At 37.3% G+C, this 72,089-nt stretch overlaps 1 protein-coding gene across 1 annotated transcript; it reads left to right on the top strand.

The window, feature by feature from the left end:
* Positions 1-37,659: 37,659 nt before the first annotated feature.
* Positions 37,660-40,482, top strand: LOC145040546 (uncharacterized). Its single transcript, XM_078988459.1, has 6 exons — positions 37,660-37,739; positions 37,826-37,979; positions 38,068-38,236; positions 39,724-39,860; positions 39,960-40,037; positions 40,372-40,482. Exons 1-6 carry the CDS (start codon positions 37,660-37,662, stop codon positions 40,480-40,482), a joined length of 729 nt encoding a protein of 242 aa, XP_078844585.1.
* Positions 40,483-72,089: the final 31,607 nt, after the last annotated feature.

The raw sequence follows: 72,089 nt of genomic DNA, 5'->3' as shown, positions 1-72,089 counted from the left end.
AATTTGTCTATCTTTTTCATTTGTGAAAGTGATTCCATCATGTGACAATCCGAAATTTTTCCGTCACGGTAACCCGTTCCCATCAGTAAAACCCGTTTGTATTTCAATTTTTCCGTTAACATTTTGGATTAGGTCATTTGAATTAAGACTTTTATTTTGACCTCATGAGTGTCCAAACCCATTAGAAACACGTGAAAATGCCCACGTTATTTATTTGGAAATTTTTTAATTATAACTACATCGGGTTACGACAACTAATCGGGTTACGACAACTAATCGGGTACGACCATAAGCCTCGTTTAACGTCGGTATCGGGTAGATTTCCACCGGGCCACAAACTCAAACCTTATATAAAGTATGAGTGAACTTCAATTTAGCTTTTTACCACCACCTCATAACTTTCTCTCTCTACTCTCTCTCTAAAACTCGATTTTGATCCAAAAACGCCTCTTTAAGCTTCCACAATCGTAAGTAATCTACCCTACCTTGTTGTTTAACTTGTTAGGCATGCAAATCTATGCTTAAATCACAAAAAACACTCAAGAACAAGTGTTTACGGTTTGGGAACACCTCCCAAAGCTGTGAACTCCCTTAAAGGGGTATTGAAGCCCCAAAACCCTTCCAAGTCCCTTCTAGTGCTTAGATATGGCCTAAGGACTTGCATGTACAAGATTTGAACACCAAAATCATATAATTTGGGTAGTAAAAATGAGTTTACAGCACAAGAACATTCTTGGACCATAAACACACCTTCAAGGACCATAAACACCTTTTAAGGTGTTAAATTGCCCCTTAAACACCTTCGAAAGCTTCCATAAGTACCTAGAATCTTATATTCCTTCATGTGATGCATCAAACCATACACAAATTAGTCACACTTAATTTTACAGTTTGGGAAGGTCTCCTAAAATTGTAAACACCTTCAAATGGGTGTTTAAGTGCCCTTAACACCTTGTATGGCTTAGAATTGGGCCTTGAACTTTGTATGCTTAACGTACAACCACCAAAACACATGATTCATGGACAAACATGAGTTTACAGCCGTACTCTCACGTGTTTAAGGTAGTAAACTCCCAAAATGTCCTTCAAGAACCGTAAACCCCTTTTCCAAGGTCATTTCAAGTCCCAATCACTTCATAAGCCATGGAATCAACCCTAGAACTTTCCCTTGAGCAATGTAAGACCTTTAAACATCCAAGAACACACCACCCATGAGTTTACGGCCGTAAAATCATGGGGATATGTTCTTTGGACCGTAAACACCCCTAAGGACTTACTCTTGAAGAGTAAACTCCTTATCTAGGCCCTACACCTACTTAGATGCAACCCGGATCACTCCTAACACTTGAACTGAAGTATTTTCATGCCTCCGACTGTATTGTCTTACTTAATTGGTAGTTCAAAGTCTAATTAGATACAATCATGTATCTCTTCATATTACATAGGAACCTCGCGTGTATTCAAGCCCCGAACTGACACTTACCATCCTAACCGACACATTTCTCGTCTGGTGAGTTCATACCCCTACACCTTTTTTTCCGTGTTTTTCACTATTTTCAGGGGGAATACAAGCAACAGTACAAGAATATCTTGTACACAAACTTTTTATTTCATTTGAAATGTTTCATATTTCGTATACTTTTAATAATCGAAACTGTATTAACCAACCGTCTGACTTGGAGAGTTAGTTTTCAAACTGATTGCAAATCTTATTATATAGTGCTATATTGTACATTTCACAAATGATTTTCCACTTCATTATTGTTAAAAATCATTAATCTTAGAAATTTAGATGTCCTCTCTAACACTCCACAGAGATACGCGAGTGGAGGACAACCTTTGTAAGTAGAACTTAAAACAGGATTTTCCACATTATTACTTGTAAATTCGTTATTCTTAAGGTTGGAGAAACGTTCTCTGTAACACTCCATAGAGATACGCGAGTGGAGGACCGCCCCTGTAACCAGAATCTCTTAGTAAGAGAGCGTGACTTGAGTGTATACATCTATATAGGGCTGACTACCCCGCACCTTGTTGCTAGCTACAGTGGGACCGATAGGTCTACGGGTGCCGAAAGTCATAAATGATACTGGCCTTCCTTTACCATATCTGGTTTATCGTATGGTTATTGAACCCACAAACTTAGATAACGGAGATTTACTTTTAAGTAATAAAGAACTTAATAAACTAATAACCTTAGAAATTAGTTTACTATTTAATTGATAGTTTTATAAACGTGTTAAAACTAACGTACCTTTCAAGGATAATCAGGCTTTCAGGAAACTTCACACAAACACTACAAGTATAGTAGATTCATGTACACTTCATTCAGATTCGATAAGCAACCACAAACTTTAAGGAAAATAAGGGTTTTTCCTGGGATAACTTAACTTGTTCTTAACCAGACTGTGTAATCACCGGATAATAAATTGTTCTTAAACAAACTGTGTAACAAATGGATAACTAAACTTTAGTTATAAGAAAATATGGGATTTTATTGGATATCAACTTTTCAGAAAACCAAAGAAAACTTGTTCTTTTACAAAAACAAACCGCTTATGAACTCACCAGCTTTATGCTGATATTTTTAAAACTGATTGTATTCTCAGGTCAACATTAGACAGGTATCCCACGTTTTTTTGCAGAAGACGGAGCATATGAAAGTTACGTCTTTAATTTTGTTTAAACAAATGTATCTATAAAACATGTATTACTTTTATTTCAAACAAATGTAATGATTCCTATGTAATGTAATGTTTTGTGTTTACTATGCTTACTATGTACATTGGTTGTGATACTTTACATGACGTCCTCCACCCCGGAACGTTTCCACCATCGGTTTCGGGGTGTGACACATCATGATTCTTAGCGTGTGTATACAGGAACAATTCACTATGGGGTGGCTCATGTCCTAAATTCCTCTTCTACATAAATACCATATAAAAAGTCAAATATAGAGATAAACATATGAAAACATTGATAGAATGTACCATTTAAAAAATTAGCAAATTAGAAGCTATCTTTAACTGACATGCAGATCCAACGTTATGTGTAGGTTTTGCTACTCCATCAGCCACACCGTTACACCTATTTGTCATGTTCTGCTCAGATTTTAGCTTGTATTCTTCTGTATTTCATTTTAATTGCCAGGAGTTCCAGACTTCATGTGGAATATGAGCTAGTTTAAATCCATGTTTGTTTCTTTTTGGGCTCCTCATGTTGAAGAGATATTGACCATAACTTTGTGCCGCTTTCCATGCCTAAGCTTGCCTCTCCAGCGAGTCTATTGTCTCATCCCAACAACATTTTTTCTACACATTAACAATATAAACATAAGTTGAAGTCTAAATGTTTACAAAACAACAATTTATCACTTATAGTTACCTGAAACTCCTCCCAATATAATTCACGTATTTCTTTGCTTACTTGTGCCCAAGCTTACCCTTTTGGATCTACTCTTTGTTTAAAGGACTGACTAATAAAGTGTGCACAAGGGCCTGGTGGCATTAGCCTGCAAGTAATCAGGTGACATGTTAAGTTATGAAATGATATGTAGGTGTAAACCAAAATTTAATACATAAAAAAAGTTGTAATTAAGATTTGAATTGGTAACTCATATTTTTTTTCCAAACATGAACATTAAAACGTCCATCTGGTCCACAATCTTTAGAGGAATTGTTTTCACCTTCTACACTTTCCACTACAAATCCATTCATGGGTGGTTGTGTTAGTGATGGGGTAGATTTTGGGATAGGTGTTCTTGATGGGGTATATTCTAGGTAGGTGTTGGGATAGATGTATATGTTGAGGATGTGGTAGTTTCTTTACTTAAGGAGAGAGTGGTAGTCATTGTAGTTGTGGAGGATGGTAGTGTAGATGCAGGTTTTGAGGTTGTGGTAGTAGATATAGGTGTTGATGATGTGGTAGTGGGTGTTGGTGTTGAGGATGGTCTAGATGATGTAGGTTGTGAAGTTTTCGTTATTGATGTTCGTGTTGACGATTGTATTGTTCCAGTTTACGAAGTTTTAAATGTTTTTTCTATGAGGGTGTGGATAATTTAAGTGATGCCGACGAAGTGGTAGTCATGTGTGATTGTATTGATATAGGTTTAGGGGTTTTGTTGGTAGATGTTATAGGTGCTTTGGATGTCGTTGTTGGTATTGGCAAGTCGATTTCTTCATCTTGTAACTGTCTGTTTATAAATTTTGCAGCAGAAATCATGTTGAGTTTCATAACATGTGGTGCAATGAATTTAGTTGGCTTCACACCGGATGAACCTTTTGCTTTCGAGGTCGACATCTTTTTGACACAAACAATAAAAATAAATTATATATGAAGGGATTACTTGCATGCAAACTAATGAATACAATCAAAATCAATTTACATGAAGATGATTAGAGAACAAAAAACGATCGATCATCACGACAATAGTAAATCAAATTAAAATAAAATTTCGATTTGTGACAACCTATATCGCCAAAGTCAGTTCACTAACGTATAAAGAACAAAGATTTCTATCAATAACCCATCGGAGATGATGATGATCACATAAAATGTAAAGCCTATTTCTAATTGGTAATTAATCACCCAAATATGCAGCATAAACGTGTGTAGGTTGGAGGGAAATGAATTGTGAAATACTTTGAACTTCCACTAATAAAAAATTCGAACTGTGCTAATTACCGCTAAATATTTAGTAACTCAAATTTATTTAAAGTAGCTACAATTTGATAAATATGGTATATACATATAAATAACGTCAAGAAAGAACATAGAGTAACAATGGGTTCATAGTATAGTTTTAACTTAAAATTATTTACGAGGACTAAACATTAATAAATTATACATCTTTATTCTTTTTTGTTTAAACTAAAATTTATATACAAAAGACGTACGAGTCATGTCAATACATATGGTAGTGGCTTATTGTGTCCATGGATAACATATGGTTTATTGGTGCACATGGTAATGGCCATTGGACAACATGGTAGTTGCTTATGGTGTCCACGGTTGACATATGGGCCACTGGTCAAAATGGTGGTTGCTTAAGGTGTCCATGGTTGACATACGGATGACATATGTGCCATTGGTCAATATGGTTATTGATTTAGGTGTCCATGGATGACATATGAGCCATTGGTTAACATGGTTGTTTCATACGGTGTCCATGGATGACATAGGGGCCATTGGTCAACCTGGTTGTTGCTTATGGTGTCCATGGTTTACATACATGCCATTGGTCAACATAGTAGTTGATTATAGTGTCCACGGTTGACATATGGATGACATATAGGCCATTGGTCAACATGGTTGTTGCTTATGGTGTCCATGGATAACTTATGGGACACTAGTTAACATGGTTGTTGCTTATGGTGTCCATATAAGACATATGGGCCATTGGTCAACATGGTTGTTGCTTATGGTTTCCATGGTTGAAATATAGGCCATTGGTCAACATGGTAGTTGATTATGATGTCCGTGGTTTACATACATGCCATTGGTCAACATAGTAGTTGATTATGGTGTCCATGGTTTACATACATGCCATTGGTCAACATAGTAGTTGATTATGGTGTCCACGGTTGACATATGGATGACATATATGCCATTGGTCAACATGGTTGTTGCTTATGGTGTCCATGGATGACATATGGGACACTAGTTAACATGGTTGTTGCTTATGGTGTCCATGGAAGACATACGGGCCATTGGTCAACATGGTTGTTGCTTATGGTTTCCATGGTTGAAATATAGGCCATTGGTCAACATGGTAGTTGATTATGATATTTGTGGTTGACATATAGATGACATATGGGCCATTGGTCAACATAGTTGTTGCTTATTGTAACATCCGGGATTTCAGGTATATTAATTATTCTTTTTATTTTGAGTTTTGGGGAAGGACTCGGCGAGTTGGTGCGTATACTCGCCGAGTTGAGATGTGGTTTTCACCCGGATTAATGCCCGGACTCGGCGAGTCGCCTTGGTGGACTCGGCGAGTCTGTGTTGTTTAATGAAACCCTAATTTCTCGGGTTTGAGGCCTATTTAAAGGGCCTTATAGCCGTCATTTGCACTCATTAGTCCCCAGAGTGAATCCCTAGAGCATTTGAGTGATTCTAGTGAGGAAAAGAGCCATTGTTGATCTTGGAGTTATTGTCTAGCAAAGGAAGAGGAGATCTAGCCAAGAGGAAACAAGAGAAGGGTGGATTCTTGAAGAACTAAGGTCCAGGACATCAAAACTGAGGTACCATTTCGAATTCTTCTTTGTTATTGTGATGTTCGTATAGATTTAGGGTTTTTGAACCCGTTTGTGGCAAGATCTAGTATCCTCATGGTCCCTTGGCGAGTTATGGCTCTGAATATGGACCCATAGAGGTCCAGAGCACCTCCTTGCCCAAGCTTTATGTGCATCTATGGAGCTTTTGGGTTGGGAGCAATGTATTTGAGGCTAAAACACCATTAATGAGCTATTTGATGCTTTATGAGCACCAAGACTTAGACTTTACGTGGTCAATAAGCTTAAGGGGACTGGATCTATGAGTTACTAGAGGGGATCTGACCTTAGAAGGTCGTTTGAGGTTGTGCATGGAATGCACTCGTCGAGTCCACTCCCAGACTCGGCGAGTTGGTGCGTGTTGTTAAGTGATTACGAACCAGGGACTGAGGAACCGAGTCGGGTGAGTGACTCGGTGAGTCGAAAGAGATTCAGAGGGATCGGGTTCCCGTAGGGACTCGGTGAGTTGGGTCAACCGTTGACCGTTAACCAGGGTTGGCTAGTTTGAGTTTATAGTGTTAGTCAGCCAGGGTCAAGGTGGTATTAAGTAGAGTTATGCTTGTGTTGTAGGAGGACGATAGCTCGGGAGATCGAGCACTAGTAGTTATGAGATTTACGAGTTACCGAGATACACGAGGTGAGTCTTCTCACTATACATTACCTTGTAGGTATTTCGAGTTGACCAGAGGGTCTGATGTGCTTTGTATGAGTTTATGTGTTGTCTTAGAGATTTCATGCTATGTGTTATTTGTATGCTGTATGGTTATATAGACCGGGCCGGAGGGTCCAACGATTCTGACCGGGCCGGAGGGCACAACGAGCTATGACTGGACCGGAGGGTCCGACGAGCTGCGAGACTGGAGGGTCCCACTGAAACGTCTTGACCGGAGGGTCGGGTTTAGCCTAGTGTGGTGTATTTGTGATATGTGGTATTTTGGGGAACTCACTAAGCATTTATGCTTACAGTTGTTGTGTTTGATGTCTCAGGTACCAGCGAGGACCGTGGGAAGGCGAAGGTTTGACTTGTACACACCCACACCGATGGAGTTTATCTTAAAGAGATCTTGGGATTTGTTTGAAAACACTGTTGTTATGGTTTTGAGATTATGATATGATATACATTTTGTGATTTAAAAATGAAAAATTAAATTGGAAATTTTACGTTGTTACAAGTTGGTATCAAAGCCTTGGTTTGAGGGATTCGGATGCACCTTCAGGCGTATTTGAACTCAAATCGAGGATTTGAGAAATTTTCAAACAAAACTAAAATTTTCTAAAAAGAAAAAGAGGTTTTGGAACCCAACAGAGTGGAAGGTGTGTACATTCAGCCAGCTCCCGAACGGTGAATCCCCAAAATACCCTTACATTATATGTAATGAGTTATGAGATATTATGTTGTGCATGCTAGAGAGGCTAGGTATTACTATTAGGACTAGAGTGGCCTGATTTGTGATGCTTTAGCCTAGGAGATTATTGCTGCTATGAGATACTTTGAAAGTGAGTAGGTAGCAGTGAGGAGCTCGTGAGAGGTCTACTGAGGGTAGCCAATGCATAGCGAGAGTAGAGTATTTATGACTTGGGATCCTAGGAGGAGGACTTGGGTTGTATATTAATTCGGTGTGGACGATAGTATTGGGCCCGTACTATTGAAGACACCGGATTGGTGCGCAGTCCAAGTAAGAATCCTTGGGGTACCAGAAGTTGAGGGTGATTAATTTGTCGAGTGTGAGCATGCTCGAAAGTGTCCCTAATAGTTCTTATGTTTTATTTCAGAGATTGATCATGTTCAAGACATGCCATACCATCGAGGGCAGTGGGATGATTGATGAGGAGATCCGTCAGATCATCCATGAGGAGGTGGCTGCTGCCATCAGAGCCGAGATTCCGGAGATGTTTGGGACTATTAAGACCACAATGATCGAGACGTTTGACGAGCATTACGCTGCTTTGACTGATGTTGTTGTTGTTGTAGCCACAACAGTTGTTGCTGCTGCGAGACCCAAGGGTGGTGATTCGTTGTTGTACCGAGAGTTCAGCGACACGAAACCACTGGAGTTCGATGGTACACAGGACCCAATCACTACCATGAGGTGGCTCTCAGACATAGAAGGGTGTTTCTATACGTGCTCTTTTCTGGAGCACTTGAGGGTGCGGTTTGCACTCAACCAGCTTCGCTTGGGGGCGAAGGACTGGTGGAAGTTTGTCACTGCGAGCTATACTACAGCTGAGCTGACTGCAGTGACCTAGGAGAGGTTTATTGCGATGTTTCGTGCCGAGTATGTTCCCCATGTGGAGAGGGAACATTTAGCCCAGGAGTTTCTGACCCTCAAGTAGGGGACTGAGTCGGTGACAGTGATTACGAGGATGTTTCATGAGCGGGCATTGTTTTTCCCGGAACAGATGTCCACTGAGCAGGCTCGCATGAGCCGATATCTGAGTATACTGAGGAGCGACATTCGTGAGTTCGTGGCGAACTCCACTTACCAGACATTTGCCGAGCTCCAGTCAAATGCCTGGAAGAGGGAGATTGAGCTTGAGACGCAGGCGAGGGAGGAAGCCGAGTCTCAGAGGGGTGATCAGCGTCCGGCACAGTTGCAGCCAACCGCCAAGCGGGCAAAGCCCGCTGATTCGAGGATGAATAGTTCGAGGGGCCGTACTTGTGGGAAGTGCGGCAAGAGCCATCATGGGTCATGCAAGTCTGGGGTATGCTACAAGTGTGGGAAGGAAGGACATTTCGCGAGGGATTGTCCTAAGGGGTTCTCGGTTTGCTTCCATTCCAACCAAACCGGCCATCGGAAGGCCGAGTGCCCCAGCTTCAGAGGACAGTGCAGGGATCCGTACCTGTAGTTCAAGCTACTAAGACCCGGCCGGCAAAGGCCAAAGCACCGAAGGCTAGGGGGAGAGCCTTTCAGTTGACAGCGGAAGAGGTCCGCGCAGCACCTGACATCGTGGCAGGTACGTATTCTTTATTTATTTATGCTGAGTTTATATTGTGATGATTATATGTTATGCGTATGTACCTTTCTTGTGAATTATGTACCTGCATTAGTGTTGTTTGACTCGGGTGCGAGTCGGTCGTTCATATCTGTGACTTTTAGTCGGCACATTAGTATTCCGAGGGAGGTGTTGAGTCGACCTCTGCAGGTTTCCATAGCCGATGAGCGTGAGGTATGTGCTACCGAGGTGATACGTGGATGCGTACTGGGGATCTTCCGAGTGGAGTTTCCGATTGACTTGATACCGATTGCCATGAGGGATGTTTGTGTTATAGTGGGCATGGATTGGTTGAGTCGTTTCGGGGCTGTCATAGATTGCGAGCGTCAGTTCGTGATGATCCGAGATCCTAGTGGGGGATTGATGACGGTTTATGGCAAGGGGACTTGTGGTGGTTCGGTATTCTGTTCGGCTGCCAGAGCGAGGCGGAGCTTGCAGCAGGGCTGCAATGGATTCGTGGCCTATGTGACGGATGTCCGAGAGGCTGTTGAGAGGCCAAGTTCAGTGGCTGATGTGCCGATAGTGCGTGAATTCTGGGATGTGTTCCCCGAGGAGTTGCCGAGCGCACCTCCCGAGAGGTGAGTGGAGTTTCGTATCGATTTGATTCCCGAGGCCGCACCTATCGCTAAGGCGCCATATCGCCTAGCGCCGCTAGAGATGCAGGAGTTATCCTCACAGCTGCAGGAGCTATTGGGGAAAAGGTTCATTCGTCCCAGTAGCTCTCCCTGGGGAGCGTCGATCCTTTTTCAAGAAAAAGGATGGTTCACACCGAATGTGAATTGATTACCAGGAGCTGAATAAGTTGACGGTCAAGAACCGGTATCCACTACCAAGGATCGATGATCTATTTGATCAGTTGCAGGGGGCGTCTTGGTTCTCCAAGATAGACCTAAGGTCGGGATATCACCAGATGAGAGTTCGGGATGAGGATATCCAGAAAACGGCGTTTAGGACTCGTTACGGGCATTACGAGTTCGTGCTGATGCCATTCGGGCTCACCAATGCACCCGCGGCATTCATGGACCTCATGAACAGGGTATGTAGGCCGATGTTGGATCGATCGGTAACTGTATTCATTGATGACATTCTCGTGTATTCGAGGACCAGAGACCAGCATGAGGAGCATTTGAGAGAGCTCCTCGGAGTTCTGAGATCGGAGAGGCTATTCGTCAACTTCTCTAAGTGCGATTTTTGGTTACGCGAGGTCCATTTCTTAGGGCATCTCGTTAACCAGAATGGGATATTAGTTGACCTGACCAAGATCGAGGTTTCGATGAGTTGGGAGGTGTCGAGGTCACCTACGGAGATCCGAAGCTTCTTAGGGTTGGCAGGCTACTATCGGAGATTTATCAGGGACTTCTCCAAAATTGTTGTGCCACTTACCAAGTTAACCCGGAAGGGTGTTACTTTCTCATGGGGTCCGGAGCAGCAAACCTCATTTGAGACCCTTCGCCAGAGATTGTGCGAAGCTCCCATGCTTCCATTACCGGAAGGGATGGAGGATTTCGTGGTGTACTATGATGCATCGATATTGAGGTTGGGAGCGGTGTTGATGCAGACAGGGCAAGTGATCGCGTATGCATCGAGGCAGCTAAAGCCTCATGAGACGAGATATCCCACCCATGATTTGGAGTTGGGGGCTGTGGTTTTCGCCCTTAAGATCTGGCGTCACTATCTGTATGGGGTTCGGTGTACGATATACACGGACCACAAGAGCTTGAAGTACTTGATGGATCAGCCAAATCTGAATATGCGTCAGAGGAGATGGTTGGATGTGGTAAAGGATTATGATTGCGAGATCCTGTACCACCCAGGCAAGGCTAATGTGGTAGCTGACGCCCTGAGTCGTAGGGCAGAGGGTGCCCTGATGCGAGATATTTGTTTGAGGTTGACGGTGATGACCCCGATTTTGGAGACCATCCGAGGGGATCAGGCTGAGGCTGCAAGATCAGAAAATCAGAAAAGGGAGCGGGTGGTCAGTCATGTATCGGAATTCGATACGGATGGTCGAGGACTTATGACTTTTCAGGGGCGGATTTGGATACCGTTTGTGGGCAGTGCGTGTACTATCTTGATGGAGGAAGCGCATCGATCAAAATTTTCGATTCATCCCGGGGAAACTAAGATGTATTTGGACCTAAGGAAAGAGTATTGGTCACCATGTATGAACAGGGATGTTGCATGGTTCGTCGAGAGGTGCCTGACTTGTCGTCAGGTTAAGGCCGAGAACCAGCGTCTGCACGAAAAATTGCAACTGCTGGAAAATCCCGAATGGAAGTGGGAACAAATTACCATGGACTTTATCACCAAATTGCCATGGACTGCGAGGGGAGTTGATGCGATTTGGGTGATCGTGGATAGGTTGACGAAGAGCGCTCATTTTCTAGCCATCAGCGAGAACTCTTCTATGGAGAAATTGGCGGAATAATATGTGAGAGAGGTGGTATCACGGCATGGGGTTCCGTTGTCGATTGTTTCAGATCGGGGTGTGCGTTTTTCTTGCAGGTTTTGGAAGAAGTTTCATGAGGATTTGGGTAGGAGACTGCATTTCAGTACCGCATACCACCCGCAAACGGACGGACAATGCGAGTGGATGATTCAGACGCTTGAGGATATGCTCTGAGCATGTGTTTTGGATTTTGGAGGGAGCTGGGACACCTATCTACCTTTAGCAGAGTTTTCGTACAACAAAAGCCATCATTCGAGCATTCGTATGCCACCCTTTGAGCTGTTGTATGGGCGGAGGTGTCGCACCCCCATCTACTGGGGAGAGGTGGGGTAGCGGGTGATGGGTATCACGGAGATTGTACTCCAGACGATCGAGCAGATTCAGCAGGTCAGGCAGAGGTTGTTGACTGCGTAGAGTCGCCAGAAGAGTTATGCGGACAGGCATCGGTCCGAGCTCGAGTTTCAGGTTGGTGACCTTGTGCTCCTAAATGTCTCCCCTTGGAAAGGAGTGATACGATTCAGGAAGAGGGGCAAGTTGGGACCCCAGTATATTGGACCGTTCAGGGTAATTGCTAGGGTAGGCATGGTAGCCTACCGGTTGGATCCACCTGCTGAGTTGGGGCAGATCCATGATACCTTTCATGTCTCGCAATTGAGGAAATGTATTGCCGACGAGTCGGCAGTGGTGCCGTTAGAGGACATTCAGTTGGATGCGAGCCTGAACTACGCGGAGAGACCAATTGCGATTGTGGATCGGAAGATCAAGGTTCTGAGGAACAAGGAAGTGCCTCTGGTACAGGTTCAGTGGCAGCATCGCAAGGGATCCGAGTTGACCTGGGAACCGGAGCGGGAGATGCAGAAGCAGCATCCAGAGTTATTTCAGGAATGAGACTTCGAGGGCGAATTCGGATTCTAGTGGGGCAGAATTGTAACATCCGGGATTTCAGGTATATTAATTATTCTTTTTATTTTGAGTTTTGTGGAAGGACTCAGCGAGTTGGAGCGTAGACTCACCGAGTTGAGACGCGATTCTTCACCCGGATTGATGCCCGGACTCGGTGAGTCACCTTGGTGGACTCGGCGAGTTTGCGCTGTTTAATGAAACCCTAATTTCTCGGGTTTGAGGCCTATTTAAAGAGCCTTATGGCCGTCATTTGCACTCATTAGTCCCCAGAGTGAAACCCTAGAGCATTTGAGTGATTCTAGTGAGGAAAGGAGCCATTGTTGATCTTGGAGATATTGTCTAGCAAGGGAAGAGGAGATCTAGCCAAGAGGAAGCAAGAGAGGGTTGGATTCTTGAAGAACTAAGGTCCAGGACATCACAACGGAGGTACCATTTCGAATTCTTCTTTGTTATTGTGATTTTCATATAGATTTAGTGTTTTTTAACCCCCTTTATGGCTAGATCTAGTATCCTCATAGTCCCTGGGCGAGTTATGGCTCTGAATCTGGACCTATAGAGGTCCAGAGCACCTCCTTGCCCAAGCTTTATGTTCATATATGGAGGTTTTGGGTTGGGATCAATGTATTTGAGGCTAAAACACCATTAATGAGCTATTTGATGCTTTATGAGCACCAAGACTTGGACTTTACGTGGTAAATAAGCTTAAGGGAACTGGATCTATGAGTTACTATAGGCGATCTGACCTTAGAAGGTCGATCGAGGTTGTGCATGGAATGCACTCGCCGAGTCCACTCCCAGACTCGGCGAGTTGGCGCGGGTTGTTCAGTGATTACGAACCAGGGGCTGAGTAACCGAGTTGGGTGAGTGACTCGGTGAGTCGGAAGAGATTCAGAGGGATCGAGTTCCCGTAGGGACTCAGTGAGTCCACGCCAGACTCGGCGAGTCGGGTCAACCGTTAACCGTTGACTAGGGTTGGCTTGTTTGACTTTATAGTGTTAGTTAGCCAGGGTCAAGGTGGTATTAAGTAGAGTTATGCTTGTGTTGTAGGAGGACGATAGCTCGGGAGATCGAGCACTAGTAGGTACGAGATTTACGAGTTACCGAGATACGCGAGGTGAGTCTTCTCACTATACATTACCTTGAGGTGGTATTTCAAGTTGACCAGAGGGTCTCATGTGCTTTGTATGAGTTTATGTTTTGTCTTAAAGAGTTCATGCTATGTGTTATTTGTATGATGTATGGTTATATAGACCGGGCCGGAGGGTCCAACGATTCTGACCGGGCCGGAGGGCCCAACGAGCTATGACTGGACCGGAGGGTCCGACGAGCTGTGGGACTGGAGGGTCCCGCTGAGACATCTTAATCGGAGGTTCGGGTTTAGCCTAGAGTGGCGTATTTGTGATATGTGGTATTTTGGGGAACTCACTAAGCATTTATGCTTACAGTTGTTGTGTTTGATGCCTCAGGTTCCAGCGAGGACCGTGGGAAGGCGAAGGCTTGACTTGTACACACCCACACCGATGAAGTTTATGTTAGAGAGATCTTGGGATTTGTTTGAAAACACTATTGTTATGGTTTTGAGATTATGATATGATATGCATTTTGGATTTAAAAATGAATAATTAAATTGGAAATTTTACGTTGTTACAGTTATGGTGTCCATGGTTGACATATGGGCCATTGGTCAACATGGTTGTTGCTTATGGTGTCCATGGATGACATATGGGCCATTGTTCAACATGGTTGTTGCTTATGGTATCCATATTTGATATGTGGGCCATTGGTCAAATTGGTAGTTGATTATGGTGTCTATGGTTGAAATATGGATGACATATAGGCCATTAGTCAACATGGTTGGTGCTTATGATGTCCATAAAGGATATATGGTCCATAGGTCAACATGGTTGTTGATTATGGTGTCCATGGATGACATATGGGCCATTTGTCAAAATGGTTGTTGCTTATGGTGTCCATGGTTGACATATGGGCATTGGTTAAAATGATAGATGATTATGTTGTCCACGGTTGACATTTGGATGACATATGGGACAATGGTCAACATGGTTGTTGCTTATGGTGTCCACGGATGACATATATGTTGGATTAATGTCTAAGTCCATAACTATAATTGGTGAGACTTGACCCGACCCGGCATGGTCCATTCGGGTTGCATGGCATCATGCATTTGGATAGACTATAATGAGAGAAATAACACTTAAGGTTGGTTAGTATATTATAAGTTCTAATATATTAATAAGATTATTTAATTAGTAATGATCAAGATTTAATCTAGGATTAATTAAGTGATCAAAAGAATACTAATTAAATATATGAGTTGATTGTGTAAATCATCCATACTTGTATAGTGGGCTAATGCTTCATGGATTGTCAAGTTGGGATAAAACCCATAGGATGCTCCATGGATGCTCCATGGTGTATTTGAACCCACGGATCCAAGGAAATGGAAAGCCATGACAATGGGTTTACCCTAATTATGAGACTATATAAAGATCATGTTCTAGGGAGAATCGGCCACTATATGTGTGGGTAAAAGGGCTAGCCGATTTCATGAAGTGTGTATGTTCTCTAAAGTTAGTCCAAGTGTATTTGGTGTTGTGTGAACCATTTGAGGTGTCACACTTGGGGCACTAGGCACTCAAGCTTCATGAAGACTTTCTACATCAAAGAGGTATGTAATTCTAACGTGATATATTTATATGAATCATGTTATTATGATAGTTAGGATGAATACCTTGGAAAGTTCATATTTGCATGTATAGTAGAGAAAACATAGATCCAAGGTATTTAGGGTTGCATGCACACTTAGGAGTGTAAGAATGCTCAAAACCCAATACTGGTATCAGAGCCAAGGCTTATTTTCTTGTTATACTTGAAAAATTTGCTTGAAAACCGAAGTTTGGAGCTGTCTGCATAGCTAGGATTCTCCCCTTCAATAGGAATATGTACTATCATTTCATAGCACAAGAGTTCTGCATGGTTCTTTGATAACCAATCCATGCCGAGAATAATATCAAAGGTGGGCAAGGAGATAGTATGACAACTGTCAATTCAGGTCATTCTCGGACTCATGCATCTTTATAAAAACCGTTCATGCACAACATGCCATGACCTAGTAGTATAAATTAGGTCAAAAATCTTGCATAAACTAGGATCCAACTAAGGTCTAGGACTAATATACTTGATACTTACAATTCTGGTAAGTTGCTTAGCTACAATAGGAAATGCCAATACTATAATTAGAATAAAGCTTCAAGCTTTGTTATAATTGAAATAGGGTATAAAACTCTAAAAATAAATTAAAACATTCTAATTATACTTCAACATGTTGTTCAATATCAAACAATATTCCAAAAACCCTAAAGAGCCAAAAATCCAAATTTATAAATCATAAAGGTTAAAAACTTTATAAAATTCGGCTATAAACTTCCTAATATCAAATTTTTATTAATCAAATTATGGATTATACCAATAAAATACAAATATAAATTATCATGCATTAATCATAATTTATTAGTTAAAAACAAGATTTTTAAATAAATCAAAAATTGCTTAAAGAATCACTTTTATAAAAATTAGATTTTTATAAAAATTAAGGAGGGATTTTTTATAAAATTTGAATTTAGGAGAGAGGAGGATTTAATGCCTCAAAAATCTGGCCACCTCCCCTCTCCCCATGCACTCTCTTCCCAAAACTCATGATTAAACTCAAACCCACACTCCACCTCTTCTCTCTTCACTCTTCTCACTTCACTCTCTTCACACACTTCACTCTCTTCCTCTCTCTCTCTCTCTCTCTCTCTCTCTCTCTCTCTCTCTCTAAACTCACGAAATTTCTCTCATTTCTCTGCAAAATTTCAAGACTTTGAAGACCTTGAAGTGTTCCTACTTCTCTGAAGATCATAACCAAGGTAAACAACATCATCTTCTTCCATAGTTTCATGATTCTACTTCTTTTCCTTCTTAGTTTTCTCTTCTTTTCGGATTCTATGCCTTTCCATGGCTAGAAATCTTTATTATCCCCTTGTGGTTTGTAGATTCTCACCATAACACAATGCATGTGTTTGAAATGTTGAAAATCTGGGATCAAACCCATGCAAGGAGTGAAAAAGATGCACATATGATCATATGACATCAAAATCTAATATTTCATGTTCTTCTTCATTTCTTTTGTGTTCATGCATGACCAAAAGCATTTAAACCATTTCTAGTACATCTTGGATGCTCATTCATTCCATGCATGTGTTAGAAATCAGATCTTACCAAAGGCATGCATGATGTTCTTGTTGAAATTCCCTAATAATGCACACAAACAAACATGCAATCTGCCAGATTACTTTGTTCGCCTTTGAACGACCATAACTCAGTCATTTCTTAACCAAATCATGATATTCTTTTTGTATTGGTTATTTCCACGAGTTAGCTTTCAAACCCAACTGGTCTCACTGTAAAATATTAAATATCCGATTTTTGGCAGATTTTACAAAAATGTTGCGCATACAGCTCTTTTTCTGTGATCACTATTTTTATCTTGCTTAAACAATGGCCTTAAACCCAACCATAAATCTGAGGAAAAATACCTTAGAAACTTAACATATCCAGTGAGTGATGGTTGAAATTTCATGGCTTAAAACTTCACTGAATGAGCTACACAAATTCATGAACTTCAGCCACATCTACACCTTATGCATTATTGCATGCAACTTTTCTTAAAATGTTTGGAATCATTAGCCTCATTTCTTTTCTGAATACATTCTTAACATTTTTCCTTTTGGAAGCTCTTGCATGCATGAGATAATCTGGAAAATTTCAAGAGCTTTTGTTATTTCTTTGATTTATTAGAATTATTGCTAAAATTAAGGGCATAAATCATATAAAATACTTCCAGAGGTCAATAAATCCTACATAAATTCATGAATGATTCTTATAGGGAATAATGACCCTTCACCAAAGTTCAGCAATTTTTGTTACTGTTTCATATGATTTCGAATTTTCTTTTGTTTAGGGCATGATAAATTACAAAACCACTTTATAGGATGTGAAAATTGTATCGAACAATTTTCGCATACCTTACCTATGATGGGTGACTCCAGAAAATAATTCCAAGATTTTTCATCATGTCTTACTATTTTTCCCAATTTTTGGTAATAATAATGGTCTAAAAATGGGAAAAATAGTTCAGATTATCCACAATTTATGAAAATTTACCAGGATATCATATTATGCAGTAGGAGATTACATAAAAATTTTGAGGATTTTTCTCTACTGTAAACTATTTTTCTCTTATTTTCTAAAGTTAATTGCACTAAAATACACTTAAATACACATAAATACCAAAAGCCAGTTTATACATTATGGAAACCACTTTTGATATTTTTCCCAGGTTATTTACACTATAAATGATGTTACAAAAATTTATGGTGATTTATTTTAACTGTTTAATATTATTTCTTTAATTAATGACTATTTAAAGGAATAAAGCAAGGATAAATAGAAATACCCACTGAAAAATACCTTTCATATTTTTCCCAGCCTAGTTATGTATAATAACAATTAAATAAAAAGTTTGGGTAATTTCGGAAACTGTTTTCTATTTATTTCAATTTTTATTGGAATAAATGCCCACAAATCATAAAATATAATTAAACAGCTTGAAAATCCATTTTTATATTTTTTTCCAGCTTAGTATTGTGCAATAACAGTTAAATAAAAAGTTTGAGGATTTTATCCCTCGAATGCTTATTTTCGTGAATTTATGTTGTTAGAGAGACTTAAAATTTGGAAAATTAACCTTTCAAGGTTGTAATTAATCACACGACTTGTAAAATTTCATTATTTCAGAAAAAGTGTAACCAATTAATATAAAATCCAATACAAAAACATAAATTAGCATTTCCCTATATGTAGAGTTTAGTATATTAGCATTAGATATCGACATGGAAACTCACTAGTGTGTGTTTGATGTCGTAGGATCCCGGTAGTAAGACGTTGGTGCATCCCGAAGTACCGCTTGTGCCTACACGAAATACCGTGAAAACTATTGTTTGCATGATGCATTTAAATTGTTTATTATCAAACTTGATTGCTATTGTATTGCTATGTATCTTTATGTATGTTTATGCAACACGGAACATGAGAACTTATCGTACTAATGCCCTTCCCTTATCTCTAACCATTAACTCTTTGAGCCAATGGTCATTATGGATAGCGCTATTAGGAATTGACAACTCCTCACTCGCCCGAATCGCTGGAGTGCATGATACCATATTCATCTATGGAACGATAAGCATAGATCTCGATAGGGCTTCAGTCATAGGTTTGGTTGAGACTCATTGTTTGCTCATACACATACAAACTCGTTTCTCGTTATAGCAATAAACTTGTATTCCTTAATAGCAATCAACTTGTTTATCATTAAAGCAATGTACTTGTATTTACGAAAAGCCTTGTTGTACGCTCGATTTTATAAACTTGTTAACTCACCAACTATTTTCATAGTTGACACTCGTTTTACATGCTTTTTCAGGAAATAATTAGTAAGTGGATGTAAAGATTCATCATCATAGAGCATGCTACATCGTGTTGAAGCTATTTTGAAGTTATATTTTGAACAATGTTATTTTGAAAAACTTGTATTTTGTTTCTTTTGAAGCTATGGGTTGTAAACTTTAAATACTGCTATGGTGATGTATCTTTATCTTTTGCAATGAAACAGTTATCGCTGTCATACCTTGTGTTTCCGCTTTAGCGGGGTGTGACAGAAGTGGTATCAGAGCTAAAGTTATAGATAACATCGATTTTTCTTTAAGAAAACACAACCTATAACTAAAACTTACAAAGAAATTCTTTTTACATCAAACATATTACTAGTATAATTAGGTTGGGAGTTGTATTATTGGACCTCAATTAAACATTGCCTGATCACCTATGTTTAATTAAGGAAAGATTTATACAAAGCCTGAGCTAATTATAATGGGAATGTGTTCAACAAAAATATTTGAGAAAACTTTATTTCAAAAATTCAAAAGGATAATTTTGGTGTGTGTAAGCATTGCATATTATAGTCCACTATGTCAACATCGTCATCTTCCCGTGCTACCGCCTCAGCCGATGAATCCAGCTATGTCACTGTTATCCCTAGACGTAATCCCCCTGCCTCGGTAGAAGAAGACCCATCAGAGGATACAGAAGATACTGGGAACTCGGTGGAGATCAGCAATGACAACGCCCCGAGTCAACGATGCGAGGCATCACTATACATCGGTGTTGCCACAACCACCGCTTTATGGACTTCGCATTCGGAGGACGGTGAGGAAGAGTGTTCCCATTCCAGGAAGGATACCCGCCAGCACAGCAGGACATGGCACGACAGGACCTAGCGGAGCAGGACCCAACGTTGCAGGACCGAGAGCACCGCCACCACAGCGAGTCATAGGGATACCTGTCAGGCAGCCAGGTATGACCCCGGAGGATGTATTCGATGGCAGCAGATCTGCACCGCAGCCTCATTGTAATAGCCGGGCAACAGTAGGTATTGAACGAAGTGATGACAGGGATGGAAATCCTGTATCAGCATTCGATGGAGACTGCTAACACTGCAAGTGCTGCTAGACGAGAGGCAAGTCATGCGATGACAACATATTATGTGCTTGGTGGGCTATTACTGATTGTGATGTGATAAGGATGGGAGCATCGACAAAGGAAAACTCTAGTAGCAAGAGGAAGCCATCAGATCAGGGAGAGAAGAAGCAGGGACGCAAGTCAGGGAGGAAGCAGAAAGTCTCAAGAATATTTATGGTAAGATCCCAGGAGCAAGAACCAGTGAAAACTCAAGAACGGGAAGTGCAGGAGCGAAACCAGTACTCAGGGCCGCTTCCGAAGTGCAATAAGTGTAACTTCCATCACAAGGGAGCTTGCCCAATGTGCCAAAACTGTAAGCAAACATGCCATTACTCGAAGTATTGTAAGGTGAATAAGGAGGGAAAAAGGACATGTTACAAGAGCGGGAGTACTGATCATCTCCGTAGAGCATGCCCCAAACTGAACAATGGACCTGGTAACAATGGACAAGGCCAAGCCAGGTAAAACTTCCAAGGAAATCAAGTTGGACGGCCAAGAGGTGTAGCCTTTGTGATTGGTGCAGAAGAAGCTCGTCAGAACCCTGAAGTGATAGCAGGTACGTTTCTCCTGAACAACCATTTTGCATCAGTAATATTTGATGCGGGAGTAGATACGAGTTTTGTTTCTTTAGCATTTAGACCGTTAATTCGCTTGAAATCGGTAAAGATGAGGAATGCTTATGCTGTTGAACTTGCTGATGGATATGAAATTAGGGCTGGTAATATAATTCCTGGTTGTACTCTGAATTTAGCTGATAAACTCTTTAGCATTGACCTAATTCCCATAGAGCTAGGTAGTTTTGATGTGATAGTAGGGATGGATTGGTTATCCAAAAATAGAGCGGACATTGGTTGTTACGAGAAAGTCATTAGAGTACCTCTCCCTAATGGAGAAACCCTTATCATACACGGTGAGAAGCCAGGAAGAAGTTTAAACATAGTATCAAGCATGATGATTCACAAATACTTGAAGAAGAATTGTATTGCATTCATGGCTTACGTGCTAGAGAGAGAACCTGAAGTTAAGCAACTCAAGGAGATTCCAGTGGTTCAAAACTATCTCGAAGTGTTTCCAGAGGAATTGCCCGGTTTACCCCCTCGTAGGAAGGTCGAATTTCGGATAGACTTAATTCCCGGAGCGGCACCGGTAGCAAAAGCACCATATCGCCTTGCACCATCCGAGATGCAAGAACTATCCGGACAACTTGAAGAACTTCTAGACAAAGGGTTTATTCGACCAAGTTCATCACCGTGGGGAGCCCCAGTGTTATTCGTCAAAAAGAAAGATGGTTCGTTCCGAATGTGCATTGATTACAGAGAACTGAACAAGTTGACAAACAAGAATCGATATCCTCTCCCTAGAATAGATGACTTGTTCGATCAGTTGCAGGGCGCTTCCTACTTCTCAAAAATCGACCTTCGGTCAGGGTATCATCAGCTAAGAATTCACTAAGAGGACATTCACAAAACAACATTTAGAACCCGTTATGGACATTATGAGTTCTTAGTCATGCCTTTTGGACTAACGAACGCACCCGCTGTATTCATGGATTTGATGAATAAGGTCTGTAGACCATACCTAGACAAGTTTGTAATTGTATTTATCGATGACATACTTGTTTACTCACGGACCAAAGAAGATCACAATAGACATCTGAAGCTAGTGTTGGAGCTGTTGAAGGAGCAGAAATTGTATGCCAAGTTCACTAAGTGGGAATTTTGGATTCAGGAAGTACATTTTCTTGGTCATGTGATCGGCGAAAGAGGAATCCATGTAGATCCAGCTAAGATAGAGGCAATCAAGAAATGGGAGGCCCCTAAAACCCCGACAGAAATACGACAGTTCTTAGGATTAGCTGGGTACTACAGACGCTTCATTGAGAATTTCTCTAGGATTGCTCAACCATTAACATCTTTGACCCAAAAGGATAGAAAATTTCTCTAGGAAGAGAAACATGAAGAGGCGTTTCAAATTCTGGAAAACAAGATGTGCAATGCACCAATTCTGGCTTTACTAGAAGGATCCGAAAACTTTGTGGTGTATTGTGATGCATCTCATCAAGGGTTAGGATGTGTGTTAATGCAAAAAGATAAGGTCATTGCGTATGCTTCAAGACAACTCAAACCGCATGAGAAGAATTATACCACCCATTATCTAGAACTAGGAGCAATAATTTTCGCCCTTAAGATATGGAGGCATTATTTGTACGGAACCAAGTGCACCATTTATACCGATCACAAAATCCTTCAGCATATCTTAGATCAGAAAATGCTAAACATGCGGCAGAGGAGATGGGTAGAGTTGTTTAGTGATTATCATTGTGAGATACCATATCACCCGAGGAAAGCTAACACAGTAGCCGATGCTCTTAGTAGGAAAGAAAGAGTGAAACCTTCCCGTGTGAGAGCTTTAGGAATGGTAATTCAGACAAGCTTGAAATCTCAAATCATTGATGCCCATGAGAAAGCATTATTCAAGGAAAATCTTCCAGGAGAGACTTTACATGGTTTGGAAGAGAGATTTGAAACCAAACCTAATGGAGTTCGTTATTTTAAGGACAGGGTCTGGATTCCAAGGGTTAACAACCTGAGAGACATGGTACTAGAGGAGTCTCATCGATCTAAGTACTCAATCCACCCTGGAGCGGATAAGATGTACAAGGATCTTAAAAAGTACTATTGGTGGCCTGGAATGAAAAAGGATATTGCCTTGTATGTTGGGAAGTGTTTGAAATGCTCAATAGTCAAAGCTGAACATCAAAAACTATTCGGCTTGTTACAACAACCTGAAATTCCCCAATGGAAATGGGAGCAAATATCTATGGATTTCATTACCAAACTTCCTAGAACTGCTAAAGGTCATGACTCAATTTGCGTCATAGTGGATCGACTGACGAAATCTGCTCACTTTCTCCCCATTCGGGAAGATTTCAAGATGGAAAAATTGGCCCAAATCTACATCGACAAAATTGTTTCTCTGCATGGTGAACCCTTATCTATCATTTCTGATAGAGATAGTCGTTCTACATCACGATTTTGGTGGATGTTACAGAAGGCACTAGGAACTAAGATAGATTTGAGCACATCTTACCACCCTCAGACAGATGGGCAGACGGAGAGAACAAAACAAACATTGGAAGACATGCTACGAGCGTGTGTCATCGAGTTCAAAGTAAATTGGGATACTCATTTGCCTTTAGTTGAGTTCTCCTACAATAACCGTTACCACACGAGTATCCAATGTGCTCCATATGAAGCATTATATGGACGCAAGTGTCATTCGCCCTTATGTTGGACAGAAATTGGAGACAGACAGTTGACTAGACTCGAACTTATCCAGGAAACATCTGACAAGATTGCTATCATCAAGGATAGGCTTAAAACTGCTAGAGATCGTCAGAAAAGTTATGCGGATAATCGTCGAAAACCATTATAATTCCAAGTAGGAGACAAGGTACTTTTAAAAGTGTCGCCTTGGAAAGGGCTTGTACGTTTTGGTAAGAAAGGAAAACTAAGCCCGAGATATGGTGGACCCTTCGAAATCATTGAAAGGATTGGTCCGGTGGTGTATAAACTTCTATTTCCCCAAGAGTTAAGCGTCATTCACTACATATTCCACGTCTCCAACCTTAATAAATGTCTAGCTGACGAAGCATTGATAGTACCCCTGGAGGAAATTAAGATCAATGATAAGCTGAACTTCGTTGAGGAACCGATAGAAATCCTTAATAGGGAGGTAAAACAACTTAAGCGGAGTAAGATCCCGATTGTGAAAGTTCGATGGAACTCAAAACGCGGTCGGAGTACACCTGGGAGCGCGAGGACTTCATAAAGGAAAAGTATCCACAACTTTTCCCTTGCGATGACAAACGATGACATAGAATGAATTTCGGGATGAAATTCTTTTTAAGTGGGGGATACTATGACAACTGTCAAATCAGGTCCTTCTCGGACTCATGCATCTTTATAAAAACCATTCATGCACAACATGCCTTGACCTAGTAGTATAAATTAGGTCAAAAATCTTGCATAAACTAGGATCCAACTAAGGTCTAGGACTAATATACTTGATACTTACAATTCTAGTAAGTTGCTTAGCTACAATAGGAAATGTCAATACTATAATTAGAATAAAGCTTCAAGCTTTGTTATAATTGAAATAGGGTATAAAACTCTAAAAATAAATTAAAACATTCTAATTATACTTCAACATGTTGTTCAATATCAAACAATATTCCAAAAACCCTAAAGAGCCAAAAATCCAAATTTATAAATCATAAAGGTTAAAAACTTTATAAAATTCGGCTATAAACTTCCTAATATCAAATTTTTATTAATCAAATTATGGATTATACCAATGAAATACAAATATAAATTATCATGCATTAATCATAATTTATTAGTTAAAAACAAGATTTTTAAATAAATCAAAAATTGCTTAAAGAATCACTTTTATAAAAATTAGATTTTTATAAAAATTAAGGAGGGATTTTTTATAAAATTTGAATTAAGGAGAGAGGAGGCTTTAATGCCTCAAAAATCTGGCCACCTCCCCTCTCCCCATGCACTCTCTTCCCAAAACTCATGATTAAACTCAAACCCATACTCCACCTCTTCTCTCTTCACTCTTCTCACTTCACTCTCTTCACACACTTCACTCTCTTCCTCTCTCTCTCTCTCTAAACTCACGAAATTTCTCTCATTTCTCTGCCAAATTTCAAGACTTTGAATACCTTGAAGTGTTCTTACTTCTCTCAAGATCATAACCAAGGTAAACAACATCATCTTCTTCCATAGTTTCATGATTCTACTTCTTTTCCTTCTTAGTTTTCTCTTCTTTTCGGATTCTATGCCTTTCCATGGCTAGAAATCTTTATTCTCCCCTTGTGGTTTGTAGATTCTCACCATAACACAATGCATGTGTTTGAAATGGTGAAAATCCGGGATCAAACCCATGCAAGGAGTGAAAAAGATGCACATATGATCATATGACATCAAAATCTAATATTTCATGTTCTTCTTCATTTCTTTTGTGTTCATGCATGACCAAAAGCATTTAAACCATTTCTAGTACATCTTGGATGCTCATTCATTCCATGCATGTGTTAGAAATCGGATCTTACCAAAGGCATGCATGATGTTCTTGTTGAAATACCCTAATAATGCACACAAACAAACATGCAATCTGCCAGATTACTTTGTTCGAATTTGAACGGCCATAACTCAGTCATTTATTAACCAAATCATGATATTCTTTTTGTATTGGTTATTTCCACGAGTTAACTTTCAAACCCAACTGGTCTCACTGTCAAATATTAAATATCCGATTTTTGGCAGATTTTACAAAAATGTTGCGCATACAGCTCTTTTTCTGTGATCACTATTTTTATCTTGCTTAAACAATGGCCTTAAACCCAACCATAAATCTGAGGAAAAATACCTTAGAAACTTAACATATCCAGTGAGTGATGGTTGAAATTTCATGGCTTAAAACTTCACTGAATGAGCTACACAAATTCATGAACTTTAGCCACATCTACACCTTATGCATTATTGCATGCAACTTTTCTTAAATTGTTTGGAATCATTACCCTCATTTCTTTTCTGAATACATTCTTAACATTTTTCCTTTTGAAAGCTCTTGCATGCATGAGATAATCTGGAAAATTTCAAGAGCTTTTGTTATTTCTTTGATTTATTAGAATTATTGCTAAAACCAAGGACATAAATCATATAAAATACTTCCAGAGGTCAATAAATCCTACATATATTCATGAATGATTCTTATGGGGAATAATGACCCCTCACCAAAGTTCAGCAATTTTTGTTACTGTTTCATATGATTTCTAATTTTCTTTTTTTTAGGGCATGATAAATTACAAAACCATTTTAGAGGATGTGAAAATTGTATCTAACAATTTTCGTATACCTTACTTGTGATGGGTGACTCCAGAAAATAATTCCAAGATTTTTCATCATGTCTTACTATTTTTCCTAATTTTTGGTAATAATAATGGTCTAAAAATGGGAAAAATAGTTCAGATTATCCAAAATTCATGAAAATATACCAGGATATCATATTATACAAAAGGAGGTTACATAAAAATTTTCAGGATTTTTCTCTACTGTAAACTACTTTTCTCTTATTTTCTAAAGCTAATTGCACTAAAATACACTTAAATACACATAAATACCCAAAACCAGTTTATACATTATGGAAACCACTTTTGATATTTTTCCCAAGTTATTTACACTGTAAATGATGTTAAAAAAATTTATGGTGATTTATTTGAACTGTTTAATATTATTTCTTTAATTAATGACTATTTAAAGGAATAAAGCAAGGAAAAATAGGAATACTCACTGACAAATACCTTTTGTATTTTTCCCAGCCTAGTTATGTATAATAACAATTAAATAAAAAGTTTGGGTAATTTTGGAAACTTTTTTCTATTTATTTCAATTTTTGTTGGAATAAATGCCCATAAATCATAAAATATAATTAAACAGCTTCAAAATCCATTTTTATATTTTTTCCAGCTTAGTATTGTGCAATAACAGTTAAATAAAAAGTTTGAGAATTTTTATCCCTCGAATGCTATTTTTTGTGAATTTATGTTGTTGTAGAGACTTAAAATTTGGAAAATTAACCTTCCAAGGTTGTAATTAATCGCACGACTTGTAAAATTTCATTATTTCAGAAAAACTGTAACCAATTAATATAAAATCCAATTCAAAAATATAAATTGGCATTTCCCTATATGTAGAGTTTAGTATATTAGCATTAGATATTGACATGGAAACTCACTAGTGTGTGTTTGATGTCGTAGGATCCCGATAGTAAGACGTTGGTGCATCCCGAAGTACCGCTTGTGCCTACACGAAATACCGTGAGTATTCACGCACTCCCCTATTTTCAGTTTTATGTTTTGGGGTGGAAAAGCATGTCCATGAAAACTATTGTTTGCATGATGTATTTAAATTGTTTATTATCAAACTTGATTGCTATTGTATTGCTATGTATCTTTATGTATGTTTATGCAACACGGAATATGAGAACTTATCGTACTAAGGCCCTTCCCTTATTTCTAACCATTAACTCTTTGAGCCAATGGTCATTATGGATAGCGCTATTAGGAATTGACAACTCCTCACTCGCCCGAATCGCTAGAGTGCATGATACAATATTCATCTATGGAACAATAAGCATAGATCTCGATAAGGCTTCAGTCATAGGTTTGGTTGAGACTCATTGTTTGCTCATACACATACAAACTCGTTTCTCGTTATAGCAATAAACTTGTATTCCTTAATAGCAATCAACTTGTTTATCATTAAAGCAATGTACTTGTATTTACGAAAAGCCTTGTTGTACGCTCGATTTTATAAACTTGTGAACTCACCAACTATTTTCATAGTTGACGCTCGTTTTACATGCTTTTTCTGGAAATAATTAGTAAGTGGATGTAAAGATTCATCATCATAGAGCATGCTGCATCCTGTTGAAGCTATTTTGAAGTTATATTTTGAACAATGTTATTTTGAAAAACTTGTATTTATTTTCTTTTGAAGCTATGGGTTGTAAACTTTAAATACTGCTATGGTGATGTATCTTTATCTTTTTCAATGAAACCGTTATCGCTGTCATTCCTTGCGTTTCCGCTTTAGCGGGGTGTGACAAATAGGGATCACATTAGCGAGAAAAGTATAGCCTTCAATTTCTATAACACAATCCCTATAGACTTTACCAGCAAGTAATGATATACTTCTCGCAGTATCTACGTGAAATGGTTGCGCGAGTACAAAGCAAGCAATTCGAAAGGCATGCGCAAATTCGTAAGACACAAAAGAATCTGAGGCACCAGAATCAAATAAGATGTGAGCAGGTCTAGAGTTGACAAGAAATGTACCCGTCACAACATTCGGGTCCTCGCGTGCCTCCTCTGAGGTAATCTGGAATGCACGACCCCTAGCTTTTGGCACCTCCTCCTTTTTAGTTGGAGTACCCTTTGATTGTTGAACAGGGACTTAGCTTCTCGCCGGTTGTTGAACAGAAGCTTGACTTCCCGTCATCTGACTAGTAAGAGTAGGGCAAAAACGCTTCTTGTAGCCAGTAATACCACATGCATAGAAAGTAACATCCTTTCTTGGGCAAGCTGGCTTTATATGACCCTTTTCTCCGCATCCATAACAGACAATGGATTCCTTGTCTATTTTGCATTGGTCCGGATGATTCCTTCCACAAATACGACATGAAGGCGATTGCATAGAAAAAGATTGTGATCTACCGCGTCCACGAGAGACACTTTGAGTTTGAACTTGATTACCAGGTTCAGTCCGAACGGATTGAGCTGGTAGAAAAGAAGGAATAGGAACAGTTCTTTCAGTATGTGGATGCTTCGGAGCAGTAACAGTGGCACCACGTATTTCTAAGTCATGCTCACGTCTTCGAGCATATTCAACGGCTTTATTAAATGACAGAACTTCTCGATTGGCAACGAAATCGTGGATTTCGTGTCGTAGTCCCTCCATGAATAACTGAATTTTCTCGTCTTCAGTTGGAATATACTTTGTAGCAAACCTTGCTCTTTGATTAAACTGAGTTTCATACTCATTCACAGTCATTCCTCCTTGTTTAAGCTCGAGGAATTCCTTCTCCAATCTCCTCCTCATGTCTAGAGGACAATACTTCTCTAGCAAACGAGTTTTAAACATTTCCCAGGCTAACATTTCCTGTTCAAACCCGTTGAGAGCTTCATATGTTTCTTCCCACCAGACCAATGCTTCTCCGATGAGCATTGCGGAAGCATAGTTATCCTTGTCTTCATTATCCACATGAGAAATATGAAACACTCTCTCTGTGTTATGGGTCCAAGTAAGAACAATAATGGGATTGGGAACACCGGGAAACTCTGTAGCACCACTACTCTTGAAATCTTTGAACGAGGGACGCTTCACCTCTCCTTTTGAAGATTCTCCAGTGGCTTTCTCTTTTCCCTTATCAACATTCTTTTTGTGTTCTTCGAGAGTCTGTCGAATAACACCAGTAAGTTTGCCCAAGAGTCGCTCCTCACAAGGAGATACTGGAGTATTCACTTCCTCGGGTAGAGGACCTCCACCAACCTCAGGGGTATGGCCACTAACCTGTTCAGCCATTGCTCTGCAATACGGAGTGACATTGTATTTTAGAATATTAGGGTTTATTATTACGTAATACTTTTACTTATATATTTCCTATGGTTTGTATCCCTATACTTACAATGATTAAGTTCATATATTGAACTTCCAATAGTTTAAGTCTAAATACCAATCCGTGGAATTTAGTTCACTCAAACTACTGCTCTGATACCATGATTGAAAGACCCTAACTTTCGTTTTTATGAAAGACCCAAACTTTCATACTCGACAATATAGTTACTCCAAAACATGCTACTTGCATATTCATAAAACCAATATTTTACATTGATAAAGAGATTACAAACTACTGGATACAAACCGACTATTTTAAAGTGTTATATATTACATAACTTCCCAGGATTCTATAGTTTTATACATATGGGAGTGCAAAATACAATAGTTTCAAACTATTCATCAGCTTCTATCGATACAATAGTTTCAAACTATTCAAAAAGCTTCTACCAGTATATCACTATACTGGATGTTTATCTCCTGCAATTTGTTAAACATCGAGAGGGTAAACGGTGACGCTTAGTGAGTTCAATAATAGATACAATATAACGTTATGCCATATAAATACTTTAATTGGGTAGAAGCAAAGAGGAACAAGGAACAACAAGGGTATATGTGAATCATGTGACAAACATTCCATATCAATCATTGATTTGATTTAAAGATATACAATCAATGAGACATAACAATTTCCATGCTTTATATACATCAATAAAGATTTGGCCCAAACGGCATAGAAGATATACAACTTCGGAATATCATTTCGGTATATTTCAGGCTTATAGCCCTGTCTAACCTTCTGCCACTACCATAGAATAGAATTCATTCTCTTACGGAGATATTTTCCACATGGCCAGAGGCTACATACCAATACCAACGTGAATCTAAGTCCTTTCACTGATCACATGGTCAAAGGTATTTCTTTGCTATTAAAAATAGCAAATAAAAATAACCCGGGAAAATAACCCGGAATAATAATACTTAAAAGCACGTAGCACATATAACACATAACATACAATTATTTCTATATATTAAACTCGCCGTGAAATAACCGGGGGCTAAATATTAATTTGGGCAGTACTTCGGCTCTAAATATGAGTTTTCTTGAAAATCGGGCTCTGTGAAAGTAGAGCTTCGAAACCGAAAAGATAAATTTTCCGGGCTTCTCCGGCACTTCGTGGAGTATTCCGGGCTTTACAATCGATACCGGGGCTTTGCGGGATGTTAAGATGAAAGAAATATGGGTTTAGGGGGTTAAAATTGACAATTTTTCAAAGTTACCCGGGAGGTCTCGCACCCTTCTATATATAGGGGCATGGCTTCTGATCGGACTGGTGAGAAGCCTCCAGGTGGCGAAGATCCGAGGTTCGCACGGGAGGGCTCAAACGTGGGCTGCGCGTGCGAAGGCTTGCTGGCAGCTTCTTATTGGACCGAGGCGTGTGTCCGACGTCGGCTCCAGTGTGCAGGTGGTCAGCACATGCGAGAGTCTCGGTGGCACTCGTTGATTGGACCGCGGATTAATAACCATGTGCGAGGCTCGGAGCTAGGGTGCGAGGTTCGCTCCACATGCGAGCCTCGGACTGGACCTCCCTTCGGTCAAATCAGAATCCGATAGGTGGCTCGCACGACTAACCAATTTCGGACACGTGGCATGTTTTAAACGAAGGTGACGTGGCCGAAGCCACCTATGCGAAATTTCTCGGTTTTCGCGCCAAAACTTCTAAACTCCATAACTTTCGCATACGAGCTCCGTTTTTGATGTTCTTTATATGCTTGCATAGCTAAAATTACGCTCTACAACTTTCGTTTAGACTTCGTCGGCTAATTTTGATTTTAATTTTAATATTATTATTTTTAACAGACCAGGACAGGAAAATCCGTTAAATTTTCATAACTTCTTCATCCGACGTCCATTTTCATCAGACTTTTTACCTTTGTGCTCCTAATGATGAGACCTTCAATTCTTCTTTAGGTTGTATCGACTAAAAATTTCTTGATCTAAAATTCGAGTTTTTAGCTGTCTACTGTTAAGCTGAAATTTCGAAAAATCATAACTTCCTTATACGAAGTCAGATTCATACGGTCTTTATATGAAAGTTGATTATTTTTACCAGTTCTACAACTTTCATTTAAATTCTAAGGCTAAAAAATTAATTTATCGAAAGCTAAATTTTTACGCGACAAAGTTTTTTCCGGATTTATCACGGATCTTCGTTTGGTCATAGATTCTTCGTTATAACTCGGATTTCGATGAGGTTTTCGCCTAAATGTTTCTAACGATATTATCTACAACTTTCAATAATAAAATTTTACTTATTCCAAATTTTATATTTTCGCTATATTTCACTATTTGACATTTGATTGAAATCTCACAAGACTTCCAATACTTTCTGAATGATTCTAAGCATAGTTTTACTTCATTTCTAGTAAAAACTATTTGTTAGAACTCGACATTAAAATTCACTTAATATTTCATAATATTATTTACTTAAAACACGATTTCAAAACGTGTATGTTACAATCCTTATCACCCAAGTTTCAATTGGACCGGAACTTGGAATCATGCAAGTTGTACAGCATGATGAATGTGAACTTTCAAGCATTTGAAAACTTAAGACTAACTACTTGTTCACATGGATGTGTGAGTCAAGTAACAGACTAAGGGATCGAGTACACATTCTTGTGCACTGATTAAGTCCACCATAAAAGATCCATAGGAGTATTTGTCATGATTTACTTAAGTTCAGTAAATATGGTTATACTTACACGCTTAAGTATAATTCTGAAGCATTGGGAATTTTTTTCAGTGTATGTCAGAACGAATGAAAAGAATCAAATTAGGAAGAAGGATAAAAGTTTCTCAAATCTAAAAAGATGGGAGACTACTTTAGTATCATGTTATATGATCATCTTAATGATTAAGAGACCTTATCATAATTCATCCTCTAAGTGCATTCTTATAACTAAGAAGAGGAGCTATGAATTGTTGAAGTGGTCAAATCAAGGATATGAGCCATAATTCGGTCCAAAACAAGTCTTAGAGTCATACTCCAAGACTATAAGTTGAGTGAAACATCTTAAAGAAGGTTTTAAACACTTGTCAAATGTAAGAGTAAAAGTTCCCTTGTGCATTTGAAATTGGTAAGTTGTGATGTTTTGGATAAAACAAAGACCAACTAAGGCCAATTGTGTGAATTGTTTGTCTTGATTAGAATCCATAGTATCCCTTAAATATTTGGCAAGATAGTCTTATATGTCAAGAGGACAGTGGGAGTGTTAAAGGTCTTGAAAGTCTCAAGAACGAATCAAGAATAAAACCTGAAGTTCTTCACTAGCACACGACTTGAGGTTTATAACCTATCGTGTTAACATATTTTATGCCCATTCCAATTAAAGTTGGCTTTGAATATGAGTTCTTAGAGTTCTTAATTGGTTTCACAACAACTTGGAAGCAATGGTAGGCCCTTGAGCTGCTAGATGGCAAGAAATTAAGATTAAGTTCAGTCCATATGAGTTTGGATTTGTCATCATCCTAGTCTTGTGATTATTGTTTGACAAATTCACGTGGATAAGAACACATACACCATTAAAGCTAAGTGTCATAAGGTTTCTCTCCGATTCATGAAAATGATGGTGAGGAAACACTTTCACTAAGTAGATTTTAGCTAGATAGCAATTGTGATATTTGCATCCTCAAAGTCGTCAGTGGAGCGTGTGCGGTTTACCGGCACACCAACATGGACTTGTGAGAAGTGACAAAGGTCTAAACAATCAAGACTTTGATTACGACATTCCTTTTCATAGTTCTTAAATTTGTTTAGACACACCTGTGAGCTATCTAAGATAAGGTGTATGATTATGATAAAGTTTTATCAAAGCAATCTAGTATCAGAAATCTGAACTTTGGTAAGAAAGTCAATAAAGTATTGATTTCTAGAAGTCCAGCTGATTTCTGAGTACATGTTAAAGCTATTGGGAGCATTAGTGTTATGCTAATAATCATCATGTTAGTCGGAGCATGATAATTATGATAAGTATTGCAAGTTAGCATTGTTAATTATGGGAAAAAAGTTTTAATTAGGAAAGAGTTGTTTTGATATAATTAAGGGAGAGGAAATTATACTTCATCTCAAATCTAAAAGCTTAGATTGAGGTTTTAATCGTATTTAGTCAAGAATATATATATATATATATATATATATATATATATATATATATATATATATATATATACGAATGTTATGTTGGAATGGCTCAACATAAGAAACTTCTATATATGGGTCCATTATTTGCGTTCTAAAATCGATTATGATTACGACATCCCTTTTCATAATCTGAATTATGAGAACATGGCAAATAGAAATGGAAATGTTATAGAAAAAGATTGGTTTAGTCTTTATGTGAGACATCATGAATCGTGTCCCATATGTTTCGGATATAGGATCGATTACATTTTTTATATTCATCCTTTCTAAAATTTTCCAAATGACTGGGCCATTAAGAAGGGAAAAGGTCTAGAATTGGATATGACTAAAAGGATTAAACAATTGTGAAGGACAATCTAAGGTTTACCAAAGATTGGTTTCTCATGGAAAGTTGGAAGTATAGTGATAATTCTAAAAGGACCATATTGACATAATCGGTAAGGAGGCAACTCTTATTCAAAAGTGATAGTGAAAATGGAATCTGGAAATGTTTCAAAGTTAGAAATTATTCAATCTGTGTAAGATTAGAAAACTTAATGCAAGAAGGATGTTTCCAAGGAGCTGATCTCCTTTGGAATGCTCTGTAATGGTTGTTGTCAAGTCTTTCTGACTTTCTGCATAATCGTTACAAGAGATTCAACGCATATAAGTTTAGAATATAACAAATTTTAGTAAATTGCATGAATTTGGAATTCTTGCATTTGCAGTAAGGATTTGGGACTGTGAAAAGGGGATGATTGCAGTTATGTTCAATTGACCTAATTCACAAAGTAAATATCATAGACAAACATAGTATTCATACTTGGTGTATGGCATGACTAGTGTTTAGAAAACATAGTGTACATGTTTGGAGCATGGGACAACTATTGTTTTAAATTCAAGAATAAAGTTGATAGCTGAAACAGTATACAATGAATAGTGTGTAATCAAATCGTGATAAATAAAACTTGTTTTACTTATGTTCATAGGTTTTGATATCATATTGGATTCAATTATTATTGTGTTTCACTAAGTTATTCAAAGCATCCACAGTCGGTCATATGTTGGAAGTAGATATGAATTAAGACTGTCATGGGTTGGCTTGTAGAGGTCTAAGATGTTGGACAAAGGGCTACAACACTCATGAGTACTCATAAGTTCTGAGTTTTAGATTCAACTCATGCTCATTGGAATCACTTCATGGAATTTATCACGAGTGATCATGAGATGATAATATCTTATATTTTTCAAACCTAGAGATATGAGTTGTTACTATGAGTTGGTTGTACATTGATTGCACGAAAACACATTCGATAACTCGATGTTATAAAACGTGCCTTTGTGTATGATTCATCAAGTAGTAGAACAAGCAATATGAGTCGAAGTTTATCTACTCCTTTTAACTTCAGGATAACAGCGATATATGTGGGTCCCTCGATGATTTGATGATGAAAAATGGAAGTGCTCGGCTGGGCCGGGACTGATTTGATTTGTTCAATTAGTCAGTCGTCATAAATCGGAAATCGGGAAACAACAAATCGACAGATAGAATGATTAGAATCCATGTCTCAGTCCATATGATATCTAGAATGGAGGAATATATGACCCCTTATCTAATGGACAAAGTCATTGACAAAGGTTAGAGTTCATCGACAAGGTCAAAGTTCGATAGAAGCTTTTGAGAGCTACGATTGCAGTTGGTTCTTGATATCATACGCAATAATAGTTTTAGACTTATCCAAGTGGGAGACTGTTGGATTAATGTCTAAGTCCATAACTATAATTGGTGAGACTTGACCCGAACCGGCATGGTCCATTTGGGTTGCATGGCATCATGCATTTGGATAGACTATAATGAGAGAAATAACACTTAAGGTTGGTTAATATATTATAAGTTCTAATATATTAATAAGATTGTTTAATTAGTATTGATCAAGAATTAATCTAGGATTAAATAAGTCATCAAAAGAAGACTAATTAAATATATGGGTTGATTGTGTAAATCATCCCTACTTGTATAGTGGACTAATGCTTCATGGATTGTCAAGTTGGGCTAAAACCCATAGGATGCTCCATGGTGTATTTAAACCCATGGATCAAAGGAAATGGAAAGCCATGACAATTAGGGTTTACCCTAATTGTGACACTATATAAAGATTATGTTCTAGGGAAAATCGATCACTATGTGTGTGGGTGAAAGGGCTAGCCGATTTCATGAAGTGTGTATGTTCTCTCAAGGTTTTCCAAGTGTATCTGGTGTTGTGTGAACCATTTGAGGTGTCACACTTGGGGTACTAGGCACTCAAGCTTCATGAAGACTTTCTACATCAAAGAGGTATGTAATTCTAACTTGATATATTCATATGAATCATGTTATTATGCTAGTTAGGATGAATACCTTGGAAAGTTCATATTTGCATGTATAATAGAGAAAACATATATCCAAGTTATTTCGGGTTGCATGTACACTTAGGAGTCTTAGAATTCTCAAAACCCAACGATATAGGCCATTGGTCAACATGGTTGTTGCTTATGGTGTCCGTGGATGGCATATGGGCCATTGGTCAACATGGTTGTTACTTATGGTATCTATGGTTGACATTAAGGCCATTGGTCAACATGATAGTTGATTATGGTGTCCATGGTTGACATATGGATGACATATGGGCCATTAGTTAACATGGTTGTTGCTTATGGTGTCCATAGATGACATATGTGCCATTGGTCAACATGGTAGTTGATTATGGTATCCATGGTTGCCATATGTATGACATATGGGCCATTGGTCAACATGGTTGTTGCTTACGGTGTCCATGTTTTACATATGGGCCATTGGTCAACATGGTAGTTGATTATGGTGTCCATGGTTGACATATGGATGACATATGAGCCATTGATCAACATGGTTGTTGCTTATGGTGTCCATGGTTGACATATGGGCCATTATTTAACATGGTAGTTGCTTATGGTGGCCATGGTTGACATATGGGCCATTGGTCAACATGGTTGTTGCTTATGGTGTCCATGGTTGACATATGATCCATTGGTCAACATGGTAGGTGATTACGGTGTCCATGGTTCACATATGGATGACATATGGGTCATTGGTCATCATGGTAGTTTCTTATGGTGTCCATGTTTACATATGGATGACATATGGGCCATTAGTCAACATGGTTGTTGCTTATGGTGTCCATGGTTGACATATGGGCCATTGGTCAACATGGTTGTTGATTATGCTGTCTATGGTTGACATATGGATGACATATGGGCCATTGGTTAACATGGTTGTTGCTTATGGTGTCCATGGTTGACAGATGGGCCATTAATCAACACGGTAGTTTCTTATGGTGTCCATGGTTGATATATGGATGACATATGTGCCATTGGTCAACCTGGTTGTTGCTTATGGTGTCCATGGTTGAAATATGGGCCATTGGTCAACATGATAGTTGCTTATGGTGTCCATGGTTGACATATGGAGGACATATGGGCCATTGGTCAACATATATCATTTGTGTCAGTTGTGTGTTAAATTTAAAATTTTCAAATACTAAATTTTGTAGGAAATATTTATTTTTTAAATAATTTTATTAATAATTTAGGGTCCCCGATTAATCCCTACTGAGTTTGATTAATCGCTTATCGCCAGTCGACCGCGAGCTACCGACGGATGATTTTTACAACCTAGATTAATTAAAATAGAAATTGAATTTTCTTTTAAATATGAGTTTTTACAAAACTACCCTTACTAATTAAATACGAGTCATTGTATGTATTAGGATAATTTGGTCATTTAGTAATGGAACATCTTCTAGGCACTATAATGTTTTCCGACGAAACATGTTGTTTCAGTTCTTCACTCTGAAATTCAGTCACTTTGAAACATCCCCAACTTAAAAATTCCGACAGAAAAAAACCCTAAGATCAATTTCGCAGAATCGTTATCTTAGTGAATGTTTATTATTATGGAAGCCAGTACTTCATCTAAGATTCAATCAAGAAATCAAACGAAATCACTATCACACATGCCATTTGAAGTGATGGAGAAAATAATAGTCAACTTGGCAAAAATTTCAGCAACCGACGCTTTCAAGATGAAGAGTGTGTATGTTTTTCCTTTGATCATTCTATTTCACAAGTGTATTTGAGTTGTCTTTACATTATCAAGCGAATATTTTGTTTCGTTTGTAGTTGCAGATTCTTCAATGAGGCAAGAAAAATGGATGAAGTATATAAACATATGGAGTTAGATGGATTACGATTTCGTGTTTTCTCTGAACACAAACATACAGTTGTCAGTAAATGCATAGAGATGAGAAACCCAAATATTCTATTCAACGTTGTTGTATATATGCATAGTACTAATTAATCTATTACTTGTTTTGCATAACTTTAACTAGAAATTATGTGTTTAATAATTTATTCAAATGAAGTTATTTTTGTTAGAAGCTGAACATGAAGGGAAAACAATGCTTGAAGAAGTATCTGCATTGGGACATTTGGATTCAACATTTGTCCTGGGAATGATACTGATGGCTGAAGGGAGACATAGGAAGCACAAAGCTTTAGACATGTTGAACAATGTTTACCGCAGAGCAAAAAGTAAGTGGAATCTTAGAGCAACGTGTTCTAAGGTTCATCTCCACTTAAATAGGGAGGGCAGGAAACATGTACACTTCCATGGCTTCCAAAGATCTTGTGCATTGCATAAGTATGTAGGTAGTGTATCAGACGCTTTTGTGAATGGATACAAATGGGTGTTTACGTATGACATTTGCTTATGGGATGCTTCTTTCGTTAGGGTTTCTAGGGAGTTTGGTATAACTTATGAGTAGTTTGTTGATAAGTATTTTCATATTATGATAATTAATGCTATGTGGATTCTTTTGGTTTAATATAAGGGACTAAAAGAGTTATAGTTTGGAACGGTGTTAAAATAATGTTTGAAATTTGAATAATATATTTTGAACTTTTAATATTAGTGTTTATATTGTATTGTGATTATAGTTGTATGTAGCAAATGTTTTTTCTTTCTTAGTATTAAATACATATAAAATATATTTGTAAATGCATAAAAAAACATGTATTTTATTTTAGACTTGGTAATTTGGTTTAATATCAACTAGTGGAGTACCCATGCTTTTCATGGGGTAAAATTGTAAAGAAATAAATATATGGACTAAAAGTGGCAACAAAGAAAAAGTATTGTTGCTGAAATCAAACTAAAAAAAGTTACTATAAAGATAGGGACTAAAAGTGGCAACAAAAGAAAAGTATTGTGTCTAATAAGTTTACTATTAAAATCTTTTTCCACTTTTAATATGTATATTAGTACATGAATAGATACTAGTAATTTGGTGAAATGTTAATATAAATGTATTACATTATGGATTATGATATATATGTTATTTTTGTCTTTTTCAATTTAACAATCAAACGTCCAATATTACCTAGCTATAAATGGCTATAATATTTGAATATGTTTTTTTCACACAAATACCCTTAGTATTCAAATATTTGGAATGATTTCAGGGGCAATTTGGTCTTTTTGCACTCTAAATTGTATAGGTGCCATCATACATCTGACGTCACACCGGCGTTCCAGTTTTTCAACCATTCATAACATCTCAACTTTTCCGGAAAATAAATCTGTATACAAACAATAAAACCCCCAAATTGTCTTAGAATAATCGTTCTCAAAAACGATTTTCTCCGATAATAGAGACTCTTGTACTCCTCTCAACCAAATCAGCATAAACTAAGTTTTTTTCCATACCCTGTTACACTGTCTTTCATATTTACGCTTAGTTTAAAAAAGAATTGAAATCAACTACTCCAATGTGTATTTTGTAAGTAGAATGTCGAATACTAGAAGTCTCCTTTCGTTAGATGATCTCCCACTGGAGCATTTGAGTCACATATATGTAGTATTAGGGTCAGAAACTACAAAAGACACCGTCTCTGCAAGACTTTGGTAACTATCAATAAACATCAAATAATGAATGTATATTTGAAGAAATAAAACTTTATTTGTTTGTTATTTACTGTATATTTAGAATTTTGAAGTCTAAAGAAGATGTATGAAGCAGGGAGTGATCCTCAAGTGTACAAAACAACATGCATTGACATGTTTGAAGGAATGGGTCCCAAAACTCTGAAAGTTGATTCATTTATACGCACATGTGCATTGCATAATAACATTGAAGCCATGTATAGACAAGGAATTGTATGTTTAATTTCAGTAATTATATGTAATCTAAATATACCATTTATTAAAATTTTGTGTCATAGATGTTATATATGGATATTGTTATTCTGTCAACAGGATGAGTGCTTTTATTATCGCAATTTTGATTTAGGATTGACTTTGCTGATAAAAGCAGCATGCGAACATCATCTTGAGGCAATTTATTTGCTTGGAATGATCTACATTTCAAGAGGGTCTCATCAATGAGATGAAGGTATGTATAGATGGTATATATGTAAATTAAATTATATATATAGTTAATTAAGGCATGTTTGTAGTTTGGGGTTAGTATTTAGTTGTGTTGTATAATATTTACTGTTTTATTGAAAAGGGTACATTGGATTAATTAATGGATATTTTAATGTCTAGGTTTACAATTACTTGATGCCTATTTTGGTTGGGCGGTTTGGATGACGGGGAGTACACGGGTGTTGTTGATAGTGCCAAATAGTTTTTGCGGGCTATTGATGTTATTCATATAATTACAAAGAATAACATCACATTCCAATGTGAGGAACCACGTCATCCTGTTGAAGGTGCATTGGAAATAGGCCATGAAGAGGATGATGATCGACAAAGATATTGCACGGTTTTTCATTAGTATGTAGAGTATGGTAGGTTTGTATATTTCTTAAAAATATTAATGGTTGATAATAGAATGAACACTGAATATTAGTGTTCTTGATGAATTGTATATGAAGTTGTATAGTACTACTATAATTTTATTTTGTTTTGTTAAAAAGGCATTTTAGTCAGTTTTTCTTGCTATGTTGTTTGAGTAGGATGGAGTATTTGTAAAATTCATGTTATTTTTGTGATGAAGTATAGTTAATTTAATTAAAAATAAATTTGTAATGAATTCATTATTAAGGAAAATAATCTACATAGATTATATATACTTTAACATGCCCAGTTAATGTAATTAAAAACAAATTTGTAATGAATTCATTGTTAATTGCTCATTATAATACTATGTTTTCAATAAATTTGTGACAACCCGACACCTTTACGTCGTGAAATTGATCCATATATCCATAATCCATGTGAAATTAACATATTTTATTAATAAATTGGGTCCGCGCTAGTGTTTTAGGCTTAATATATCATAGATATCGACTTTATGAAGGATTAGGAAGGGTGTAGCATTACAAAATCCAGCCAAAAACACCAAGAGAGGTGTGTGCGGCTGCACACTAGTGTGTGCGGCCAAGCCAGCCACACACCCAGCCGCAAACCCCTCCAGCCTCACACTCCACCCTATATAAAGTGGAGGACCCTCTTCCATTCACTTTTGGCTGCATCCTTTCTCTCTCTATACTTTCTTTCTCTAGAAAACCACCCAAGAACACCTAGAAGGCCTCCAAAACGTGAAGAACACCATCAATTAACCTATCATAGAGGTAAAACACTTGAATCCAAGCCTCAAACTCATAATGTTCTTCATGTTCTTCTTCCTATGAAGCAGTGTGGCTGCACATCTTCATCAGGTGGCTACACACACTCATAATACCCTCGAAAGTGAGAGTAAGGCAACACACTCAACATCTGGGACTCAAGCAAGGAGTGTATGGCTGCACACCCTTGTGTACAGCCGCATACACACTGTACGGCCGCACACTCTAGTGTGCAGCCGCACTCACAAGTCTAGCTGCGTACCCTGCCGCACACTCACCCTTATGGCCATACACACACCCTAATACCCATATTTGGCCTTAAAATTGCATAGATCATTAAGTATATAATACGGGACACATAGCCCTAGTGATTCCAAGCCTTTAGGAGAGATTTCCCATTACGGTTAGTCACAAAAAACCTTAACTATAACTTATATATCTGTTACCATATAATTAATAGGGACTACTCACGTTCAGAGCATCCGTTGACACTCGACGCTCATACGGATCGCATACTCAAACCCTACCTTCAACAGTGAGTTCATACCCCCTTAACTAACCTTTCGTATGTTTTTAACTACTTTTATGGGGGGAATACAAGTTGAATTCGATACATTGCAGTATCAATCATATGTGATTAAAACTTGCTATCAAAAGGATTTTCTACAGTATGTTGTCAGTGAAGTCATTTCAAATGTTTATTAACCTCATTTTCAAAAATCAATTGTCTCGAAACTTACTTTCATTGTTTTCAAACCTTAAATTATTTCCAAATCATGTCTAATCCAATATATTTATATAAGTAAGTATTGAAGGACATTGGACTGATAACTGGCCTTATTTCTTGTTCTTGTTTGATTGTGGACTTAGGGTGTTAGGTTATCTGTCCGACTGTCGTTTAATACTTAGTTATATATCTTGTATATTTGTGTTAGACATAAAAGTTTTCACTTTAGTTCGATGCTTCTACATAACAAAGACACTTAGTCAAGTACTCAATTTAACTATAATAGGTATAGTTAAGAACTACCACTCATTTCTGATATTACTATGATACACACTATGATCAGTACAATTACAAGACTATATGTACAATATGCAATATGAAGAGAACACCATACACTATTATGAGGAAACACTAATCATTACAAGAAGAAATACTATAAACTACAACAAGAGAACAGTACAAAGTATACTAATAGAATACTATATACTATACGAAAGAAAATACTACAACAAAATGTGATGCAGTATTTCTCTATACGACCTATCGCCATGCGATCGTCGGATAACTATCGCCTCCTGGAGGAGAGCGACCACTACGTATATAGATCTATACGGGACGGATATTTTCCCCCATCCTGACTGCTAGCTACAGTCCGAGCCTCTTAGGCCCAAGGATTACAAACACTATTAAACTATTGGTGACCTGGAGGGTCAGCCACTACACTACTATCACTCAGTATAGTTACATACAAGCTCACATTCAATTAAACACACATCCCGAGGTGTGTACACAATTAACACTATACGGAGTTTACATTCACGAATACACTTATCCAGCATGGATGCTGCTGGGGTGAAACTATGTTAGTATAAAACTGTATTTTTCATTTCTGATACGTTCATAAGAAAACTAATTATATTTTCAACAAAATGAATTTACAAATAACTATGTCTTGGTAGAAGACTACTTTTGCTGGAAAATATGGGATTTTCCACGGATCAAATCATCTTCAAATCTTGTTAATAAATGACATACTATTTGATTTGCATACATTTTTATACAAACAATGACACTAAATACTTATGAACTCACCAGCTTTATGCTGATATTCGTTTTCAAAATAACTTGCAATCTTAGGTCAGAAATAAACAGGTACGAGTGCGGTTTTGTTCATACTATAAGACTCATCTTTATTTTGTTCATACTTTTGGTGTCTACGAAAATGTACAGAACACACATGTATTGAAATTTACATATTAATGTGATGAATGTTGTTGCTTGTTTTTACTATTATGCATTGTTATGATACTGAACATGAAGTCCTCCACCTCAAAACGTATTCCGCCGTTCTCGGTTTTGGGGTGTGACAAAATTATACACAACTTGATGAGCACAACTAGCTTAACTGCGCCCTTTTCTAGCATAAGCTTAAGTTCGAGTCTGCTTGCCAGCAATATCTATTCATTTTTACATTTTTTAGCCATTAGTTTATGCCACATATTACCAATATAAAAACATTTCATTCAAACCATTTCTTAAAAACTCCAATGATCATAATAATAATTCATCCATAGTATAACAAAACTAATTAAGAAAACAACATCCCAATAAATGTCGTCACACATTAGCTACGCGTTTTGTTCCATAGCAAAACAAGCAAACGAAATCATATTCCATATCAGAATTTCCTAGCAAATACCTACGAATGGTACTTCCATAGCAATTAAATTATGGAATTGGTTTCCATCACAAACTCCGTAGCATAGTAACCACGATAATTAATTCCATAGCATCAGTATAACGGAAAGTAATTTCGTAACATAGCATAATACCTACAAATATGGAGTCGGTAGCATTTTCCCTAGCAACTCCCTCTGTCTCTACCAGAAATAAACTCAGTAGACAATGTGGTAGAAACATTACTATGGAACGACATCCCATAGCACGATCCATTGCAGATTAACAATGAAAATACGTTCCATAGCAACCTTCCCTAGCAAAATCACGTTTTTCTTGTAATGTTTATTTTTCATTTAACCTAAAATAGGTCTGACACAAAAAGAACTTTAGAAGAGAACTAAAATGTTGTATGCCACAAAACGAATGTTTGAATTTAATATGAAAGAATTTTTATTTAATGAGGATTATTAAATAGCACACAAGGTTCTGGGGAATTTATGACGTTGTTGGTGAGAATCCATTTAATGTGACTGCGGATTGATTCTTCATTGCGGTGGATGGAAATGTGACTGCGGTAGTAGAACTAAAGGAAAACATGACAAAATATCAGAAGTAACAAACAATAAGGATCCAAGAAATATAAGTATGATATATGGTTGCGGTATACGAAGTATACTGAAACCATGTATGATAGATATATATTTGACTAGGACCGCAACGGAGACCAGAGGTGGTCTGCGGTACTTATCAATTCAAAAAGAATTGTGGATCCAGATTGATCATCCCTAACATTTGTAGAAAATTGTTGAGGTTTGCTGCATCAAGTGCCTTTGTAAACATATTCGCAATCTCGTTGTGAGTTCGGACAAAAGTTCAGTTCAATGTTACCTTTGAGTATGTGGTCCTTGATGAAATGTTACCGTAGTTCAATGTGTTTCGTCTTCGGTTGGTGAATAGGATTGTGAGAAATTGCTATAGCACTCTTTGAATCACAATAAATCGGTATCCGCAACATTCTGTATCCGTAGTCCATCAGTTGGGTTTTCATCCATAGGACTTGAGAACAGCAGCTTGTTGCGGCCACATACTCGGCTTATGTGGTTCATAAAGAAACACAATTTTGTTTCCGTGAAGACCAGCTAACCAGTCTTCCTCCAAGAAATTGGCAACCACTTGATGTGATTTTCCTATACAATCAACATACGGCATGATCCGCATCTGTAAAGGCTTGGAGAATGAAGTTGTTCCTTACGGGATACCATAGGACAAGAGCTTTGCTTCCTTTCAAGTATCTGAAGATTTTCTTAAGTGCAGTTAGGTGTGATACTTTGGGATCGGCTTGGTACTTGGCACATAAGCCTATTGCAAAGACAATATCTAATATTCTTGCAGTGAGGTACATCAAAGAACCAATCATTCCTATATAATTTTTGTGTTCCACTGATTCTCTAGAAGGATTAGCAGAAATCTTATATCCGAAGGCCGTAGGAACCTTGGCTAGGGAACAATTATCCATTGTGTATTTCTTCAGCAATTCAGAGGCATATTTTTCTTGATGAATGAATATACCTTGAGGGACTTGTTTTGCTTGGAGTCCTAGAGAGAAGTTAATCTCTCTATTCATTCTCATTTAGAATTTGTTGGTCATGAACATTGAAAATTCATCCACCATACCTTGATATGTTGACCCGAATATGATATTATCCATATAGATTTGAACGAGCATAAGGTGATTATTATTTGCCTTTAGAAATAATGTGGGGTCAATCACACTACTTTTATATCCTGACATGACAAGAAACTCAGAGAGAGTCTCATACCATGCCCTTGATGCTTGCTTAATACCGTAGAGTGCTTTCTCAAGCTTGAAACAATAATCTGAGAACTCTAGACTTTCAAATCCTAGTGGTTGTTGCAAGTAAACTTCTTCTTTCAATTCTCCATTCATGAAGGCACTTTTTATATCCATTTGATGTACTTTGATATTTTTATGTGTTGCATACACTAAGAAGATGAGTATTGCTTCCATCCTGGCTACATCGGCATATGTTTCATCATAATCAACACCTTCTAGTTGATTATACCCCTTGGCAACTAAACTTGCCTTGTTTTGCACGACGACACCAGATTCATTGAGTTTGTTTTTGTACACCCATCTTGTTCCAAGAATAGTGTGACCTTTTGGCTTCGAAACAAGTTTCCACACTTTGTATTTTTCAAATTTTGCTATTTCTTCTTGCATAGCAGAGATCCAGTTAAGCTCCCGAAGGACTTCCTTGATGGATCGAGGCTCGATTGCGAACATAAAGGATGCATAGTGGCAGTGATCCATAAGATCATGAGAGGATCGAGTCTATATGCCTTCGGATGGGTTTCCAATAATTTGACCCGGAGGGTGTTTTTTTGTCCATACATGAAACGAGGTAATGGATGATCAGCAGCTGCAATGGAAGGAATGTAAACAACATTAGAGGATTCTATGATAGGAGAAGGCAGCTCCCCCTATACTTATGAGCAGCCTGCAGAAGTATCTTGGACTTGGACTATAGGATTAGGATCAGAATGAGGTTCCCCTGGATTGCGGATGCAAGTACCTCTTGAACTGAAGATGGTTCCCCCTAGAATAAAGAGTGTGTGATAACCCTTGGATCAGTTCTTGTGTCAATATTTTCTTCTTCATCGGAATTTGAGAAAGCATTTGACGGAGTTTAGACTTTACGGGTGGAATCCGGAGATGCATCTTCAAGTACTGGAAGCTCGATGGTTGTCGTAAGAATCGGAGTAGTGATTTCCCCCTCAACCGACGAAGTGGAAGTTCTATGCGACAAGTCTTTAGATATGGAGGGTCCAAAAACTTCAGTGTGTTATTGTTGAGCTTCCGGTGACACAAGAATTTCGGATAGTTGAACAGTCTCTACAGGGTCAAAAATGTTGTTATAGTTAACTTCAACGATGTTGATAGGACCTGAAGAGGCTGGGATATCACATTCCAGGATTGCCTTTGTTTCAGTTGAAGGAGACGTGTTGTAGATGTAATAGTCATCCGATTTTACATCGAAGCTTTCAACTATTATTCGCATGCATCTTATAAGAACTCTATATGCCACCTTATTTGATGACTAGCCAAGAAATATGCCTTCATCCGACCTCAATGCAAATTTGTTAAGGTGATCCTTGTTGTTGATCACAAAACATCTACACCAGAATATGTGAAAGAATCGAACATTCAGTTTTCGATTGTTGAGGCCCTCATAAGGTGTTTTTTTAGAGGCTTGCAGACAATGTTTTAGTTTTGAACAAAGCATGTCATTGCCACTGCTTCATCCCAGAAGTATAGATGGATTTTCAAAGTTTAACATGGATCTGGCTGCTTCTACCAGATTACGGTTCCTTTACTCTACAACCCCATTTTGCTGCGGTGTGTAGGGCGCCGAGAAGTTGTGACTAATACCTTTGGAAACCAAGAAACTCTCCAGGAGATGATTAGTAAACTCAGTTATGTTGTCACTTTGGATTCTGCGAACTAGTAGATTTAGACTTCAATTTCTTTGATGAAATTTATCAGGATCTGCGGTGTTTCAGATTTGAGTCTCAGGAAGAAGACCCGTGTGAAACGAGTAAAGTCATCAACTATAACCAGTATATACTTCTTGTGATGGAGATTGGCTATGGTAGATGGACCGCGGAGATCAATATGCAGTATCTCTAGAGGTTCAGAAATTGATGAATCAATGACCAGTGGGTGAATTCCCTGTAATTGTTTTCCACACTCACATGTAGGGAAGAGTGTTTCATTATTGTACTTCAGAATTGGGAGGCCTCAAACAAATTCTTGTGATACAAGGTTGTTGATGTATCGAAAGTTTAGATAAGGTAGCTTGCGATGTCACAACCAACAAACTTTCGATATGGTTTTGGACAAAAACAAGATGTGGTTTCCTGATGATCAATGAGACATCCAAAGCATACATGGTCCCTTCGGATTTGGATTTGATTGAACAGGTTCTTTTATTGCTTGTCATTATGTAGCAGTATTCATTATTAAACTCAACCTAATAACCTAGTTAGCATAATTGGCCTACCCTGATGAGATTGTGCTTGAGGCCTTCTACATAATCAACTTTTTGTATCGAGAAGCTCCCTGTTGTTAATACACCGTAACCCCGAATGATACCGTTTGTGTTGTTACCAAAGGTGACATGTCCTCCATTATAGATTGGCCGAAATCCCGAAGGTATTCTAACCTTCAGGTCATGTGCAAGGAGCATGCACTATCGATCAACCACTTTTCTTCTTGTTCATCCTTGCACAAAGCCTGAAAATTACACGGTTATTTTGGGCACCCAAACAAGTTTGGAATCTGCGGTTACAAGTGAATTCTTCCTAGATGCATGAACAGGGATTGTGGGGACAGGTTTTGTATCAACTTTAAGACCTAAAACTAGATGTTTTGAGGTCTTTTGAGAATTACCAGGTTTCTGAAAGTTACGATGTTTAGGATGATTATGAGGTTTTGTAGGATTACGAGGTTGGACTTGATTTGGTCTTTTCTGATGATAAAATGAAAAGGTAAGATTTTTCACATTTGGCCAGACACTATACCTGGTCAGCAGTCTAGAGGGTGTGGTATGAGGCTGGTGACCAGTCTGAGGATGAGATGTGGCTGATTTTCCCTTCGGATTTGAAAAGGTTTGGGCATTGGACTTCCTTATAGGTTTGTAAAACCTTTTATCAAACTAACGTGACTTTAATAGTGTATGAGTTGACTAAATTCCTTTCCATTTACGGCCATCTGATGAATAGTTTTGAAAATGATATTTGTGAAAACACTTGACACTCTATTGGGACTTGTCAGGAGCTTTTGAAAAAACTTTTGGAACTGTACATTCCTTTTTGTCTGTTTTCTCGATTTGAGTGTTTTTTTGAAGACTGATTTGAAACAACATGTTTTTCAAGACCCTTTTGTTTTGAGATTTTGGTTTTGTTTTTTGAAAGGATATCCCGCTTTTTCCAACGAGATTTGAGTTCCTCTTTGAAAGCTTGTTTTGCCTGATTTTTTGGAGAACTACAGTCCGAAGTGTTTAACCGCGATTTCCTAGAAAATTTTGATTGTTTTTGAAAATGTTGACTGAAGTCATCTGAACAAGAGGATTCATGACTCTGAGAGCATTGACCGAATTCAAAATTTTCTATGGGAAATTCGTGAATAATTGGTTGAATGGTCACAATGCTCTTGACTGTGGTCTACAGTAAAGAAGATTGAACTACCGCAGAGTAAGTTAGGAATTGTTCTTTGGAAGGTAATTGAGTTGACTATTGTCCGAGACTGCCGTGAGAGGGACTGTGGTCTGTAGACAAATGCAAATAGTTCTCAAGATATTTGGGACCTTCCATATGAATTTCTTCATCACAGACTGAAGAGGCCTGAGAAGTGGAATCAATTGTGCCAGTAATGGGATTTTGATCACATGGATGATCCGAGGTTTCAGGAAGAATTTCCTTGATGACACAACTATTACTCAGGTTATGAAGTCTACCGAAGTGGACTCTACTATCATTGGGAAATGTTTTGTCATTCACTGGGAAGTGAAACTCTCAGTTAGGAAGGACATAGGGACGATCTTCGTTAAACTGGGGTGATGAGTCCTTTGCGGTGGAGTACCCATTGGACCAACCCCAATTGTACGTATTGTCTATGGTTCCATTATTAACAAGATTTTCATTGGCTTTGCTTTCAGTAAACAATTTTTCAATTAACAAATTCAAATGTACATTTTCTTTTTGTGCTAAATCCCTCTGATCTATAGCTATTCCTAATTTGGTTTGAAAGGACGGTATCATAAGTATCATTAAGGTTGTCTAAGAAGGTTTGAAAATCATGCATGTTATAATGAAGAGTTTGAATCATAAGTTTTACCTGTTCGACTATGCTTAGAGTCCCATCTTTGGCCATGAAGCAGTAGTTCTTTTCCAGCTTTGTCGAACCATCTTCATCATCAATTGTCAGCATGCAAAATTTACCCTTGCCCTTGATGTTGAAGTCTTCATCCGTATCTCCTAACGACCATACTTGATGATCTCTTTTCACTTGAGCCACATATGCCCTTCCCTTTTCCTTTTCATCCATCTCCTCTGCCATTTGGAGATAAAAGGTTGTGTCTTTCACTACATTTTCTTTATAGTCTTTAGCAAAACGATTCTCTTTGTTGCACTTGTGACAAATGACAAAATCTTCTTTAGATTCGGTTGATGGTCCGAAGTCAGCTGGTTTGGTAGGTTGCGGAATCTGCTTGGCTTGATGAGATTTCAGAGGTTGCGGAGATTAATGAGGGTGTTTTGGGTATCGAGACTGATTGTTTTGAGGGTTGAAGTTTCGATTGAAGGGAGGCTTAGTGAACTGTTGATTTTTTAGAAAGGAGGTTGGAGGTAATCGATTGAACTGTTGACTAACAAGAGCAATAGCATTTTAGAATTCCTTTTCATCATCATACTTCGTGTCAGCTTCGTAAGACTGTGGTGGGCTTTCATAGGTGAGACAGTAAGGTTGAGGAGTTATGTTTTTGTGGAGTTTGGGCCATGAGAGCAAGTGGCCCTCTGAAATCAGCATAATCCTTAAGCATGGTTGATTCTTGTGCTTGGAGTTCTCCGTATAGTTTCAAAAGAGAGAGTGAGTGAATTTTACTATCACCTTGGACTATTGTTTTTGCGGTAGTCTAGTGTTTCCCCAAACCATTGAGAAATTGAAGATTTTTTTCATGGTTGTCGCGGATAGTGCTAGCGTTTGAGAACTTGGTTACAATGAGATTGAATCTTTTGAAGGAGTCCTTGACACTTTCACCCACATGAGATTTGAAGTTATTGAACTCATTGAGTGTGATGGTGAGCTTCTTATCTTGTGCCTATCTGAGCCTTCATACAAATTTTTAAGAAGTTGACAGATCTCTTTGGCTGATTTGAATTTGATTATAATGTCGAAGATGTCAAGAGCAACCACGTAGGAAATTTCATAAAAGGCAATTGCATCATTTTCCACTTTATTGAGATCATCCTTAGTGGGACGATTCATGGCAAGTTGACCTCCTCCAAGTCTGGCTTGAGTACTGTCGGCTTGAACTGGAGTAAGAATAGGGACATGAGTCCTTCTTCTATAGATCTCCACACATCTCGTCCAAGTCTTCTTAGGTATCTCTCCATCCTTTGGGGCCAATGATGATACTCATTTGCCACCAATATTGGAGCTCTATTCGAACCTCTAACACTGTCGGAAACGTTAAGAGATAATACTTATGCCATATTTCCTTGTTTTGATTTTTTATAAAGAAAAATAAGGTTTAGTTGTATACAAGGCTTTTCAAAATCAAAGTTTTGTTCAAAAAGTAACCTCTTTGGCTATGATACCGATTGTTGAGAGAAAAACTTTTGAGAAACACACTTGAACAAATGTTAGAACAAGGTATAATGAGGAATAAGTTTCACTCAAAGGATCATAAATCTCAACAATAATATGAAGTTAGAGTTAGAAGGTTATATAATTAGATGTGGAAATATAATGATGAAAATGTAAGGAAATATAAATGAAAACAAGTATTATATCAAGTAAACAGTAAGCTGATTGTTAACGAGGATTGCAATCAAACTATGCTAGTTAGTGTGATCAGCTTAAAGTGATGAATTCAAGAATGACTTGCTACAAAGGAGAGATTTCGATCTTAAGATAAGAATGTAAGTTTAGTAAGATCTTGAGAATAAGAGAGAGTAATGAGAGGAGATGTAAGATATGAGATGTAAGAGATGTGTATTTCATTTGAAGCAGAACACTCTATTTATAGAGTTCCGAGAACATAAGAAGAGAAATAAATAAATACTATAATTCAAAAGAAGTGTCCATGCAAGGCACATTGGACAATAAATTTTAAATACATAAGTTAAAAACACTAAGTCTTTGTTCCAGATGAGATGGTTGTGGATGGCTTCAACTCTTTGTATTGCGGTAGCAGCAGTAACATTGTGGTAGTGAGGAGGACTTCGGATTGAGGTTTAAGAAGGTCACTTTCTTGATTCAACAGGTCCCCATAACCGAAATCTCAAACACACGTCATAAATCATGCATCAGATCCTAGCTATTTTGACTTGGCTTGACTTTTAAGCATTTATTACAAACATCATTTTCAAAGTATGTATATGTATATATATATATATATATATATATATATATATATATATAGATAATTCCCCCTTTGGCTTTCAAAGTTTTATTGCAACAAAGAGACATTGTGGTTGTACTTATACATAGATACAATTTAAAACTTGCTTAGCCCGTAATTTTCCAGTTGTCACATCATCCCCCAGTTAGAGGATATTTCATCCCAAAATAAGCATCTTGGATGGATTCTTGCAACTAGTGTAAAAGTTGTGGGTATTTCTGTTTGATTTGATCTTCCCGTTGCCCGAGTGAATTCAAGTCCTCGCTTGGCGTTCCAGCGGACCTTCAGTAGTGCTATTCGGATTTGTTTCATTCTCTTGATTTCCATGTAAATGATATCCACTGGTTCCTCTATAAAGTGTAGACTCTGTTTTACCTCGAGTTCCTCGAGTGGGACTACAAGATTTTCATCGGACAGACACTTCTTTATGTTGGACACGTGGAAGGTCGGATGTATGTTACTAATTTCTTGGGGTAGTCGGAGTTTGTAAGCTACCAGATTCTAGCAAGGATTTCGAATAGCCTGATATACCTTGGATTTAGCTTTTCACGTTTTCCAAATCATATCATTCTCTTCCAGGGGGATACCTTCAACAGAATGCAGTCACTAACTTGGAATTCCAACAGTTTTCTTCGCTTATTAGCATAGCTCGTTTTCCAGTCCCGGGATGCCTTTAATTGTTCACGGATCTGAATGACCTTTTCCGTAGTTTCTCGTATGATCTCCAGGCTGGTGAGTGTGCTATCAGACACTCATCTTTTTGCCAGTTGCATGTCACCTACCTCAGCCCAGAACAGAGGGGATCTGCACTTGTGTCCGTAGAGAGCTTCGAATGGCGCGACTTTGATGCTAGTGTTATAGTTGTTATTGCATGAGAATTCAACAAGTGGTAAGTGGGTATCCCAGTCCTTACCAAAGTCTATCACACAGGCTCTCAGCTAGTCTTCCAGATTCTGAATGGTCCTTTCACTTTGCCCATCGGTCTAAGGGTGATAAGTTGTACTCATGTCGAGTATGGTTCCTAAGGACTATTGCAGTGATTGCCAAGACCATGAGGTGAGCCTACTATCTCTATCGAATATGATAGATATTGGCACTTGATGTAGTCACACGATCTCTTTAATGTACGTCCTTGTTAGCTTCTCCATCTTGTTGGTCTCTTTTATTGGCAGGAAGTGTGCAGATTTGGTTAGCCTGTCAACGATCATCCATATAGTGTCAAATCCACCCACTGTCTTGGGCAACTTGGTTATGAAGTCCATGGTTATATGCTCCCACTTCCACTCAGGTATATCCGGTTGTTGGAGCAAACCCGAATGATTTTGATATTCTGATTTGACCTTGGTGCAAATCAGACACTTGCCCACATAGGTAGTGATCTCAGCTTTCATTTTCGGCCACCAATAAAGTTTCTTAAGGTCCAGATACATCTTGTCTGAACCAGGATGAACGGAGTATTTTGTCTTGTGATCCTCATTCATGTCAATGTCTTTGTACCCACCAAACTTTGGTGTCCAGATTCGATTCATGAGATAATAAGCTCCGTCATCCTTAACTTCAAGGTTTTTATCCATTCCCTATAAGGCCTCCCCTGTAATTTTCTCAGGTTTTAAGGCCACTTGTTGCGCCTCCTTGATCTGTGTGGACAGGTGGGAATGGATGGTCATAGTTAACCATTTTACTCGGTGGCCCAAGTATTCCTTCCGACTTAGGGCGTTTGGCTTTTCCCGGGTGATAATGAATTTCGCATTCGTAGTCATTTAGCATATTAACCCATTGTCGTTTTCTCATGTTGAGCTCCTTTTGATTGAGAATATGTTGAAGACTCTTATGATCTGTGAAAATGGTGAATTAGGTACTGTATAGATAGCGTCTCTAGATCTTTAGGGAAAACACCACTTCCCCTAATTCGAGGTCGTGCATGGTGTAATTGACCTCATGAGTCTTGAGTTTTCTTGAGGCATAAGCGATGAAATTTCCGCGTTGCATGAGCACACATCCTAGGCCCTGCTTAGAAGTATCACAATAGACCACAAAGTCTTCGGTCCCTTCTGGGAGGGACAAGATTTGTGCACTGTACAAAGCTTGCTTAAGCGTTTGGAAGGTAGTTTTATTTTTTATTCTCCAAAATAAAAGTTGCACCCTTATGAGTCAAGGTTGGGAGCGGCCTAAAAACTGGTGAATCTCTGTCGGTGTTCTTGGTGCTCCCCATTTTTCAATCGCCTTGGCTTTGGAAGGATCCACGTGTATCCCTTCCTCGCTGACTACATGCCCCATAAAGTCTACTTTGAGAACTTTGCATATAGATTTTCTGCCCTTAATGTCTCCAAGACCTACCGTAGATGTTGAACATGTTCCTCCTTACTTCGTGAATAAATTAGTATGTCGTTGATGAATACTATCATGAACTTTTCAAGATAACGCTGACACATACGGTTCATTAAGTCCATGAACACCGTAGTTGCATTATTCAACCCAAAGGGCATCACTACAAACTCGTAGTGACCGTAGCGAGTTATGAATGCTGTCTTTGGAATATCTTCCTCCTGAATTCATAGCTGATGGTACCCCGACCTTAGATTAATCTTTGAGAAGTAGCTTGATGCTTCCAGTTGATGAAATAATTCATCGATTCAAGGTAGGGGATAACAATTTTTGATAGTGAGCTTATCAGTTCTCGGTAGTCTATGCAAATGCAGTATGATCCATCCTTCTTTTTGATGAACAAGACCGGGGCTCCCCAAGGTGAGAAGCTCAGTTAGATGAATCCTTTTCTCATTAGTTTCTTCATTGGCTGGATAGTTCCTGCATTTCAGTTGGTGCTAAACAGTATGTGGATTTGGCTACGGGGGTGGCTCAAGGAATCAAGTCGCTTCTGAACTCGACTTGGCGTATTGGTGGTATTCCTGGAAAGTCTTCTGGAAATACCTCGGGGAAGTCACAGACTTTGGGAATATCCTTGATTTCTTTCACCTTTTGTTTCTCATCCGCTACGTAGGATAAGAATGAGTGATATTTCTTGCGTAGATACTTCTGAGCCTTGATGCAAGAGATGATTTGTAGATTCATGTCAGCTTTGTCGCCATAAATGACGAGGATTTCGTTATTTGGTAGGTTAATGCGAATGACCTTTTCGTAACACATGATTTCGGCATGGTGATGACTTAACCAATTCATGCCTATCATGGCCTCAAAGCTACTTATGGTGACCTATATCAGGTAAATTTGGAAGGAATGATTGTTTAGAGTTATTGTGCATCCTACGAATATATCTTTAGTGCTTTTTATTTTTCCATTGGCCATCTCTACGGTGAATGTGCTCATTTAGTGATTAGGGTTTTTGCTTGAGTAAGTGTTTAAATTGATAGCTCACGAAGCTTTTCTCCGTACCACTATCGAAAAGTATGCATGCGTATGAGTTATTTTAGGAGAAACATACCAGTAACCAGGGTGGGATCCCTCATTGCCTTCTTATGCCTCATCGTTAGAACCCTTCCCATGCCTTCACTATTTCTGTCTTGTGCCTTCTGGCAGTCCCTCTTGAAATGCCTGGTCTTACAACAACCGTAACATGTGTGACTCACCCCAACATTAGCGTCTTGGGTGGTTTGTTATGCCGGTGCCCTGTAGTAACGATCAGTGTGCCCCTTCTTGTTTCTATTGTCACATTACCTGTCTCGGAAGGCGCCATGGTGATGGTAAGTACACTTGTCGCATTTTGGGAGAGTCCCAACATATTCCTTGGCTGGCGCAGGGGCGGCGATGGCATGGACAACCACAGTTTGTTGCTTCTTGATTGGTTCTTGAGGGATCTGGCCCTTCTTTTGTTACAAAAATTCCTCTTGTTGTCACCCCTTTTGGTTGTTCAGGCGTAGGGGTCATAATGCCTTGACGAATGCCCTGGTCGATAAGATTTTGTGCCGAACACTTGGCATTGCCGAAGGTGCTTGGGTTGGCAGATATGACCATCCCTTAGATTTGAGGGGCTAGTCCCCAAATGTAACGCTCCACTTTATTGGCCTCTGGGGTGACCATTCCCTGGCACATAGTTTCCAGTTCGTTGAATCGGGTTGTGTAGGTGGAAATATCGGAGCCTTTCATGGAGTGCTCCCATAGTTCCTGCTCCAGTTTCTGCATCTCGCTTCATGGACTATATTCCTCAAGCATCATCGTCTTTAGGTCCTCCCAAATCATACTGTTAACAACAGCTAGAGTCAAAGTTTTAACGTGGCCGTTCCACCATGTCAAAGCTGAGTCCGCGAATGTACATTTAGCATACATGACTCTGAACTCGTCAGGGCATGCACACATTTCGAAGACGGACTCGGTCTTCTCGAACCATCTTGTTAAAGTAATGACCCTATCGTTGCCATGATACATCCTGGGCTTGTAGTTAATGAATTCTTCGTATGAGAACATTCGCTGGTGCCCTTGGTTTTCGCTTTGGTTGGAACTGTTTGTCCCGTTTTTGCTTCCATTTTTGTTGCTACTGATTTGAACTACAACAACTACAACACCTGTTACTATAGCTTGGAACACTGCAAGTCCATCTGTGGGGGTGGTGGTGGTCGTGGAGCTGTTGGTGTATTGTTCATGTGCCTGTTTTACTTCCTTTGTGGCATTTTGTTGCCATAAAGTTTAAAGGTGGAATGACAATAAGTTTTGAGAAAACTTATGAATCAGACATTGCCGAAATGGAATGCCTTCTTTTTTATGTGTACCAAGTCTAGTTGTTATTGAAATATTCAAGAAATTCATAATGGAATTCACTATAACAAGTATACAATTGCATAAAAAATAGTAACACTTAATGAAATAAAATACATGTCCATTCCATTAATAATATAGTGCTAGTACATAGTTTTATGAAAATTGACCTTTAAGAAGGCCTACATAAAAGACTAGCACCAACGCTTAATCATACATAAAATCAAGACACGAGTTGCATAAGCACTACTTATGGCAGGTAGTCTCCTACGAACCATGGGATGAAGTCGGGGAGCCCTGTATCTCTGCTATCCTTGAGAGCTGAGTACCTCTCCTGGTACTCTCTCACTTCCGCTCGAGCTGTGGTAAGATCCTCATGGAGTTTGTCAATGAGGTGACATGTCCTAGGGAAGTCCCTCTCCATAAATCACTTGCGTGTGTCAGTGGCCTTAGCAGAGGCCCCTAGCTCCATGATTCAATTTGATAACGCCCTAGTCTAATCCCTAAGGTGCGTGATTCGATGTACCATCACAGGAAGGGACCTATTTGTCAGGCCCCCATGGTGGAGGTTATAGAAACCTCGCTCCAGTCCATAAGGTGAATGTTGATAATGTTGTCGGCACCAAGTCTCTGGATCATCTGCCCAACAGGGCGTGGGCCCCTGGTAACCTAGTCGATGTGCGGGAACCCTGGTGATGTAAGGAGGGTTAATGACCTCTGAATCTACATCTGACTACTCTTCTGACTCCTCCTCGTCTTCTTCTTCCTCTGTATCCTCCTCGGGATCTTCCTCTTCCTCCACTAGATCTTCAGGATCCTCTTCAATCCACCCACCATTTCCTTGGTTAGGGAAATAGGGATCTTCGGGCATGTGAAATCATTATGTTTGATTCTAGAGTTTCTTAGTGTATAACGTTTGTAAGTTTTAGATTCGTTACCCACCACGACCATTAATAAACACATGTTGGTCCTATCTCGCATAAATATAGTGGATCAGACTATATTTATACCAGACTTGATTACGTAGTTGTCTAGCTTTGACCATAGAGTTTAACTCCTCTAAATACTTTTATATGATTCTTATTATGATACTTTTCATAGTATGCATGCATTTATACTTTTTTTTATGAAAATACTATTATATTTTAAAAGTATACTTCTTAGTAAGAGTGTTTTACTCCCATTGTATTTATAGTTGTATATCATATGTATTTTGATATACTTAGTTCACTATAAACAATGCTCTGATACCAATCTGTCATACCCCCAAACCACAACAGCAGAAACATCTGGGGGCAGATAACATCATTTTTCGGTATCATAACAGTTGAATATAAATTAATCAAAGCCATACAACCATCATATTGAGAATTTAAAAGTTTACATTGTCTTCAAACATTGTTTACATGATATCAAATGCATGTGAAAAAAATGAATAACGTGATGCGACGATGCCTCATCCTCCAGAAATGCTTTGATTACTTGTTTATCGATTTCCTAAGAATACAAGTGATTTTGAAAAGTGTCAACAATTAAGTTGGTGAGTTCATAAGCGTTTTGTATGAAAATAATTTTGTAATTGTTTCGTGTAAAATGATTGTGTATACTTCCAGAAAATCCAATAATTTCAATATAAACGAGTTGTAAGTCTTAATTCAAAGACTAAAACGTAAGTAATGTTGTACAAATAAGTAGAGTTATGAAGTTTTATCTCTATATAAAACTAATTGAATGGAAGTTATCACGTAAATCAAATGTTTGTCAATGCCCTATGCGAGTTATTATAACCATACTAATGTGACTAGTTGCCTAAACGAAGTGCTTCAAACGTCGGAACTATTTATGATATTTGTCACCCTAGATCGGACGGTCTAACTGTAGCTACAACTGAGGTGCGGGGTTGTCAATCTCGTATAGATCTATACATAAGGGTCATGCTCTCCCTACAAGAGACTCTGGTTATAATGCAGGTCTTAGTTGCGTACTCTAGTAGGTACGACGAAGCTAAATGTCTCACAGCCAGTATCAATCGATTTACGTGAAGTAGAAACTCCTTTTTCTTGTAGATGAAATAATTATACCTTTAAATAGTTATATGTTTCTTTTGAAATGATAGTGTAGTTTTGTGACTCCCAAACTATACCAATTATAGTTTACCATGTTTTTTTGTCAAGAACATTTATATAATCATTTATATAAACACATAATAATTATCTTGTTTAGTTTCAAAATGTAAGGACTAACATCGTAATTTTGGGTTGTAACCCACAAAATACTGCAATAACTAGAATGTACTCCATTTTGTTAGAAAAATTATATTTTGTTAAAAAGCTTCCAAAATCCTTGTAGTTTTGCAAATCATAATTTTTCTTATGATTTTATGACATGGATTATATTTGGTTTTTGTTAATTTTGCATTTGAAAACTAATATATCTCAAATATTTGTTTGAAACTTGTAATAACCATAACTCATGTTAATAATATCTTATTTTCAACCTAAAGATGAAATATTACAAGTATATTCATGGTAAACCTAGTTTTACTTGTATCCCCCCCCCCCCCTATAACATGAAAAACTCAAAAATGTGGGGGTATGAACTCACGTTGAGTGGATTTGTGGGTTGTTTGAGGCAATGGTGTGAAGATTTCCAAGCCTAAGCACTTGAATGTGGTTGATGAACTCTTTGAAGATGATATTATCCTAATAGTTTTAACACATAATAATGTGTGTAAATAAGATGAAATTATCATGATAATGCATAAATACACTAGATTAACAAGAAATCTTACCAAAACTCTAAGGATAAACTTGGAGATTTTCAACTGAGAAGCTTGGACTTGATTTTTCTTGAGAGAAAATGGAGTATTAGGAAGTAAATTGGAAATGATGGGTTTGTGGAGGTGATCTCGTCCAATGGTAAGGAATAGAAATTGATGGGATATTTGCTTGGTTAACTGTTGGTTAATTGTGTTAATATATGTTGGATATTGTTTTGCATGGGAAAAAGGTGAAGCATCAAATCATAAAGTCAACTTCTTATCCCTTTATTCCCATGGAAATCACCTTATGAAGGATCAAGTTAGTGATTTCGGCCAAGGAATGAACGAAATCACCTTGTTCCCCATGTGATTTCGGTCCTAATCACTCCATTATTGGTGTTTTCGGTCTTTTTGGTTTGGATCTTAGGTGTTTTCGGCTTAGGTTTGTGATCTTGGCCCACCACAACCAAAATCCCATGTTCTTGGGTCCCCAAAACTGAAATCTCAAAGGCATGGCATAAATCATGCTTCGAATCCTAAGTGTTTTGAGTCGGCTTGACTTTTAAGCGTTTATTACAAACGTGATTTTCAAAGTATGTATCTATATATACTTATACAAACAATGCCCCTATTAGCTTTCAAAGTTTTATTGCAACAAGGTTACATTGTGGTTGTACTTATACATAGATACATTTTAAACCTTGCTTAACCCAAAATTTGCCAGTTGTTACATGTATTGCCCACATTTTAAACTTGGTGGTGCATGATGGTATTAAAAAGGTTGATAAGGCGGTTGAGATAATCAGATGAACGGTAAAGTGGATTAGGCAATCACCTTCAAGAATTGGCAAATTCACCAAGTTTGCTAAGCTTGTTAATCTGGGTACAACGAAACACTTGGTAAGAGATGTTCCAACAAGATAGAACTCTACTTATCGTATGTTGAATATTGCTCAAGCTTATGAAAAAAACTTGAGAGATACAATCTAGAGGAATATGAGTTTCGTTCCGACATTGAAAATGCGGGTTTATCTATTCCTTCATCGAGCGATTGGAAACATGTTAGGAACTTTTCATTTTTTAAAACCATTTTAGGATGTTACTGAAAGGATTTCCGGGACATTATACGTGACATCAAACACGTGCATTGAAGATATTTATTCCATTCGTACACTCTTGGATGATGCTATTTCTGATGCTAGCCTTTGTGATATTGCATAGGAAATGAGAGTAAAGTTTGATAAGTATTTTGGCGACGCAGAAAAAATGAATTTATGGCTCTACTTTGCTTTGGTTCTTGACTTGAGGAACAAAGTAAAGTATTTGGTTATACTACTTGAGGATTGCTATGGAAAAGAAAAGATGTAGGAAAAAAAGAAATATATTATGGATTCTATGTATGAATTATATAATGATTACATTAGAATTCATTCTCTAAGTACTACTTCTAGTACTACCGGGTCATGTAATTCATCGTCGATTTTAGGGAAACGCCAAAATTTGGATGCTACAACCCCAAAACCACCATTGAAAAATAAACTAAGTGAAAAGATGAAAACAAAACATAGTTGAATCATTTGGCGAGTTAGAGAAGTATTTGAAAGAAAGTGTTGAAGAAGATTCATCAATGTTTAACATTTTAGAGTAGTGGAGAGTGAATTATCCAAGATTTCTTATTCTATCCTTGATAACTAAAGCTTTGTTTGTCATTCATGTCTCGACTGTGGCTTCAAAATATGTTTTAGCACTAGCGGAAGGGTTTTGAATCCGTATAGGAGTTCTTTGACTCCTGAGATTGTTGAAAGTATAATTTGTACCCAAAATTGGATTCGGGGTGGTATAGGTGACAATATTGATTTTGAACAAGATTGAGAAAACCTCTGATAAATTGATAACTGTAGTTGTTTATCTTTAATATTTTCTAATATTATGACATGTTATGTTTTGTCCTTTTAATGTTTATACTATATGTATAGGATTGGGAGAAGTTGGTACGTCTAATGTTTAGACTTTTATTGTTTACTTGGGTTGTGTTTAGACTTTAATTATTAGACTTTTTTTTGTTGTGTTTAGACCTATTATTCCATGCTAATTATATTCATGGCTTTTTCTTTTCCGTTTTTATCAAAATTTAGAATGGAATTAAAAAATTGCATAACATATTATAACGACTTGTATTGTTATTATATATGTACTTGTTAATTGTATGGAGTATTTTCCTACCCAATTCTTTACTAAACCAACCAACATGCAATATATATATATATATATATATATATATATATATATATATATATATATATATATATATATATATATATATATATATATATAATACACGATATCTGACCTATATTGTAATTCGGGTTTTCGGGTTTTAGGTATTCGATTTTGAGGTCCGTCGGGTAATTAATGGGCATACCCCCAAAAAAAATTGTCTTAAGGAAATATTCTTTTTATCCGACCCGTTCGGCTGTTCTACCCTAAACCCAAAAATATTACCTGATCGACACCCTAATGAGAATAAATGTGTAATAAATAATAAAATTAGTTTTCACAAATATAATAAATATCAGTCAATTAATTAATTAAAATAAAATAGTTATATATGGGATATATAATAAATAAGTTAAATAATAATAGGTAAAGCCAATTTATTCATTTAATGTTTGACATGGATGAGCATACACGTTTCAAAATAATAAGGACAAAACATTCAAACAAAACATACACATCGAACAAAATTCTAAGTAGGGGTAAGCAACTAAGCATGGTACGGTTCGATCCGGTTTTTGCCCAAAACTGAACCGAAGACCGCAACTTTAGTTTTTTGAAGTTCAAAAACCGCACCGTTTGGTTTTATGTCGTTCAGTTTCTGCGGGTTTTTCTGCTGTTTAGTTTTTTTTTGTCCGTTTTTGTAATTTTTTTTTTTTTTTTTTTCCTTTTGGTTTTTGCGATTCACTTTTTATGATACCACTACCTTTTCGTTTGAAATCAAATGACATAATCATTCAACCAACCTTATTCTAATACCTGAACACAATACGAATTAAATATAATATTTGTTTCTCATTTACATCAGAAAATATCAATTAATGTATTCATAAAAATGATACTATCAACGATAGTACTCTTCATATTTAAATGTTAAAAAATATCATAAACATTATTTGTTTTTATAAATATCATTAAATGTACGCTTAAAATATACAATCATCATCTGATAAGATAAATATTTATATTTATAGAAATTTTAATTATCACAAGTTCTTCATTCTTACAAATATCAACCCCTAATATATATATATATATATATATTATGCGGTGCAGTTCGGTTTTTTGCGGTTTATGTAAGACTAGAAACTGTACAGTATCGAACATTTTCGGTTTTTGCAAAACTAAAAACCGCACCATCGGTTTTTATTTCGGTTTCGGTTTATACGGTTTTTTTTTTTTTGGTTTTTTCGATTTGTAGTTCGATTTTTTGCTCACCCCTAATTATAATGACAATTCTTGTTACTCTAATCAATATTGTTATTTCTATAATTTTTGGATATCAAACATTGAATATTTTTTGGTTAAAAGTGGTTTCCTACGGCCATTCCTACTGCAGCTTTTTAGCCATGTTTGTGGACCATGATACTAAAATCAAATGATGTACAACATTTAGAGGAAAAAATAACCGTATATAAATCTTTGTAAATCTTCGGATTTGTGTCCCATTTCACTTTCCAAACCTCATTCGAACAACATATCATTTCATTGTTAGTTTTATCCTCATTTGGTAATGTTTTTCTATGATTTTATTCGTATTTTGATTTAAAATGAATGTTAACCGCTTATATGCATCCAATTTTGTAACAATGATGATCCAACTAATTGGTAGCTTTAATATGAAATGATAATCCTACTTTCTCACCCATCTGTTGCTTTGCAAGTATTTTTCTAACCTCGTTGTAATTAATGATCAAAGAGATCAAGATCATTTTTAAATATATTTTAAGGTCATTCAAACATAAATTTCATTAATTTTTTATAATTGTTAAATAACCACCAAAGTGTTTTTAGCCTAGCAGTATCCGGTCATATACAGAACCCATCGAACATATAAGTAATAAATTTGAGCCCCTATAAAAGATAGACCATAAACGGTTGCCTTTATAGCTCACTCTCTAGGATGAGTCCGCATATATCTAAATGCAAAAAAAAATAAAAAAAAATAATAATAATAAAAAAATAAAAAAATAAAAAAAATAACGTGTACACCTCATAATAAAAACAATAATCCATAAGAAATTTTGATTGTGAGACCTATGTTTGTTTTGTAGCTACAAACCATCATACTTTTGGAGAGATGACGGTTGAACAGTATTTCTGAAATATAGACAAAGAGAATTGTCCTCATTTGGCCCATTATTGTTATTCTAATTGTCGAGTCATGCTAGAAAAAGACTCCCTAGATATTTGTACAGTTTCAAGCCATTTTACAAAGAGTTTACCTTATAAATTTATGCTGAATTTAATACCATACAAATAAACATCATTGGTCGTGTACACAACCCATCGACCTTATATAACGGCACATGTTAAATATTCGCGTATATGTGTTAAATATGTATACCTGCGCAATGACAAGGTTTTTCTCGTGGGAATAATTTATCCAAACATCTAAAAAGATGTATGTTTTTACATGGGAGACGAATAAAGAACGAAATATGTGCATAAATATGTTAATATTGAGTTGTAAATTTACAATATTAATATACTAATAAAATCACATCTTTATGAACACAACTATTAGACTAGCCCATTATATATTGTGATAGCTTGTGTAAGTTGTATTTTAGAGGCTGTCAAGTTTAAACATTGTAACCAATTTATATTCACATGAATAAGAGGAAAATGCGATTTTGGCGTAATTCTATTATGGTATCAGAGCGACGTCTTCTTTTTGAAACATAGCCGTCGAAATTTTTCAACCCTAATTGCAGATCATCGTCCCTCTCATCTCTTCTTCCTGTTCTACTCATTAGATCTCATCTAATACAATGTGAACTCCTCTTCATCTTGTTGTTACTGTATCAAACATCTGAAATTACATTCCTATTACTCTTGAATTGAAAACGACCAATATACATCTTGAACTGAGCTATTCAGAATCTATTGTCGTACTTTCTAGGTACTCGATCATATCCTGCCTCCTGCTAAAGTCACTCCTTCTTCTACCAGTGAAAAAATGTTGTTGTTAAGACAAAAGAACAATGGTCCCACCTAGATGCGATTGTTCTGTAATGGATATATGGGACAATATCTAGGGATCTACTTGTTAGAAATTATTTATATGTGATTGTCACTTGAAATAAGTTGAGTATATGTCTATATCTCTCTAACAAACATTATCAGAATGTTTCAGGTTGGAAAGATCCTAACGATTCAACAAGTGTTTGAAGAATCATATGTTGGAGCACTTGAAGTGAACATGGAACACTTATTGTTGACATGGAGCACTTGTTGTTGACATGGAGCACTGCTAAACATGGAGCACTTGAGGAAAGCAATTTGGATCATCATTATCTTAGATGGCACATCTAGATCATATGTGGAGCATCAAGAAGATGATTGCTCAACATGAATACTTGGTGGCTCAACTCAAGTCAATGAATCAACATGATCACTGTTGGGACCAGGATCCTTACTATATCCAGGGTCCTCAAATATCCAGGATCCTCAGCAACATTAAGATCCTGATTAAATATCGTTACTATTTTTATCAATATTTATAACGGTCGTATTTTGTCTATAACTAACACGTATGTAGAAGTATTCAAGGGAAGACCAATTCTCAGTGAAGAATCATCTCAACTATGCTAAAGACCCGAAATACTTGGTCAAATAACGTTCATGAAGCTGGTCATAGAGGATCCCGAAAATATCGGACATCTTGTTGGCTTGATTAGACTATAAATTGACACTTGTAATTTGTACACAACACACTGTTCTTTAGCTTAAGCTTACTCTACGAAATTCTCTACTCATTCTTACAAAGAACTTATTGTAATGTTTACTTTATATCAATAAAATCATCAAGGCAGGTGATCATTATCACCTCCCAATGTTTTATGTCGGAGATCCTAGAAAGGATCAAGGGCTTTCGTTGTAAACCATTGTGTCACTTTTCTTTTACTACTTGCTATTACACAATCTAAACATCACAGTCTATCATTCAATTTGGTTGATTAGTACTTGTGTAATTTTTGACCAAAACAAATTGGCGCCCACAGTGGGGCCGTGGTGTTCAAAATCCTCGAAAAAAATCATGTCTACACAACCGATCCTCTATTCATTCCATTCCAACCAAAACCTACCACCTCCTCCGAGTGGACCCCTCACTTAGAGAAAAACACCCGACAGATCCAAGAAAAGCACACCCACAAACGCTAATCAAGGAAGTTTGGGATCCTCAGGGCTCCAAGATATGATTGCCTCAGTTACTATTGCATAACTTTTCGGTATGATGAGGAAAATGACGCAACAGGTGACCCAATAGCAGGAGGAGAATAGAGCACTACTCAAAGAAGTGGAGGGGATGAAGGAAGAATTTCAGAAATCCCAGGAAACTACGCCTACAATTGGGCAACCAAGGATCTTGGACGTCAATAATGCAGGATCCTCAAAAAACCGCCAGAAGGACACAATTCCTGCCACTATGGCGTCACCCAGTGGGGTAACAACGAACAACGAAGCGTCCATGATCAATGAGCCTTTCAACACTCCTAGAAACCTTGACTCTAGTAACTTCTTAAACAACAATACTATTAATACTAACTACACTAATGTTGATGCAAGAATAAACCCGAACTTGGCTAGGGAACTTCAATGATTAAGACAAATGATATCCAGTGTACCCTGAGTGGTCCAACCGATACCAGAAGCATCCCTACAAGCCACATGATCTCGAGATTTGCTCATACGATAGTTGATACCTATTGGGTTTTATGTACTATAACACTCCTATGGTGGACATACAACCCTAAATGCTTTGGATCTAAGTTTTCTCTAGTTATACATGCAACAAAAATTATCCAAAGCATGAAACCTATAACTAGCATACAACATAGATATTTGAAACATAAAAGATAGTTAGAATAATACCTCTTAATTGTAGCTTGTAGAATTTTGGCCTTTCAAAAGCTTAGCACCCGAATTGTGATGCCTCAAAAAAGTCACATACACCAGTAACAACTAGAGGAATATGAGAGTGAGGTTATGAATCATAAATCGGCTAGGGTTTAACCATGGAGTATTAGTAGTTGATTTTCCAAGCTTAGGGGTTCAATTTACAATTAGGAATTTCTAGAGTTTCAACTTGTAAACCCTAATTCACTTGGGTTTTTAATCCAATAACTCATTAGCCTTTTGTGGACTAAATCTTCTTGGACTCTCACAAAGAAATAGTCCATTCGTAATCAACATGGATCATTGGCCCAAACTATAAATATTACTGATTTACTTAATTAGTCCCCGTTAATTTAATTAGTCTTTTCTTATCACTAAATTAATTTCTTGATCAATACCAATTAAATAATATGATTCCTCAATTAATATATTATTCTTATAATATATTAATAAATCATAAATAACGTCTTTCTCCAATATTCATCCTATCAAATTGTACTGGTGAAGGCAACCCGAAATAGACCATGCTACTATTAGGTTAAGTAAATACCAAATATAGTTATGGTCTTAGACACTTAATCCAAAAACCTGCCACTTGGATAAGTCTAATAACTTTAACTGCCAATGTAGCTTCATAATCCGATTCGCAATCGTAACTCTCAAAAGTCGCTGTCAAACTCTGACCTAGTCAATGACGCGTCCATTAGACAAGGGATTATATATTCCTCTATTCTAGATATCGTATCGACATGAGACATGGATTATAATCATTCACTTTATCCATATGTTGTGTCCCGACTTCCGATTTATGACCACTGAATAATTGAACAAAATCTAATCAGTCCAGGCTTGGCCAAGCGCTTAGGGTGTCATCACTAAATTATCGAGGGGCCCACATATATCGGTTTTAACCCTCATAGGGTAAAAAGAACGGATAAACTTCGACTCATATGCTTTCTCTATTTACTGATCAAATCACACACAACAATATGTTTTATAACACCAAGTTGCTAGTGCGTTTAGATATCATCAATGTGCAACCAACTTGTAGACTGCAAGTATATGTCTCTGTTTCAAGAATATAAGATACTATTGTCTCACAATCATTTGTGATAAAAATCCATGAAGTGATTAAATGAGTGTGGGTTTAATCCAATACTCAAATCTTATTTTAGGAGCACTCATGAATGTTGTAGCAAACTTTTGCTATGTCTAACACTTTATTTAATCTTACGAAAACCCATTCATGACAGTCTACTTTCATAATCTACTTCCAAAGTATGATCGACTCTGGATAGTTTGAATAATCTTATTATTCTGGAAGTCTAAACATGCAAAGTGAAACACAAGAATAATCTAATCCAATATGGTCTCAAAACTTTTGAGTATAAATAAAACATATATTATTTAATCACCATGTTGATTATACATTATTCATTATATGATGTTTCAATTAATCAACTTAATACTTGAATTAAACCAATAGTAATCCCCTGCTCCAAGCATGTACACTATGTTTACATATGTCCTTTCTTTGTGAACTAGATCAATTGAATGACATCTTTCAATGAAACTCATTTCACAATTCCAAATCTTTATCACAAGTGTAAGAATATCAAATTCTTGCCATTATCAGAAGGTGCTAGATTTTAAACTATCATGCAATGAATCCTTTTGTAATGTCGAGGTACCAAAGTCATAGAGACTTTTCAAATAATATTACAAAATATTCCTTTGGAGATTGATAACAAAACAATTCCAAGGAAGCAAAGTTTTAAATTCAGAGTACATTCCTTTGAACATCCTTCTTGCACAAATAGATTCTTAATATCCATCTCCCATTATGGACACATTTCCATATATGCCATATGAAAAATCATTATTAATAGAATTCTATCTATTCATAATAATGTTAATATGGTCCATCCATTACTGTACTTCCAACTGCAAGCGATCAATCCTTAATGAACCTCTAATCGTCCTTGACAGTTGTTTAATAACTTTAGTCATATCTAGTTCTAGTCCTCGTAATTCGTTAGGTATTTGGAAAATTAGAACATGTGAATATTATAGCACGTGCAATTGATCCTATACCCAAAAGATATGGGATACGATTCATAATATCTTACATAAAGACATGATATTTGACGAATCTTTTGCTGTAATATTTCCATTTATAGAATTTCCAATGTTGAAATACTTCAACATGGTATTCATATATGCTCATGAGTAATCTTGATTAATGCTTCAATCTAAATATTTAGATTTGAAATAAAGTATAAGTATCCTCTCCCTTATAATAGCAAAACAACTTTTCAAACTTTGGAACTTTGCAAAATTCTTAGCCTTTTTTTCCTATAACTAGTATTGTTGACCTACAAAACTTCACGTAATAATCATGCTCCCACTATCATGATAATTATATTTTTACCAGCATAACACTTATGCTCCTACTAGCTTTGAGATGTACCCAAAAATCAGCTGGACTTCTAGAAATCAATACTTATTGACTTTCTTACCAAAGTTCAGATTTCTGATACGTGGCGCTTTGAAAAGTCTTTATCTTGACTTCTCAATCTCAAAAACCTTTCATTAGAGAGCCCATATGTGTGTCTAAACTATTTCAGAACTTATGACAGTAAGTCTCGAATGTTCAAACTATTTGTCATTTGTCATAATTCGAACTATGAAGAGGGATGCCGTAATCATAATCGAATTTTGAGAACGCAACTAACACACCTGCTATCCCCTCAAAATCTAGTTAGTGAAAGTATTTCCTCACAATCATTTTCATGAATTGGAGAGAAATCTTTGTCACTTAGTTTTTTCAGTGTATGTGCTCCTATCCATGTGAAAATGTCATTATTAACCATTATCATAAGACAAGGTCTATGACAAAATCAAACTTATATGGACTGAACTTACTTAATCTTAATTTCTTGCCACTTGGTTGCACAAGGGCCTACCATGTCTTCCAAGTTGTTCAGCAACTCACCCATATTGATCAATGGACTTTCAATGATCCATGTGCTTTTCCTTATGCAAACAATTATGAACTCGTAGAACTCACATGCACAGTCAACTTTAACTGGAATGAGCACAAAAACAAGAATGTGTCAACACGATAGGTTACAAACCTCAAGTCGTGTGCTAGTGATAAACGATAGGTTTATTCTTGATTACTTCATAAAGATTTTCAAGGTCTTTAAGACTCCCACTAACCTCTTAACATATAATATTCTCTTGTCAAGAAAGATTCATTGACAACCAAATATTCAAGAGTTAGTGTGGATTTTGATCAATAAAATACTTCATACAATTGGTCTTAGTTGGTCTTGCTCTTATCCAAGACATCAGGACTACCAATTTTTTAAATGTGCATGAGTAAGAACCATTTCATTCTCCACATTTCATGATGTATTCTAAACCTACTTAAGATATGTCACTCAAGGCACAATCTCAGAGTATGACTCTAAGACTTGATTTTGGAACGAAGTATGACTCATCTTCGGATGTCCTTAGATGATCAATTGTGATATGGTTTTCATAATCATTTGGATGATCATAAAACACGAAACTAAAGTACTATCCTTTCCTTTCAGATTGGAAAAACTTTTATCTTTCCACCTAACTGTTTCTTCTTATTCGTTCTGCTATACAGTAAAACTTTTTCAATGATTCATAATTACACTTAATATTGTAAGCATAACCATATTTACTAAACTCTAAGTAAATCATGACGAATAGTCTTATTGTTCTTTGTGGTGGACCTGGACCAGTGCACAACAATGTGTACTAGATCCCCTAGTCCTTCACTCGACTCACATCTATATTTGAACAAGGAATTAGTCTTAATTTCCCAAAGATGAAAATTCTCATTCATCACACAATACTAGTTGCATGATTCCAAGTTTCGTCCAACTAAAACTTTGGTGATGAGAATATTTCCTTAATATGTAACTTTAGACACTACCACAAACGAAAGAGTCAAATCCTTTTTCCAATATTGCTAAAAATAGAAACATACAAACATCAATTTTCACAAATGTCATTGCAAGGAGATATAAAATAAGATAAAATCATATTTTGCTTTATTTATAAAATTGCGGAAAAACATGTCCTTAAAATGCAATTACAAATGAAAACTATGTTACTACATATTTCTAATCAATATATAATAACTCCTAAGTAGCAGCTTAAAAATCCGATCATCGAACCATGCAATCGAAATCCATCTCTTCACGATCAGATTCAAAATGTTTTTCCTTTAAGCTTCCTTTCTCTTCATCAATAAGGGTCACGTCATGATATGTAATATAGTAATCTTTAACAAACTAACCATATGACTCAAGAAGTGATTGAAGAACCAAGTCAACAACCAACTTCCTTGACACAACAACTCCTAACATTCCTAGCCTCTCAATGTGTGACTTCATCTCCTAGACTGTGCACACACAGACCTTCCATCTTGGTGTTTGCTTGCCATTAGGGTTTGAGTGACCTTTAACTTTTCAAGTCGAGTAACATGTGGGTCAGGGATAATTATTGGAGGAGGTGGAGGAAGCGAAGTATGATTTCTAGGTACATCATCTTCATGAGGAAACCTTTTTCCATAAGATTTGAGAAGACAATAGCTGTCAGTACTAGACATCTACAATGGAGAAATTCAAGTTTAGTTGATTTAAGTCCTTAATATAACACTCAAATTAAATATTAAGACTAGGACTCGACACAATAATTTACATTTTGGAAGACATATGTTGTAATCCAATTGCAAACTATTTGTTGGTGGGTAAATGACGATTTACAAATTCCACCACGAAAACGAAATTTTAATCGAATTAAGTTTTAAATGAATCTTCTAGATCTTTTGAGATTCGTTAAACTTTTCAATGGCATGTTTATTCTCGATTATGCCCTTCAAGTTTGTGATTAGGATACCGAGTATCACAAACAAGGTGTGAATAACCAAACAAATTAGTTTGGTACTCTTGAAGACATATATCACCTAATTAATCTGTCGGTTAACCACACACGCTCCATTGATCTATAAAAAACTACGAGCTACCCATTGTCACCCTTCATTAGTCCATATTAGTGTGTCGGTTAACCACACACGCTCCACTAACTGACCAATAAAGTGTAATGTGCAATTTCACGGATTAGCATCAAATTCACATTTTTTCTAAGTAACTAAGATTGTGAGTTTTTTAAGGGCTTAGTTACTTTATAATTCATTATACTTGTAATGGAAGTTTGTGTACTATCCTACTAGTTCGGCCAACGACCCTCCAATATTCAAGAGTGCGGTGGATAAGAGTGTATACCCATTCAATTGTCATTTTATGGACAATTTTAAAGACCCCTTATAGACCAGCTTCGTGAATAAGGCTTACTGACGGTAAGAGTAACTTTTTAAACTTATATATATATATATATATATATATATATATATATATATATATATATATATATATATATATATATATATATATATATATATATATATATATAATATTAAACTTTTAATTTTATATAGTTAAAAGTGTATTTTAAACT

This window comes from Lactuca saligna, chromosome 4 (genome assembly GCF_052625555.1).
Source record: "Lactuca saligna cultivar CGN05327 chromosome 4, ASM5262555v1, whole genome shotgun sequence".
Lineage (NCBI taxonomy): Eukaryota > Viridiplantae > Streptophyta > Magnoliopsida > Asterales > Asteraceae > Lactuca > Lactuca saligna.
Note: the sequence above shows the minus strand (reverse complement) of the source record. Positions and strands in the feature narration are given on the sequence as shown.

Coding starts and splice junctions, on each gene's coding strand:
- LOC145040546 (XM_078988459.1), top strand. CDS start 37,660: ATGCCATTTGAAGTGATGGAGAAAATAATAGTCAACTTGGCAAAAATT. Junction 37,980..38,067: donor ATATTCTATTCAACGTTGTT/GTATATATGCAT, acceptor ATTCAAATGAAG/TTATTTTTGTTAGAAGCTGA. Junction 40,038..40,371: donor CATGCGAACATCATCTTGAG/GCAATTTATTTG, acceptor ATAATTACAAAG/AATAACATCACATTCCAATG.